This window comes from Centruroides sculpturatus, unplaced genomic scaffold (genome assembly GCF_000671375.1).
Source record: "Centruroides sculpturatus isolate CEXI.00-Female unplaced genomic scaffold, Cexi_2.0 scaffold29, whole genome shotgun sequence".
Lineage (NCBI taxonomy): Eukaryota > Metazoa > Arthropoda > Arachnida > Scorpiones > Buthidae > Centruroides > Centruroides sculpturatus.
The window spans coordinates 1,056,277-1,128,365 of record NW_019384296.1 but is presented as its reverse complement, the minus strand read 5'-3'; the positions used below and the strand labels follow the sequence as shown (position 1 = coordinate 1,128,365).

General features: G+C 29.1%; 2 protein-coding genes across 3 annotated transcripts in view; both read left to right on the top strand.

Moving 5' to 3' along the window:
- Positions 1-22,870, top strand: part of LOC111624464 (peroxiredoxin 1-like) — a 30,848-nt gene extending 7,978 nt beyond the window's left edge. Inside the window, exons 1-6 of one of the 2 annotated variants that reach the window (XM_023367413.1) lie at positions 3,330-3,493; positions 14,867-15,008; positions 16,292-16,408; positions 16,476-16,598; positions 20,425-20,555; positions 22,696-22,870. In XM_023367413.1, coding sequence (XP_023223181.1) covers positions 14,869-15,008; positions 16,292-16,408; positions 16,476-16,598; positions 20,425-20,555; positions 22,696-22,778 — 594 coding nt within the window. In that variant the 5' untranslated portion in view covers positions 3,330-3,493; positions 14,867-14,868 and the 3' untranslated portion in view covers positions 22,779-22,870. Of the gene's footprint in view, positions 1-3,329; positions 3,494-14,866; positions 15,009-16,291; positions 16,409-16,475; positions 16,599-20,424; positions 20,556-22,695 lie in introns of those variants that run through there. The other variant, XM_023367338.1, reaches the window with a different exon arrangement.
- Positions 22,871-38,066: 15,196 nt separating this feature from the next.
- LOC111624289 (farnesyl pyrophosphate synthase-like) lies at positions 38,067-68,369 on the top strand. The gene is made up of 10 exons (XM_023367138.1): positions 38,067-38,173; positions 38,241-38,422; positions 42,300-42,450; positions 44,870-45,010; positions 51,450-51,530; positions 59,232-59,354; positions 62,091-62,255; positions 64,870-64,947; positions 67,701-67,835; positions 68,053-68,369. The coding sequence occupies exons 2-10, from the start codon at positions 38,247-38,249 to the stop codon at positions 68,065-68,067; spliced, it is 1,065 nt and encodes a 354-aa protein (XP_023222906.1). The 5' UTR covers positions 38,067-38,173; positions 38,241-38,246; the 3' UTR covers positions 68,068-68,369.
- Positions 68,370-72,089: the final 3,720 nt, after the last annotated feature.

Sequence of the window (72,089 nt, the reverse complement as noted above, 5' to 3'; positions counted from 1 at the left end):
GCGAACCCACGACTGAACTCCCAGTGTTCAGGATACGAAGACCGCTTGGCTGCTGGTGGGCCGTGTAGATGTTTGAGTGTGGAGGGAGCACGATTTTGTCCACCCTGTTTGAAGCTTAATAACTCCTGTGCTTTTGGTCGAAAATTTCTGAAATTTTGCAGAGAGGCTGCATATTAGAGGGATTGCTGCTATTAAATTTTGGTGATTAAAGGTCGAGAAGATGGGAGATAATGGGGATCGTGTTTAACTCCAGTAGGGTCTATTTTACTCGTTATTAGCATTTACAATTTGTATAAAACTCATCCCGACACTGAAAATTAAGCTTTTTGTCATTTTATAAGTTAAAAATATAAAAACTTTTTAAAAATAAAATATGATAACAGATGGCGCCACCAAAATTTTAAATGGTACGGGGAGAGTTGAGCAACTCGTTGCTAGTTTATTTAAATTTATTCATTGCTTTTAGTCATCATTCCAACAGTTAATAACAGTTGGAGTGATGACTGTAAAAGCATTGTGATAGTGTTTAATTAATGTTTATATACATATCTTTTAGTTTTTATCTTTTCGAATAAAAATCATCCTGTTGGCTGATTTAGTTTGGTGCCATACGGTAACGCAACACGTGGGTAATCTACCAAGAAGCTCTTCCGGGAGGATTTTCTACGTGGAAACTAGTTTTATTTAGATATTACAAACGTCAAGAAAATCCGGAAAACTCCAAGCTTGTTGGTGAAACACGAACTCGCGACCCAACTACTAGTGTTCATGGTTTTTATCTAGTCGACCAGTAAAGGGCTCTTTCTATTGGTTAGACGTTGATTTCATTGCTCTCTGTTAAACTTACACACTGACCACTCTAAACTGTAACTACTAATCGGACGTCCTAATGTTATTGACATGTTAGAAAAAACGAAAGGTGCTAAAAAAACGACGAATATGATAAGTTATGGAGAAATATGTGGAAAACACTAAAATATAGATAAATATGTTGCATAAAATTAACATAATCCGAAATCAGCAGAATTAGCATAAATCGAAATTAGTATAATTCAGAAATCGACGGGGAAGTCAAATATTGGAGTTTGACTTTCCTACATATCATTGTATCAACAAGAAAAACACTTAACATGTTTATAAATCTGGAGATCAATCAAAGCGTTAAAGATACGAACGATGCACATAAAATAAAGGTCTTGATATGCTACATAGCATATGTAATGTTTATCATAAAATAGAAAAAAATTGTTGTTAATGTATCTTACGAATACCAATCTTATTTCAATCTATTAAAACGTTTGAGAAAACTTCAAATTGGCCCTCATTATGAATCCTACAGATATTACATATAATATTTTTAAAATGATGACAAAAACTAACGATTAATTAATAGGATATGATTTAAGTGCGTGTAACAAGTAAGCACCAAGGATAAACTTTATTCACGGTCCTTAAATTTGTAAATAGTAATTTAAAATTTATAATATTCTTTGTAATTCTTAATTGTGTTAATTACGTATTGAGAAGCATTTCATAATTAGTAATTAAAACAGGAATTATTCAGTATAATAATTAGGACTTTTAAATTTTTAATTATTCAGGATAAAGTTAATTAATTATCTAGCTTTATTCCAAAACATATTCTTATTGTTAATACAATATATTTACAAATAAATCAATAAATTTTTATGGTATTTTTCAGAATAAAAATGGAGCCAATGTGCTGGCTCTTGAATGTATATTATCCCACCGCCATGGAAATTCTTCGAAACGTGATGTTTGAATTTTCAAAAACACTTCGAAAATTAAAACATCATGTCGTATGACGTTTTTGTACTTTTATAATTCACATTTCTTGCGAAGATTTCGAAAATTTCAAATAGATTATAACAGTCTAAGTATATCTAATAATTTTCTAACACTGTATAAGTTGTACAGGCCGCACGGATAGCCGAGGCGGTTAAAGCATCAGTCTACCGCTCTGAGGGACCCTGTACCGAATCCGGACAGGAATTTTCGAGGAACCATCCGAATATATCGGCTCCGATCCTCGTCACACGGCTGACCTATTGTAGATCTTGCCGACCCATAATGGACTTGCTAAAAAGAGGCTCTCTTAATGTCAAAGGGGCAGAAATAATTTAAAAAACCCAACCAATAACTTCTGCGTAGTTTTCTATCATGTCCACTCCTATCGAATTGGATTATCCAAGTAAAGTTCTCAAAAAAGTACGGCTCTACTACCTCAGCCTCAGGGACTGAGCATTTTATTATCTCCACATAAGTGTTAACACTTTTTTTTTTTTTTGAAGCACCCTATACATTGTTGCTTTCAATATAAATTGCTATTTAAAGTATTAATTAAATTTTCAGTATTTTAAAGTAAAATTTATATTTACTGATTATTTTATTGTGAAATATTTCAAGAATCGTTGTAACAATAAAAGTTTTCAGGATTGTAACTGTTGATCTTGTTTAAATTTAGATTATTCTCTATATTCTCAATAGATTTACAAGAAATTTAGCTGTTTTTATCAATTAATTTTTTGATTTTATTGAAATACAGTAATATTTAACTATTATAAACAAAGGATGATATGTATAAGTTAGCAAAAAAAAAAAAAAAGGTGTGAAAAACGTTTATCTGTGGGGGAATATATTTCTTAACAATGTTAAATATGTTCAAGATAATTCAGAGATATGATAATACCAAGAAATAGTGTTAAAAATAGCGTTTATAATATCTACAAAATGTCAATTATAGAAAATATCTTGTTGTCATATAAAATCGAAAAGAAACCCGTGGAATTTATTAATATAATATAATATTACTGTAATATAATATTCTTTATAAAATGTCAACCATTCTCTGAATAACAATATTCAATTAGATATTCACTTTATATTTAAAAAACTACCCAATAAAGTAGAAATATTTTGCACATAAGAAAATTTTACAACAAAATTTAAATGCAAAATGCAATTAATATATAATTAATAAAGAAAGCTACAATTTAATGCTGTCATGAAATTTGATGTTTACTGTTACTGTATTTTAATAGGTAAATATAAAATTATAAATGTATAGAAAAAAAAAGAGTGAAGAATAACAGGTGTGTGACTAAAACGCAAATATCATACAGTGGGAAGAATAATAAAATTAGTCTCAGTTCGAGTATCGTATAGTTACGCATGGCTTAACTATCACGTGACCCTATTGACCTTTCGTTAACTTTATTACGTCACAATGTAAATATTTATTGTACGCATTTATGCATTTTCAAAAATTATTACAACACAGGTAGTAATTTGTAAGGTGAATTTCCCACTTTTATTTTGCGTTGGGAAGTGACGCCATATGTCATGTGATAAACAGAACCGGTATTTTAAGTCCTGGTTACAGATTGGTCGATTCTGTTGGGCACTGTCTATCTTTCAGCCGGACCAGACAATAGCCATTTTCATTTTAAATTAGAATTTCGAAGAGTTATAGGTAAGATATTAATTTATAAAAATTACTGTTGTACTGTACAGTACCTTGTATGTTTAGCAATACTGGAAAATGATTTATTTTATTTTATTATTTTATTTCTTTATATGCTTTTCTAATAATCTCACCAAGGATTGATTTTAATTGATATATTTTTTATTATTTTTTTGTTATAATTTTAATCTTGAATAAACTACACAATTATAAATCTAAATTTAATAGTAGAAGTCGCATGCTCGATGACCACTATCCAAGGTCATAAGTATGAACATTCTAGAAACGCTATTGTGTTTTTAAATTCATTGTTTCCTATTTAGTACAAGCTTTTATTCTGAAGAATTTTATTATATTTAACTACTGTATACGTTGTATTCGTTACCAACTATAAACAAGTCTCAATTCAATCAATTTCTTAATTTATATACCAAAAATAGTTGTCATTTAATGATTTTCTTAGATGTTTCACAATGTTCGAATAACACTGGCTTTCCTGATTAAAATTATAACTATATATATATGTTTCCTGTTATTGCATCATTTAAATATCTATCTTAATCTGTTCAGATTGCATTTTTATTGTCTTTTTTTTCTTCTACTAATCAGAAATTCAGAAAAATTTTTTATTTTTAATGGAAAATTATTCTCTGCTGATACATAGATAAATAAATATATTTATCTACTGTTAAAATTTTAATTGGTTTTTTACCTTTCAGTTTGTGTAAAATTTTGTCATATTGATAAATTAACTTCTATATATGTATAGAAAATTATAGTTTAATTCCTCAAAATACTCATTTATAACCACACCTATACAATACACTTCCTTCCTTTAGCATTACCGTTTAATGATGAATTTTCTTTTTAATACAGAACATAAAAACATTATCAACTTATTTTTCTAACAACTGAATTTTTTTTTTTTTTATAATCATGATTTTTCACAAATAAGCTTCTGCTTATTATGAAAATGTTTCAAATAGTTAATTGTTTCTAGACCTTATTTGGCAGTAATTGAATTCAAACTATTAAATGAAAATTATATTAAAAATTTGGTTTTTAAATTTTAAATGTTGTTTAAATAAATTTCATCTTTTTATCAAATTTAGTGTTTACTTTTTCTCTTCTTCTGACCATTTTGAACAAATACAAAGTTTGACTAAGTACGTCCAGGTTTTTGAACAATGGTATGTTTTTAAGAAATACAACTAAGAAAAACTTGAAAAACAAAATATGGATTTGAATATTCTTTACATAAAATTATATAAATGCAGTGATGTGTAAAGTAGTCACATGATGTTTATAGATAATTCCTAAAATTTCTAATGTTATTTTTTCAATGCTGTATTTCAAGGCTTTGATTTTTGAATTGTTTGTATTAAGAAAATAAGTGAGGTATAACTTATAAAATTTTGTTTTAATATGCAAATTTTAAAATATTAATATTTTATGGGTTAATTTTATTAATATATTTAATGAATTTCTTACAAAACAAATTTGTATTGTAAATCATAAAAATAAGTACTACTATTTGTACAACTTTGAACTCATTATATTATATAACTTTCTAATATTAGAGAACCTTATTTCCAGCTTGCCTCTTTAATACTTCACTTTAGAATATTATCCAACTGCAAAACTGTTTCTAAAGAGTACACTTGAAGAAATTTGCCTAGTTCTTTTCGTTGATATTGTTTGATTTATAAACTTATCTAATTGTTTATTACTTTGGCCATAAGCAGGATCTGTGGCAGATATATATGTCTCTTCCTAAACAAAAAAGATGGGAATCATGGATCCAAGATTTTTCCGTTTTATTATTAAGTCAGACATAATGAGAAAAAGGAAAATTATTGAACTTAGATTAACTTTTATAATCTGTATATAATATATTTAGTAAATAATTTGCTACATTTCGTCATGAGCCTTTTTAAGTGTTTTAGTGGATAACCTTATGTCAACAGTGTATCTCGTATCTTGTGAACATTTTTAGTGTTTTCTAAAAGGGAAAAATTTTTTAGTGTTTTCTAAGAGGGAACTAAATTTTAAACACGATCATATACATAAAATAGTATACTAAAAATTAACCAGTAGTCCAAAGCTTGCTTTCCATACTTCTGAAAAGTCATATCACAGATGTTCTTATATTTGCTTTCCTTAGGTTGTGTAGGATGATCTATAACCCTTGTATGATGCCAATGGCCTCCAGCAGAGATAACATGTCAATTTATGAAGACGATAAAATTTTGATTAATAAAAGATTCTTATAAAATGGTTTACAATGTGGATTGTTGAAAAATACTGATTTTTATGAACCAAGTTTAATCAATATCTATCTTTTATAGCTTTAAAAAAAATTTTTTTTAAAAAATCATTCACATAGAAATAGGATGATTAAATCTTTGCGACTGTTAGATTTATTTTTATGTAGAAATTTTTAAATGTCTTTGAGACTGACACAAATCTGTTCAACAAATTATAGGGTTGGCAACTAAGTGATTGCAGATTTTAAATAAGAAGGAAAATTCAAAATTTTTGCTTAAAAATATAACTTTATTCAATTAGGTATTGTCCATTTTTGTCAATGACATCTTGCCATCTTTCAGGCAGTGTCATAATTCCATGTTCATAAAACTTCTGATTTTTGCCAACAAAAAACTGAATTAAATGTGTTTTTACACCAACTTCATAAAAAATTTTACCATTTTAAGGAGTTCTGCATGGAATGAAATAAATGGTAATCTGAAGGCACAATGTCAGGGCTGTATGGTGGATGTGACAACACATCCCAACCTAGCTCCAATAATTTTTGGTGAGTGACCAAAGATGTGTGGGGCTTTGCATTATCATGCTGGAAAACATCATCCTTGCGATTTGCCAATTCTGGCCACTTTTCTTGAACTGCAACACTTAGTTTGGCGAGTTGTTGAATGTACACATTTGAATTAATAGTTTGGTTTCTTGGTAAAAGTTCAAAGTACAGAATTCCTTTATAATCCCACCAAACTGACAGCATAATTTTTTTTATTTATTTTTTTATTTTTTTGTGAATCTCAGCTTTTGGTGTCATCTGGGCCGGTTCATCTCGCATCACCCGCGATCGTTTCCACGTAACGTTGCTATAAACTATCCACTTTTCGTCGCCAGTAATCAGTCATTTCAGAAATGGATCAATCTCGTGTTTCAGAAGAGATTCACAGATGCTAATGTGTTGAGTCAAATGAATTTCCTTAAGCTGATGAGGGACCCATAAATCCAGTTTCTAGACATAGCCAAGCTGTTTTAATTTTTTTATGCATGTATGTGATACATTGAGCTTCTGTGCAATCTCACGTGTTGTGCTATGACGATCTGAATCGATAATGGTCTTGATGTGGGTCTCATCAACTTCAACTGGATGGCCAGATCATTGAGCATTTTTCAGTGAAAAATCACCAGAACAAAATTTGGCAAACCAATTTTGACACTGCCTTTCTTTTAAAGGCTTCATTCCCATATACGGCACATAACTTCTTGTATGCTTGTGATGCGTTCTTGCCTTTTCGGAAATAATACAATAAAATAACAATACATGCATTTCAGACATATTTTATGTCTGAAATGCATGTCTTGTTATTTTATTTTTAAAATGGAATAAAAACGAAACTAAGTAACTAATCGATACAATTTTTTTACTAAATTAAAGGTGGAAGTCCAAACAATAAGAAAACAATATAGGTTAAATGCTTTGAACACAATGACAAAGCAAAAAAAGTGCTAAGGCCACCTATTGACAAAATCCACAATCACTTAGTTGCCAACCCTATATAACTGAAAAAAGAATTTTGATATTAAATTTCACATGGCAAAGTTGCAGGAATGGTCTATAGTATCCCATGTTTGTGTAAAACAAAGTATGTGTAGGAGAAGTGGGAAGGTTTTTTGAATGTAGGTTAAAAGAGCATGAAGTAACAATAAAACTAAAGCCTAGGAATTCACTCCTGTTTACACATTGAAGAAAATTGTTGTAAATGTTTCAAAATGTTCAATAAATTTCTTATAATTGTCTGTTTTTAATGTTCTGTTTATATATATTGAACATTTTGAAATTATAAAATATATACCATTATTTTTAAATTTATATTTATTAGTTATATTAATATAAATTGGAGTGATGTAATACTTTGAATTGGCTAATTGTAATAGTAAAATGTCATGAAAGAGGAGCTTTATAACCATTAGTTGTCTGTTGTCAGTTTATGGTAAAGAATGATATGGTCCACTTAAAGATATTTGATCCTGTTTAAAAAATAAAAATTTGATGTTTATTTATGTTAATATCAGTTATAAAAAATTTTTAAATATAAAAAATTTTACAAAAATGTGTTTATGTAAGAGTATGTAGAGGTTTGGATGTTTTGTTTTATTCAATTTAGCTGTTGATTTGGTTTATTGTATCATTGTAGCATGAACTGAAGACGGGTGAAAGCCCAAAATGCATATACATCAAGAATTGTAATAAAACATTAATATATTGAATATCATCCTCATCTGCTTAGTCTTTGTTATTTGGAAGAAATGTAGTGGTAATATAGTGTGTGTAGCAATTAATATAACTTGATTTTAATCTGGCAGTTATTTGGCTTTAATATAACTAACTATTGAGCTTGGCGATCTTTACATTCAGAAGAATTGTGGCTGTTTACAAAGGAATTGAAAAATATCTTAGGTTTCTCCCAAATTTATGAAGTGTATTTGGATTAATCAGAATTTTGAAAATTTTTACAAACTTAACTCTTTGAATTAATTCTATTTTCCAGACATCTTTATAATGAAACTTAAAATTTTTACAATTTATTAATTTTAAAATCTATCAAAATTATGCAAGTAAAATAACTAATTAATTAATTAATTTTTACAATTTATTAATTTTAAAATCAATCAATTATGCAAGTAAAATAACTTTTTTTCAAATCATCATGAATAAACTTTTTAAAATTTTATAATAAACTACTTCCTCTCACCATAACCATTTAAACAAATATATAATTCAGATGTATTAATGATGCTTTACAAAGTTATTCAAAGCGAAAGTACTTATCACACATTTCTTGTTAATACTTTACTAAAATTATTCAAATAAATCTGTGAATCAGTTGACAAAATTGTAGAAAGCAAGTTTTAATAAAGTATCCAATTTAAATAAAACAAATACTTCATATCTGTGTGTAAATATATTTGTAAATCATAATCAACAAGATATAGAATGCTTTTTGAAAGGCAATCTGCTAAAATATACTATCAACTATATCTAATGCAAGCAAACAGCAATTAAGCTAATACAGTAGAGTGTCGTTTATCCGAAACAATTGGGGACTGGGGTTGTTCGGATAACCAATTATGTATGAAAAATATATTAACCTATCCTATGTTGAAATTTTTCTGCGTTGAATTTTCGTCTATATTAAGGTTAACAAAAACTCTTTAAAATAATAATCGTGGCTATTGTATCATTAAAAATTATTTTATTTTGTACAAACAAAATAAATATATTGAAAAATATAAAAACCAAAAAAATATACTTTAGAAGTTGATCTAGTATCAAAAACATTCAATTCGGCGCGACAGTCCTCCAGAAAAACACCACACAAAAGTGCCAGTGCTGCCAGCTAAAACATACACACCAACAAAAAAAATATTTGAGTAGCCCAAGATATAGCCAAAGATCGCAGTGCCACAGCACTAGCAAAAATTTAAGTTTGCTGACTGGAATGCTTTTGGATAAATGACTCTCTCTCTACTGTATATGTAGTTTCATTTTATGTTGCAGTTTACCAAGCAAATTCAAAATTTGCATAAGTTTTTATTTTCATTAACTCAACTTTAATGAAATTATATGATGCAATAAATAATAAAAATTGTAGTATTCTTGTATTCTTTTTTAAAAATTTATCTGCTTAAAGTTTTCAAATGAATATAAGATTGTTTCTTTTTAGAATAAAATCATATTCTAACCATCAATAACTTAACTCAGCATATAAATATGTAACTCTTGGTGTTTCCAAAAATAGAAGCCTAAAATTGGGGGAGAGAATCTGATCATAAATTATGTAGTAATTTGTGTACAGTAATACCTTGACTTACGCTATCCCGACTTACGCGAACCCGGAGTTACGCAATTTTCAAATCTCGTTGATTCGTCTTTTGTGTGAGCACCAAGCAACTCTCGATTACTCAATCCCCCACACTATTGTTCGGCTTACATGTTCAGACGTGTCATGCGGAATCAACACATAGACACAATTTATTTTGTGTTGTTTATTTCTGTGTTTGTTATATCTACGGAAACTCGAGAGACTCTATGTGGTGATTTCTTCTAACCGTGAACGAATCAAAAGACGAGATAAGATTAACGAGAACATTTATTAGCTTACATACATTGACTTGGGTTTTACACAAATTGCGAAATTATACCCCGATTTACGTGAATTCGACTTATGCAGTTATCTCTGGGTCCCACCTATCGCGTAAGTTCGGAGTATCACTGTATTCTCATTTAAGCTATAGGGTAGATGTATATAATATATTCAAAAAGTTCCAAGACTGCTATAGTACCAGATAAATAGATATGAACATTGCTGTTTATAATGTTTTTAATGTGCTGCCCATTTTGCCAACCATCATACCTTTTCCAATGCTCAAACAATTGTTCACAGCATTGCTGGAACCCTTTTCTTGCTAACTGTTTCCATAAAAGTAGCTGCATCTTTTTGCAGCTACTTTTTACATTATCACAGAAACATCACTTAAAGGCACTGTTAATTTTTGAGAAGTAAAATCCCAAATCTGAAGTTAGGTGAATAGATAAGGTATGGAAGCAATTTTGTGTCCATTTTAGCCAAATAATTTTGAAGAATGTGTCACACTATCTGGAGTGTTGTCATGAAGTTAGAGTACTGTTTATTTAGCAACAGTACAAAAAGTTTTCACCCTAAATGGTATATAGGGATGTTGATGATAAATGACGAGGTTATGATTTTATAGCTGTCAAATTTTCTAAAACAATTGTCAAGATTATTACTTGGAATATAGATTGTATTTGTTGATAGGCAATGTTTTGCATGAATTTAATCTAATTACATTGTTAAACTTGGCAAAATATGTAATTATCTCATATTAAAGTATAGAGTTATGAACAAAGTAACAAAGAATTGGCATATTTCAGACATGTATTATTATATAACAAAATAGTGATTTTGTGAAAGATGTAATAAAACTAAGCTAGCTAGTTTTTAAGATTTGCAGAGCTCATTGCTAAGACAAACTTCATACTATTGCAGTCTTTACATATGCTTGTTGAAAGATAATAGTAAAAAAATAAAATACTTTTTTTAATGATAAGGTGTTTTTTTTTTTATAACTTCATAATGGTCCAATGCCAGTATAGTTTTGACAAGGAATTGTTTGATTTGATTAATTTTAATCAATTTAAAACAACCTTTTTTTTAAAAAATTATTGCTACTAGATATAATAATAAACAAATATTGACCACTTTAAATGTTCACTTTTTTGTTTTATAATGCATTTTAAGATGTTTAACAAAATAAGATCAACCACGTTAACCATTNTTTGATTAATTTTAATCAATTTAAAACAACCTTTTTTTTAAAAAATTATTGCTACTAGATATAATAATAAACAAATATTGACCACTTTAAATGTTCACTTTTTTGTTTTATAATGCATTTTAAGATGTTTAACAAAATAAGATCAACCACGTTAACCATTTGAAACATGTTAAGTATTTGTCAAATGTTGAAGATAAATTGTTGTATTTACCTAAACAGAATTTCTGCACAGACTGATTGGAAACTCAACATTTGGCTTTCTCTAGATTTGTAAATGAAAGGCCAGGAACATTTACTTGTCAAGACTGGAGTTTATAGGATTTAACTAATCTTGGTTTATGGTAGAAGAGAATTTGATTTATTCAATAGCCATTAGTGTGTACTACCAGTATCTTCATAACTTCTAAAAGGAATGCTTAGTTGAAAATAAGTTTAGGTTTTTATTGACAATTATTTCTAGTTATATGCAGAGTCATATTAATCATAGTTTGTCTGCTGAATTTAATTCTTTATTTTTGTGTGTACCCACAATTGCACATAAGTTCATTCATATAGGAGTTATGAGCAGTCAAAAATCATCTAATACATACCAGTAAATATTTGTCAGTTTGTTAGCAATATATCTGAAGAAATTTATCAAAAAGTTTAAGATCGATGTCTTTCGGCATTAATAAAGTTTTATCTGATAAAAATTATTTGGTCTCACCAGATTTTTTCATACAGATTTAATTGTATAAAATTATTACAATAGTGACTTTTACCAAAAATCAGCAAAACAGAAATTTACATCTTAAGCATCTAATAATAAAAACAAAGCAGTTATTACATTATTTGCTTGCTAGGTTCAAACAATAGGATATTAAGGATTTATTGAAATTTTTGCTTATGCAAATTAAATGAACTTTTAGGAGCTGCCCATAAATTACATTTGCATTTTTGAGTTTTTACTCCCTCTCCCCTTTTGTCCTAGTATGAGCAAGTTTCTGTAACCACCTCCCCTCTTTGAATGTGTAATAAAACTTGACCTTACCTTAAAACCTTTATCATCTTTTTGAATGACAGCTATCATAAGTAGAAACGAAACATAAAAAGAAATTTTGAAATAAACACAGTTCATACATTTTATTATATTTCATTAAATTTACAATGTCAACCCTCTCCTCCTTGTCCGACTTGTCCTAATCCCTTCACTGTGGATGCCATTCATAGATAGCCCCTTAGTTTTGTGAAAATTGCTCCTTAAACAATGAATGAAAACTATTATATTAGACCCTTTTTAGTTCAGGGTCTAGTTTTTTACTGATATGTATGGATGGGTCTTTGCCAATGAAATTTTGTTTATTGAGAACAATATCACCTTTTTATAAAAACAAAATTCAATTGATGGATTAGGATCTGTATTATGTTATGATTTTGATTGTAAGCATCAGAACATTTACTGTTGAAATATGTATACTGTATGCTACTTACAATGTTACCACATATCCTGTAATAATCCATATTGGATCTTATAGAATAGACCAATTTATTGGTCTATGCCCTACATTGTTCCAGAAAGTTTTACAATGTTCTTCAAGCCTCAAAAGTTCAGAACTACTGCAGTGGTTCTTTATCTTTTTGAGGTTTGCAAATACCCAATTTTATATACTTTTTTCTAATATCAATAAGAAATTCCATACTTACTATTCTCGTAAAACAATGAAACAATAAATTTTTAACACCAGGGGAAGTAATTTTTGGAATAAATTTTAAAATGATTACAACCCATTATAGTAATATTTTAAAATTTTTTTATATAGCATAAAGCATCATAAAAAATCATGTCAATAAAAAAAATTTGCATAATTTGTGACCATTGTGTTTTCTGATGGCATTTTCATTGAGAAATGATGCAAGAATGTTTTTCTTCTCATCTATTTGATATACACTGTGGAACACAACAAAAATTTTTGGTTTCTTTTTTAGCCATTCTAAAGTACTTAAGATATAGGTTACTCATATACGAGGGCTGTTCGGAAAGTTCGCGGCCTCAAATAGAACAACAAACAAAATAATGTTAAAACTTTTTTATTTTTCAATATAGTTTCCTTTGTTAGCAATGCACTTATTCCAGCGATATTCTAGCTTTTTTATGCCATCACAATAGGTCGATTTGTCAAGGTGTGCAAAATACTCGTTCACTTCAGAGATGACTTCGTCATTTGAGTGGAATCTCTTTCCAGCCAAGAATTTTTTTAGGTTTGGAAAAAGGTGGAAGTCACTGGGGGCCAAATCAGGTGAGTACGGTGGATGTGGAACTAATTGGAAGCGAAGTTCGTTTATCTTTTGTTCAGTGATTCTGGCGGAATGTGCAGGTGCATTATCGTGGTGGAACAGAACTTTTTTCTTCTTCAAGTGTGGCCTCTTTTCTTCGATTTCTTTCTTCAGTTTTTCCAAAAGTTCACAGTAATAGACAGCATTAATGGTCTTTCCTCTTTCTAGGTAGTCAATAAAGATGATGCCTTTAGCATCCCAAAAAACCGAGGCCATCACTTTACCCGCTGATGGAACTGTCTTTGCCTTCTTTGGTGGTGGCGAACTGTGGTGTTTCCATTGCTTCGACTGTTCTTTTGTTTCAGGAGTGTAGTAATGGATCCACGTTTCGTCAGTAGTCACAAACCGACGCAAGAAATCCTGTGGGTTTTTCTGGTAGAAGTCCAAACACTCCTTTGACATCAAAGTGCGAACACGTTTTTGCTCGGCGGTCAGCAGATGCGGCACCCACCTTGCTGAGACCTTCGTCATACCCAAATTTTCGGTTAGGATGTGGTGCACTCGGTCGACAGAGATGCCTGTTGTCTCAGCTATCTCACGCGTTTTCAAACGGCGATCTGCTAATACCAAATCGTGAACTTTGTCGATGTTTTCTTCAGTGACAGCAGTTGACGGCCGTCCGCTGCGAGGGTCATCTTCCACACTCTCTCTGCCAGATTTAAAAAGGGCTGTCCATTTTTTCACAGTGGTGTACGAAGGAGCAGACTCTCCCAAAACTTCATCCATGTCAGCTTTGATTTGAGATGGGGTCAACCCTTTTTTCGTCAGGTATTTTATGACCGCACGAGTCTCCGTCTTCTCCATTTTTGACAAAGCATGTGCACACTTACTATTTGCTAAGCTGTCGTGGCAAAACTTTATGGCAAATCAAGCGGAAATTGGTATCGTATCTCTAGCACAGATGGCTGAATTATTCCCGCCAAAAATAAAATTGATCGCAGCGCTGCATATAGGCAAGGCCGCGAACTTTCCGAACAGCCCTCGTATGACTTGTTTGTGTTTAGAATTTTTAAATGCCTTTTTATTAACTTACTCCGGTTTTGTCTAAATTATCATCCCCTTTCCATCTCCAATCTAGTTGAAACTGCTTACATATGTAACTCTCTTGACAAAACATTTTTTTTTAGTTTGCAATTTTAGCAACTATCAAATTTTTACAAATTTTAATTTTTTGCTAACATGTGATTATATGTAGGGCAAACTATTGCTTTGTTTTAGTTGTACTGTCTATATAAAATCTTGTAACTCAGTTTTTCACACACTTCCCAATTAAATGCTAAAACAAATAGTATACTTTCTATATGTAACACTGAATTATCAAAATTCTATCTTTTTATAAACTAAAAGATTGGATAGTATATTTCTTTATATATATATTTTAATCTTAATTCTTTTAACCTTTTTAAAGAATTATCAAAACTATAAAACTATTTTTTAATTTAATCTTTCTTTATTTAGCAATGTCAGCAAAACTCCCTCTCCTAACTCAACCTGCTCCTGATTTTTGTGGTACTGCTGTAATTGATGGAGAATTTAAAGAAATTAAATTATCTGATTATAAAGGAAAATATCTTGTATTATTTTTCTATCCTATGGATTTGTAAGTTGATAATTTTTTTTAATTTTAATATATTACAGTTGTTACTTTCATTATTTAAACATATGGGATTTAAACTATTAAATAACAACTCTTCATGTTTTTTTGTTCAGTTTTCTGAATTCAAAATTAACTCTTTTCTTTAAAATAAATTGACTGCTTTGTAGTTCTGGTGATTGCTGGCTCTGACTTCAATTAAATTGAAGTCAGCCAGCAGGAAAGATATAACAACAATGACTTCAAAAAAATTGATTTTTTTAAAGAATTTTTATGCCTGTCTTCAAATATAGTGTGTCTTAACAGAGATGCCAGTTTTTTTCCTCATTGAACTTTAAATATTAATACTAATTTAAAGGATTTTATATTGAAGTAGTCCTACTTTTAAATTTAAAAAACTTTTATATACAGTAGGACCACAATTATCTGATGTAAAAACTGTACTTGTAAAAAGATACACCCCAATTGCAACTTGATGGATTATAGCAGAGATAATAGTAAGGATAAAGGCATGGAGAGATTTACTAAAAACATTAAATTTGTAAGATGTAATGACAGTTTGATATGGAAGGATAGCATTTGTTTTGCATTTGACCTGTAGTTGGATATGGCCAATATCTGAAAATGTTTATCAAAATGCTTAAACTGACCTCTAAAAAGGTAGTAAAAAAATATTTTTTTAATTTCTGAATTATGAAAATGGGTTTCATTCAAAAGAGCAATGTTTTTTAATAAGTATAAGGATAGCATTTTCTGCATAGATTTCATAGATATATTTTGAGTGAAATCTTTAATTAATTAATTACTGAATTATTTAGAAGGTTCTAGAAAAAATTTGGCCCAGAGTGGTACTTGAACCAGCAACTGCTGCTTACTGTGCGAATGAATTGCCAGTTACACTACCTGGACCTTTGTCTGATCTTTGCCTTCAGAACTATTAATTTAGATATAACCATACTATTCTTTGCCAATTGAGGACAACTTAGTGCCCACACCCATGACCTATAAACTTCTTGCTATGGCACTCAGCAGGCTATCATTTTACCCCAGTGTGGTGTATATACCCCCTTTTTTTTATTTAGTCATTTGGCTTTAATATAACTATCAGGCTTTGAGATTTTTATATTTGTAGTAAAAATTATATTTTCATTTTATTGCATTTCTGATAAAATTATTGTAATATCCTCTAACATTCATATTTTATTAATTTACCAGTTTTAAATATGTTAAAATTAAATTTTTTTATAAAGTGTAAAATATTTTGAAATTATTTATTTTTATTTTTACAGCACATTTGTTTGCCCAACAGAAATTATAGCTTTCAGTGATCGTGTAGATGAGTTTAAGAAAATCAATTGTGAAATAATAGGATGTTCTACTGATAGTCACTTCACTCATTTGGCTTGGTAAGTTTTTTGAGATAAAATTTTAAATAATGTCACTATAAATACTTAAATGTTGCTTTTCTTCCAGGATTAATACTCCTCGTAAAGAAGGTGGTCTTGGAAAAATGAAAATTCCTCTTCTTGCTGATAAAAGTACACAAATTTCTAAAGATTATGGAGTATTGAAGGAAGATGCTGGTGTTTCTTTTAGGTAATTTTCTCCAAATTGACATTTTTTATAAGAATGTGTTTACACTAATTCAGTTTTGGCCACAGAAGATAGTATTTTATTAGTATTCTTTTCTTAAATTTATTAATTTCATAGTCAAAAGCTTTTTCTAAGTAAGAAAAAATTTCTATTAAAAACACAAGTAAATGCACCTTATAGCTTATTAGCTACCAGTTAACTTATATTGTTACATTGGTCTCATTGATTGATGCTAAATGTTACCAGAAACATCAAATCCCAAATTTAATGCACTATGAAATGTCAAAGTTCAATCCTTCATCTCATATAGTGAGTAGTTAGTGCCATTTGCTATTTTAAAGATGTTTACTATTTTGTTTTCTTTACTATTAATTTCAGTTTTTTTTATTGTAAAAAAACTTGTGTAGATAAAAATTTTTTATGAAGAACTGTTGTGCAATATAAACTGTGATATAAATGTAGGGTATTGCAAAATGATGTGAAATTTTGCAGTTGGGAATTAGGTACTTGGGTGGAATTGCTAGTAATTTAATGATTTCAGCATAACATGTATTTTTTTCTATGGGGAAAATATTGTGTTATACCCTCTAAGCTGAATTCAACGTGCTTGTGAAGTTTCTCCAGTTATTCAAAAATCCAGTTAAGACTGATAAAAATATTTTTATTTTTTCCTTTATAGAATAATGTAACACACATGCATTTTGGATTACCAAATTCATATTTGTCACTTAATACCGCCTACATTTGTGTGATTGGAGAGTAAGAACATAACACTGAAGAGTGATTGTATATTTGAACTTAGATCCAAAATGTATGTCATGTTGTGTTCTTTTTCTGTAAAGGGAAAATTAAAATAATTGATCGGTCATAAATGGATTTTTTGAATAACTAGAGAAACCTCACAAGCACATTGAATCTGGCTTACAGATGATATAACACATCTATTCATTATTTTTTTAAACAGATGCAACAAATAACTTTAGTCGCTTAAAATAACGTCAAATATTTTGACTGACTTTTTTTTCTTAACCTCTTGACTGTAGTACTTTTGTTTTTTAAAATTGTTTTGATGTAACAGCCTGTTTGTTGCATTAACAAAATTTCATAATATTAAACAGGTACAGGTACATAATAATATTAAATATGTACAGGTGTTTTATTTAGATGTTTAATAAAAAAAATTATTATACACTCTGAACCGATGACAACTTCTAACATGTCATTAGAAAAAAAAATTCAAATTTTTCTTTAGTAAACGTCTTCAATGTGATCTCCAGTGATGTGACAAATGTCCAGCTGGTATAAATAGATTGAGACTTGGTGTTGAAGCATTTTGTGATATCATGTTGATTGCAGCAGATCTTTTCATGCAAGTCTTCCAGATTAGTATCACCAGTGTATGTATCAGGTCCCACAGGAAAGTCAGTTAAGTCTGGTTATTTGGAGAGCCAAGCAATAAATGGTGATTCTCTCCCAATCCATCCTTCAGTGAAATGATAATTCAAACAATGTGTAGACAATGTTACCAAAGGGAGTACCATTTTATTGGAAAAGCTTAAGCTAAGGCATAACTTCTTGTAACATGTTGGTTACTGTGGTCTGTGAAAAAGTAACTGATTTTTTTTTTTAATTTTTTCCTTTTGATTCCATGCCAAACATTGCATTTTAGAATCCTGTTTTCTTCATATACTGTATATATAGCTTTTTGAACTCCCAGATGAAGTTTTCTACTTTTTCAAACATTGTCTAGTCTGAAAAGTATACTCAGTATAGGAATTGTCATCAGCATTAATTTTGGTCAACATTGGTTCTGGAAAATTATTCTAAGCCATCCTATTTTCCAGTTTAACTTTGTCTGCAGTTTGAAAATTCCAGTCTTACACACAAATAACAATGGGAATGTATATCTGTCCCTTGTTAATCATAAGAATGTCTATTTTCATCTAACTCACGGGTTCCCAACCTATGGGTCGCGACCCAAAAGGGGGTCGCAACGGGTTTTCTGTGGGGTCGCCAACTTATGCAGTAAACTAAAACAAAATTTTCACTATAATGCAATATTTATTTTTAATGGTGTTTTAAAGTTTGAATAATTTCATATATTTTTAAAAAATTAAAATAAGTGTAATCTGGGTACGTTATTCTGTCACAGTTGGTTGAAACATGTGTTGAGAGTTTTGAGAGGAATAAATTAAATGTTGAGAATGACATGAGGTTGGCATTAACAAAATTTCACCCGCGAATTTTGAGGCTGGTTAATAATACATGCAATTTCAACCATCTCATTAAATTAATTATTAAACATAATTTAAAATAAAATTATGCTAAAAAACTAATTTCATTGTTTTTTTAATTACCTTATTAAAAATATCTTTTTCAATTGTATCGGGGTTGCGGGTCACTTGGCTTTTATAAAAAGGGGGTCACCACCCGAAAAAGGTTGGGAACCGTTGATCTAACTCCAATGTTGAAAGCTTAGGTCTGCAGGCCCTGATTAACTAACTACATATGGACTTTTGATCTAGACTGGAAGTCATGTAATTTTTTTTTAAACTAAAAGATTATTATTATTAAAAATTACAGCTTGGCATTGTGATGTCACAATACGTAATTGCTCATTGCAATTGGGTTTTGTATACATACAAACGTAACCATTTTATGGAATATTTTATACACTATTGTTGATTTATGGCTACACACTAGTCTGGATTTCTTTTTGGGCTTCTCAAAAATAATTGTAGAATCTGTTTTCCTTATGCTTGGTATGTTTTACTAGTCATCAGTATCAAACATTTTGTTTGAGTTTCTCATCCCATTACATGATAGTCTTCAAGGTTGTACTTGTAGTAAAAACATGAATGTGGAACTCAATTCTGTAAGCAGTGATTCACAAGATACCTTCTATGGTGTCCACATGGCAGTTCCTACTTCTGCAATGTGGGAAGCAGATACCTTTCTGTGCATGTGCAGTATGTAAACATTCACTGACTTTTACACTCAGACTTTCTGTAACAAAGTACTAGTTTTAAAGATCATCATCCTGTACCTAATTATGCACGTGCGTGTGTGTACACATACATCCACCTGCCCACCCTTATTTTTATCACTTTTTTGCATTTGATAACAAAAAATTCATGCTATATTTTATTTTTAGCTTTTATAAAAAAGTTATGTCCAACACAAAACACTTGCCTAGTCAAACTAGTTGTATTTTGCAAGTGATGTGTGTCCTTCTTTTACTAACAGGTTAGATTTGATACTAGAGATTGGACAAAATACTTGAAACATTCCCCATGTTACAGTTGAACATATACCATCACAGGTAACACACATTTTTCTTATTTTTGTAACTTATATCACTGCCAATAAACTTCATTACTTTCCTATTGAAAAATCTATTTGTATTTTTGGGCATGATTATGGCAGACTTAACACTTTCAAAAGGGAATAATTGTTGGTGCATGCCTTGTAGGTGCTTCTGTGATCAGAGTTGCTGAGTTGAAGGGGAGTAGCAAGAGCTACTGTTTCCTTGATCATATCTCAGCCTGCTAAGACAGGCAAAACATCTGCCAACAAAAGCAATTATGGTCAAAATATAAAGCTGGATGTAAGGAATAGAAGAGCACTTTGTCCAGTTGTAACAAGAAAACAAAATTACAGCTTCTTGATTATGAAACTAATAAATTGATATTATTTTCAATAGATTAACAAACTGAAGATAAAAACAAATAATTTTCTTTTTGCTAAAAGTATTTATAGTTAAATTTGAATATAAACTTTGTTTGTTTCAAATTGAAATATTCATTAAAATTTGAAATGGTTCTTTTAGAGGTCTTTTCATCATTGATGATAAAGGTAGATTGCGTCAAATAACTGTTAATGATATGCCTGTTGGAAGATCAGTGGATGAAACACTAAGATTAGTTCAAGCTTTCCAACACACAGATAAATTTGGAGAAGGTAAGTATTATCTAGTGTTTAACAAAACTAGCATTCAAATTTATTTTATCTTTTTATTTATTATTGTTAATTTAAATTCAGTTTCTATTTCTAAATACAGTAGAGCGTCAATTATCCGAAAGTCAATCATCCGAAAGAATTCCAGTCGGCAAATTTAAATTTTCGCCAGTGCTGTGGCGCTGCAATCTTTGGCTATGTCTTAGGCCACTCAAATATTTTACGTTTTTGATAATAAATTAACTTCTAAAGTATAATTTTTTATTGTTTTTATATTTTTCAATATATTTATTTCGTTCCTACAAAATAAAAAAAAAATTTTTTTAACGATACAATAGTCTTCGTTAGGCTTAACATCGACAAAAATTCAACGCAAAGCGACATGCAACAGAGAAAAATGTCAAGATGGGATAAATTAATATATTTTTTTGTACATAATCGGTTATCCGACACATCGATCTTCTGAATGACCCCAGTCCCCAATTGATTCGGATAATTGACGCTCTACTATAGTTGAATTTTTTAGGTTTCAAAATTTTGCAATACGAGTACAATCAAATCTTGGTTTTCAAACTTAATTTGTTCCTAAAAATTGTTCTAAAACAAACAAATTAATCAATTTTATATTGTTTATGGGAAAATTTGTTCCTGACCTCCAACAGCCTTTTAATTTTTTTTTTACTTTTTTGGCTGTAATATATTATTATATTCAACATAATATCATTACAGAATAGTTAGATTTGGTGATGTATATATATTAAAAGCAAAATATTCCATCACTGCCAACTGAAACTAAACACTTTATAGCACTTCTTTCTTGTATAGCACTTGTATTTATATATAGACTCAACTCTGACTATCTGCATGAAATATAACCAAATCAATTAAAGCAGACAAGTACTTTACACTTTCTAAAATATTATTTCAATTGATTTTGATTTAAAGTAATTTTGATTTTATTTTTAATTTGTTTGAGGGCAGCAATAGCAGCATAAATATATTGCAAAGTCTGGAAAGTGACAGCAGAGATGATATGAAACACCATATTAAACTTAAGGAAAACATAGAATGACAGCCCTTCAGGGAATCTACATATGTTCAGTTCTAAGAATGTTGTTGTTTCATCTACCTCTTTTTCCGTGTGAAGTTAATAGAACAACAAATGTCCAGTGTATTCCCCTATAATGTGAGAAACATCTGATCTGTGTCATCCTGTGCTATCAGAATGTCATCAATGTAACTCAAATAAAACAGCAGATGCCAAAAGAGAAATTGAGCACAGAACATTCAATTCCCATATGATCAATTCCGCTAGAACAGCAGATAAAGGGGAACTATGGGGACCCCCTGTTTTTATAAATAAATTTTCCCATAACAAAAGTAGTTCTGCTGATTTTTTTTTTTTTTTTTTTTTTTTTATCATGGAGCACATCATGTATATCCAGTATCTGTTGAACACTAAAGCACTTCTTGAGGAGTAGAGAATTAGCCAGCATTAAGGCTTTAAAAATGGGTCCACTGGGTAGAAGAATTATGCATCCAGTTTGTAGAAGCTGTATATGATGATTTATAATGCACCAAAAACCAAAGTGATGGTGAATTTAGCAACCAAGGACGAGGGAGTAACATAGGGCAAGTCTGGTATCTGTGTACAGAGAAATTTAGCTAGTGCCTTTTCTAAAAAATAGGTAGGATTGGATCTCTTGTTTACAAGTGGTTGCAATGGCCAGCCTGCATTGTGTTCCTGTTGCACTATATAAATGGCTAAATAGTAATGTGTCTGCCATCACACCTTTGATATGGATGTACACTCCCACACACTCTGCGTGACATTTCAAATTCTTGCGTAATTGAACTTTGATCATGCACATAACGTCTTTTTTTGATTTAAATGAAATTTATTCTATGTTAGAATATTGTGTTCTATATTTTAAACCTTGTTTGCCCAAAGATGATGATTGTAAGTTTGTTGAAAGTACTAGCAATTTGAAAATAACTTAATTTGCACAGAAATAATACTTTCATTGCAAAATTGTTAATGCTTGCATTTAAAACTTGTTATATTATTTATTTTTCATGAGGAAATTTTATTGATGCAATGAAGATTTAAGTGTAACTTTTTAATATTTTTGAACTATTCTAGTGTGTCCAGCTGGATGGAAACCTGGCAGTGATACTATGGTTCCTGATCCTGTGGGAAGCAAAGCATACTTCCAAAAACATTAAACAATTCTTTTGACTGTCACAAACAGTTGAAGCTGTAATAACTTCTTGTTTTTTTGAAAATGGGACCCAATAAAGTTCTTTCAAAATGAATAGTTGATTTTCAAATTCATTGAATAAACTTCAAAAACACGTGGTAGGAGAATTATGAAGTAAAATACAAAATTAAAAGTTATTCTGATTTTTTTTTTACAGAAATTGAGTTTTAATATGTAGGGTTATACAAGTCTACTAATTTACACAGAATTATTAGAAAATGATTTGGTGAAATATAACTTTCGGTTATAACATATTAGTTTGTGTGTGACAGTTGTGCACTTTATTGCTATATTGTTAAGCTGCAATTTTAAAAAAATTGTAGACCTATAAATTCTCACTGTCATCTCTGTCAGTCTGTCTTTCCTTAATCTAGAGAACGGAGTTAGATGAAAGTCGAGACCTGATATGGTAACCGTAATCGGGGCCTCCTACTCCTAACTATATACGAACGTCCTTAGGCAAACCGGAAGTCATGTTNATCAGGTTGTAATTTTCAAAAATTGTAGACCCGTAAACTCCCACCGATGTTGTCTGTCTGTCTGTCTAACCCTCCTTAATCTAGAGAACGGAGTTAGATGAAAGTCGAGACCTGATATGGTAACCGTAATCGGGGCCTCCTACTCCTAACTATATACGAACGTCCTTAGGCAAACCGGAAGTCATGTTATTTCAATTCAAAACTTCCCCTGAAAGCAGTTAATAGAAGACGGCACGACTGTATTGTTAAAGGAAAAGTATGATATATAGAGGGAAGACACTACAGTACTAATTTGAGGTGGAAACATTTTAAATGAAATAAAAGTATGATTACAAATGCAGCCCGGCATTGTGGCGATGTCACAATAAATAATTGCTCATTTTTATTTGACAAAATTTGCATAAATAAAGCTAATTCGACTTGTATTGTCCTTACGACGCGACGATTGAACTGTATAACGATTAAAAGCTAGATGAAACCTTTTGGGAGCTTAGCACAGCTGTCCCCGTTTTTTCCCCAAAATGAGTTGGAAAAGACCTCAAAATGGCCTTTCAATTCTAATTTTATTTTAGAAGTGCGCAAATTTCCACTTCTTTCAGTATCCGATCATTTTCTTCACATGTTTATGCCAATCGAAAAACATCTTAGCATCGTACGCTTCAGATGTCTTGATTTTGTACACAAATGTAACATGACAAAAGTTGCCGACTGTTGGAGACTCGAAATAAATTTTGTAAGTAGAGAAGATAGTGGTATGGAATCCCAATTACATTATAGTGAATTGTAAACAAGGTATCAAAACTACACCCACATTTTTTATGCGAAAAGTACCGGTAACTATTAAACTAAATGTTCCTAATTAGATTTTTCGCTAGTGTAATTATAAGTATGGTTTTTGAAGGCTTCTGTAAGAAAGTAGGCTTAGAGAAAATCGGGTGATAATATGGAACCTTACTGTAGTTTTCAAAAAATGCGTTAACGTATCCAAAAACAAATAGGAAAGTACAAAGTGTTAAATAATTACAAAATTATTTACTCCAATGTATTTTATCGAAAAAATGCTTTTATAATAGAAAAATATGACCTCCATCAACAATATATATTCCAGCAGCTCTTTTTCGATATTCTCAGGAAGAATTGGCTTTCTACCTAGTGTCTTTCACAAATTGCCCCGGATGAATGTCTGCTTGCAAAGACAGAGTTCGAAGGAGTTAGGTTCCATATTAAAAGCGCCAATGAGGTCGCCATCTTGAATTAACTTGTCTGTCAAGACCAAATTTTAAAAAACGTGAACATCACAGATTAATATGTACCCCTAAGTCTCTGGAACAGAATACATGCACTAGTGAACCTACAACTACACGATTTATATTTTAGAAATAATTAAATTCACTTAGCATTCAAGACTTTCGAATTTCGAAAAACAAATATGCTAATTCACTACGGACAACCGTTTAACTGAAAAACTGGTTTTCCCCTTGCTATGGATGTCTGCCTAGTGCAGTTTAGCCACAATCCGCTACAGTTCGCCTTTATTATTAGTTTGAAATGGAAGGGTTCCATAATACCACCTTTGCTCTTTAGTATTACTGTAGAGAAAAATGTCTGCAGTACTAGATGATGATAAAGAGTAACTTTCTACTTTGTTAAACGAATGTCCACAGGGACTAGATCTACAACAGTGGCAGGATGTCGAGGGATGGGTTTCGACAATGTCAATAACTGAGACCGACTGTGAAAAACTGGTATTTTTCGACCCGTTCGAAGGAATGATTTATTCTGGATCCTAGAGTTGTAACCTTAACAGCTTCGGCTATATGCCCGTCACACCATCATAAAATGGTGGAAGAAGTGTTCAGAAGATTAGGCTTGCTTTTACTCATCACTTTTTACAAGTTTTTTCACATTGTGTTAGGAATTTGTTACTCTAAAAGTTGGCACATTTATTTATTCTTATTGACGAATTTGATCTCCAGAACGGTAGGCTGATATCTTTGTGGTTTTTTTTTCTTGCTGCATCCCTACTTAATATACTTTCATACGTATTATAAAATTAAATTGTATACAGTATTTTCAATAATGCTTATAAAGGTGTTAAATCTTATGTAATACGTACAGTACACTTGCTTAAAAATTAGAATGAACAAATTGTTCTGGCCATACATTTTAGCTTCGATGAAATATTGATATATCCAGAGATTGACGGACATGTGCATTTTTCAGGAATGATACGTACCGATATAATGCCTTTTGCTACAGCAAAGTACTTAATGTACAATTCAGGATTAGTATGCCCGTTCCGCGAATCAACAATATAAAGAAAATCTTTTTTTCACTCGAAACAATTACGTCTAGATGAACTGATTTTTAGGAAAGTGGAGAATTTTCCGGAAGTACTGCATGGAAGCAAAGAATCAACACTAGCTTGGATTTCAGGACCGAATTTACCGTTGGTTCTGCAAATACAAAAACATTTTCAACTATGTAATCTGCCGTATTGATGAGATACTAAACAGTATGATACTAAGGTGTGTTTCAAATTTATACGGACACGAAAAAATTAAAGTGAAACACAAATTTGCTGTATTAAGTGACAAATGTTTTATTAAAAATAACATGGATTTACATGTTTCCACACTGCAAAATAAGAATTTTAATCAAACATTAACATTTTGTCACTGAAAATAATATTTTTGAAAATTTTGTACAAAAAAACTGTTACATATTTATCCGGACAGGTTTCAAATTGCAAAGTTTTTTTTACAATTTAATGATCAATGTAACCATCATTTAACTTAATTATATTAAATACTCGATTAGGCATTGTTTCAGTTAGATTCTGAAGGAATTCAATCTTAAGTTTATCCCAAGCATCTGAAATTGCTGCCTTCGAATCATGAATTGTGGAAAACTGCTTTCCATCGGCATAACCTGTACGAACCATCATCCCCAAAGATTTTCCATCGGATTCAGGGCAGGGTTTCTAGCAGGCCATGTCATCAGATTAATATTTTTACGTTTAAACCACATTTTTGTTGATTTAGAGGCATGCACAGGGGCATTGTCTTGTTGAAAGATCCAATTTGGTCCACAAATATTTGGTCCAGCTTCCAATAAATGATCTTCAAGCATGCCTTGATACTTCTTTGAATTCATTCTTTGAGTTATAAATGCTAAATCTGTGGTTCCATTGAATCCAAACGCACCCCACACTATGATTGATTCCCCACCCATTTGGCGTTGTGAAAATATTTGTTTTTCGGTTCTTAAATCGTGCCAATAATACTTTCAACCGTCTGGACTATCTAAGATGAATTGTTTTTCATCACTGAACAAAACCTCAATTCATTCTTTGGACTGTTGTGTGTTTTTGTGCCCAATCAAGTCTGTCACTTTTGTGCTTTAATGAAAGTGGTGGCATTACAGCTTTTTTTCTCAATTTTAACGTTGGAGATTTTTTAAAACTCTCCGCACTGCTGTGCTGCTACAAGGCAAGACTAGTTCTTGTTTTATTTTTCTTACTTATGTTGGTTTTGTGGAGCAAACCTTGATGATTTGTCTACAGTCTCGAGGTATAAGCTTGGGTTTTGGACCTGTCTTGATTTTTGGTACATCCTAGCCACGTCTTTTTGATAAATAATCACCAACAGTTGATTTTGAATGATTTATAAATGCTGCAATTTTTCTTATTGACTTGCCTTGTGATTTATAGGCATTAATCTGCCCTTTTTCATGATCAGATAAATTCTTTGTTCTACCCATTTTAGAACGTTTGAACAACATAAAGAATTTGTATTACAATTAGATATGTAAGCTAATTTGCATATTTCAATGCTTGAAACTAAACAATATTCTATTTAAGTCATGAGATGAGTGCCTGTCCGGATAAATATGTAACAGTTTTTTTGTACAAAATTTTCAAAAATATTATTTTCAGTGACAAAATGTTAAAGTTGATTAAAATTCTTATGCAGTGTGGAAACACGAAAATCCATGTTATTTTTAATAAAACATTTGTCACTTAATGCAGCAAATTTGGGTTTCACTTTAATTTTTTCGTGTCCGTATAAATTTGAAAAACACCTTATGTATAGCTAAATTTTTTGGAAATTGCAAATAGTCGAAAATGTACTGTACTTTCCTCCTTTTTTTGTGAATGTTTTCTGATATGTCATTTCATGAGCAGCTGCAGCAAATTAAATGGATTAAATCCATTTAATTTGCTGTAGTTACGAGAGCTTTTAATAATAATAATGTGTTTTTTTGTGTTTAGAAAAAAACTTTGTTTTACGCATAGATTATGATCTATTTACTTTTTTGAGGGCAGACAATTACTTTTTTTTACTACCTTTAATCATAGGTTGGTGTTGAAAACTGAAATCAAGTATTAATTCGCGACTTTTAATTAAAGAAAAATGTTAATTTGCATAAGTGAGTAAACAATACAGAATTCAAAAAGTCACACTTTTGTACACAATTTTTAATTGAAATAGATTCAGCTTCGAAATTTAAAGTTGGTAGAGTTTTATTTTACATTTATTCGTTACTAAAAATATATTAATTGAAATAAGGGAAAGTGATTTGATGATACAAAGAAAAAAACGTAGTGCTCTCACGGTTCAAGAATACCTGAACGTTTCGTTGTAACGCGATGAGGACACTGCTAATCAGTTTTACACTTTTACTCAGCTTTTTAAATAGTTCGTGTTTTACTTTCTTATGAAAAAGATTAGAAATATTGTCCATAGAGATATATCCTCTTAGGTAGGTAAATTGTACTAACGTTTATTTGGTAGTTAAGTCTGCCTGCGGAGCACAGGTTGAGAAACGCTAGACTAGGTAATTCCGAGGAACCATCTAGTCCAAAAGTTCCTATGGAATATAATGGTTTCGAGGAACCATACCGTGGAATAGTTCTAACAGTTCCAGTTCAGGAACTAGATTACCCACCTCCCCGATGGGATACTGTACAATATTGAAATTGTAACAACTAATCACTATGCATGGTGAAAAAAATGCAACAAGACCTGTATTGCCAATTTGGAGTTTTTACGCTAGATTTAGGTTCATTTAGGTTTTATTTACATTTCTGAAGATAAAACAATTACAGTAAATAATTTTTGTGTTTTATAAATATACCAAAGAAAGCTTTTTAACCGAAGTAATTTAATTAAAAAGATGGTACAGTACATAGGAATAAAGTACTATTTAGCATAACACTTATTGAATAGTAAATCTGCTTATTTTTAAATTTAGAAATTAATATGTGTGAGTAAGGACTCTTGTTGCTTTTTTACGAAATGATGCTAAATTTATGACTAATTTTAAAAATATGCTTTATTTGCATTGTTAAAATTTATTATTTTTTATGCTTAAAAAGACTTGCTAGTATCTCATTCGTACCACTAATTAGCGATTAACCTAGCTGCCTCAGACTGTTGAATGAGTGATTACTACCTATATGAAACCAACGAGCTAAAATATACTACAGTGTATGTGTGTAGCGACACCATGTTGAAAGAAAATTGAATACACGTCCGCCATTTTCTTTTTAGTCAAGGGCGCATGCCCTTTGTGTTGCGTAAAGGTAACGACGATCTAGAACAGCGATTCCCAACCTGTGGTACGCGTACCCCTTCGAATCATGAATTGTGGAAAACTGCTTTCCATCGGCATAACCTGTACGAACCATCATCCCCAAAGATTTTCCATCGGATTCAGGGCAGGGTTTCTAGCAGGCCATGTCATCAGATTAATATTTTTACGTTTAAACCACATTTTTGTTGATTTAAAGGCATGCACAGGGGCATTGTCTTGTTGAAAGATCCATTTTGGTCCACAAATATTTGGTCCAGCTTCCAATAAATGATCTTCAAGCATGCCTTGATACTTCTTTGAATTCATTCTTTGAGTTATAAATGCTAAATCTGTGGTTCCATTGAATCCAAACGCACCCCACACTATGATTGATTCCCCACCCATTTGGCGTTGTGAAAATATTTGTTTTTCGGTTCTTAAATCGTGCCAATAATACTTTCAACCGTCTGGACTATCTAAGATGAATTGTTTTTCATCACTGAACAAAACCTCAATTCATTCTTTGGACTGTTGTGTGTTTTTGTGCCCAATCAAGTCTGTCACTTTTGTGCTTTAATGAAAGTGGTGGCATTACAGCTTTTTTTCTCAATTTTAACGTTGGAGATTTTTTAAAACTCTCCGCACTGCTGTGCTGCTACAAGGCAAGACTAGTTCTTGTTTTATTTTTCTTACTTATGTTGGTTTTGTGGAGCAAACCTTGATGATTTGTCTACAGTCTCGAGGTATAAGCTTGGGTTTTGGACCTGTCTTGATTTTTGGTACATCCTAGCCACGTCTTTTTGATAAATAATCACCAACAGTTGATTTTGAATGATTTATAAATGCTGCAATTTTTCTTATTGACTTGCCTTGTGATTTATAGGCATTAATCTGCCCTTTTTCATGATCAGATAAATTCTTTGTTCTACCCATTTTAGAACGTTTGAACAACATAAAGAATTTGTATTACAATTAGATATGTAAGCTAATTTGCATATTTCAATGCTTGAAACTAAACAATATTCTATTTAAGTCATGAGATGAGTGCCTGTCCGGATAAATATGTAACAGTTTTTTTGTACAAAATTTTCAAAAATATTATTTTCAGTGACAAAATGTTAAAGTTGATTAAAATTCTTATGCAGTGTGGAAACACGAAAATCCATGTTATTTTTAATAAAACATTTGTCACTTAATGCAGCAAATTTGGGTTTCACTTTAATTTTTTCGTGTCCGTATAAATTTGAAAAACACCTTATGTATAGCTAAATTTTTTGGAAATTGCAAATAGTCGAAAATGTACTGTACTTTCCTCCTTTTTTTGTGAATGTTTTCTGATATGTCATTTCATGAGCAGCTGCAGCAAATTAAATGGATTAAATCCATTTAATTTGCTGTAGTTACGAGAGCTTTTAATAATAATAATGTGTTTTTTTGTGTTTAGAAAAAAACTTTGTTTTACGCATAGATTATGATCTATTTACTTTTTTGAGGGCAGACAATTACTTTTTTTTACTACCTTTAATCATAGGTTGGTGTTGAAAACTGAAATCAAGTATTAATTCGCGACTTTTAATTAAAGAAAAATGTTAATTTGCATAAGTGAGTAAACAATACAGAATTCAAAAAGTCACACTTTTGTACACAATTTTTAATTGAAATAGATTCAGCTTCGAAATTTAAAGTTGGTAGAGTTTTATTTTACATTTATTCGTTACTAAAAATATATTAATTGAAATAAGGGAAAGTGATTTGATGATACAAAGAAAAAAACGTAGTGCTCTCACGGTTCAAGAATACCTGAACGTTTCGTTGTAACGCGATGAGGACACTGCTAATCAGTTTTACACTTTTACTCAGCTTTTTAAATAGTTCGTGTTTTACTTTCTTATGAAAAAGATTAGAAATATTGTCCATAGAGATATATCCTCTTAGGTAGGTAAATTGTACTAACGTTTATTTGGTAGTTAAGTCTGCCTGCGGAGCACAGGTTGAGAAACGCTAGACTAGGTAATTCCGAGGAACCATCTAGTCCAAAAGTTCCTATGGAATATAATGGTTTCGAGGAACCATACCGTGGAATAGTTCTAACAGTTCCAGTTCAGGAACTAATTTCCCACCTCCCCGATGGGGTACTGTACAATATTGAAATTGTAACAGCTAATTACTACACATGGTGAAAAAAATGCAACAAGACCTGTATTGCCAATTTGGAGTTTTTACGCTAGATTTAGGTTCATTTAGGTTTTATTTACATTTCTGAAGATAAAACAATTACAGTAAATAATTTTTGTGTTTTATAAATATACCAAAGAAAGCTTTTTAACCGAAGTAATTTAATTAAAAAGATGGTACAGTACATAGGAATAAAGTACTATTTAGCATAACACTTATTGAATAGTAAATCTGCTTATTTTTAAATTTAGAAATTAATATGTGTGAGTAAGGACTCTTGTTGCTTTTTTACGAAATGATGCTAAATTTATGACTAATTTTAAAAATATGCTTTATTTGCATTGTTAAAATTTATTATTTTTTATGCTTAAAAAGACTTGCTAGTATCTCATTCGTACCACTAATTAGCGATTAACCTAGCTGCCTCAGACTGTTGAATGAGTGATTACTACCTATATGAAACCAACGAGCTAAAATATACTACAGTGTATGTGTGTAGCGACACCATGTTGAAAGAAAATTGAATACACGTCCGCCATTTTCTTTTTAGTCAAGGGCGCATGCCCTTTGTGTTGCGTAAAGGTAACGACGATCTAGAACAGCGATTCCCAACCTGTGGTACGCGTACCCCTAGGGGTACGCGATAGGTTGTTTGGGGGTACAGAAAAAAGTTAGTTATTATGGCAGAAAAAATAATATATTATGTATCACAAACTAATAGTATTAAAAAATTATTAGTCAAAAAATGTTCCTTGCAACAATCACAACTTTATTATGTATTTTTTTATTTAGTTTTTTTTCTTTAATTTAAAGTAACAATATATAAAATTAACAATACGGGTACTCACTAAATTTCTTAAATGAGGGGTACAATCTAGAGATATGACATGTCACGGGGTACGCTAATGAAAAAAGGTTGGGAACCACTGATCTAGAATATTCTAACTCGTTGTGTAAAAGTATGCAGAGGAAAGTAAGTGTTTTAACCCTTAGGATAATTTTGACTCATAATAATTATTTATTTGTTTTTTATTTTGAAAAGTAAAATAACAAGACTTCCTTTCTTTAACCCTTTGCTTAAACGTTTCTAAGCAAGGCAAAATATTTTGTAGTAATAAATGTATTTCTAAATATTCTTAATTTTACTTTCCTGGCTGTTATGTGTACATAACAAGGGAAAGCATTGGAATCGTGTCAAGTTTGGCCCACAGTTTTTTTGTAAATTTCCACATTTTGAGACCACATGAACCTAAACAGCTTTCTCCCAAAATGGAAAAAAATGTTCCGTGTGTGTGTTGGCATCTATGAGAAACGAAATTTGGCATGATAGCTTGTGTATATTTATTCCTTTTTAAAGTTTTTTTGTTTAACTCTTTCTGCCTTGTAAGCACTAAGAGGGCCTCTTTTAGTAAGCCCATTACAGGTATATCAAAATTGCAACTACTAAAAATTTTTTTAGTAATACTTTCTGCCCAATAGCCACTACAAGGGTCTTTTTTGCCTGGATGTCTGCATTGCGGGTCTGTCCAAATCCACAGCTATGTAATTAGGGATGGAGTCAGACTGTCCATTAAAAATTACTGGGGTTTTTTTGACAGCTCAGATTCAATCCAGGTCCAGAATGGTAGGATGATGCCCTAACTATGTTAGTTAAACTTTCAAGTTTCAAAGTTCTTCAACTTTGAAACTTGAAAGTTAACTTAAATGATGAATATAATTATAGATAATCTATTTTGAATGTTACATTCCCTGAAATATTTTAATCTTTCAATGTAAATGTAAGATAACCTGTTCTTTCTAAATTGAACACATGAAATGGATAAGGCATCATATTAATTATTAAAAAACTGATTATTGTGGACAGATAAAGGTGTAATGTTTTCGTCTTTCACATACCCCCATCAAAGATCTCAAATTAAATGACACGCTATTTCATGGAAACATTTACACACAAATTATTATATAATAAAAGCATAATCAATTCACTTGAAACTTTGATTTTTGTAACAAAACACCTTCTTGCACAACTTCAATTATTTTTCAACTTTTCACTTATAATTGTTATTTATAAATGAACAATTTTGAAAACATTCAAATTTAATGCAATGTATTCATTTTTTAATCAAATGCAAGTGTTAATAATTGTAAAAGTAATCATAAAATCACTTATAAAAGTCAAATTTATTAAACATTAAATCTGATTATTGATTTTATTTAAAATATTTCCACTATAGATAATGCTACTTGGACTAGGATGAATAGTAAAACATAACTGCTATATCTATTATTAATTATAAATGAAAAGAAAATATGTATCTAAATTTCATATTTCTAATTCTATATACAATATCAAAAATTAAGTGTGTTAAATAATGAATATATTAAACAATAATATATAAGATTATATACTATAATAATAATTAGCCCATAACATTTTCACAATTTGATCTAATACCAAGTCTTCTGCACATGAATTTCAATTAGTTACATTTCTTTTTACAAGAATAAAAAATATGGAAATTAAATTATTAAAACTTTTCTCTTTGGTTGGGATAATTCTTTATTCTTTTGTCCCAATTTATTATCAATACATAGTGATATAAAACAAAGTTTTACATATTTGCAATTCATGCATATTCTTTAACCTCATTATAATAAAAATATAATAGGCATCTATCTTATTTAATATTATATTAATTTTAATTTCAATTAAAAATGTGCATTTTTTTTTAATAAAAGCAAGTGCACTTGTGGATAATAGATGCATTGTAAGTGCAATTAGCGTGTACAGTAAGGTATGAGATACAAGTACCCGTACTGTAGAAAATGAGATATCTTAACATTTTAACAGTTATTTGGCAATAACAGGACTAGTAGAAATCTTAAATAATTTAAAAGCAAAACTTTCTATTGATATGTTTTCCTTGGTTGTATAAATGCTCAAACAACATATCTAGCATCTAATAATATACAATTTCTCAATAATAATAATATTACAATATGACTATTTACTGAGTTTTTTTCATATTTATAAAGTGTACAACACAAACTTTCTATTAAAAGCATTATACAAATCTTGTGTAAAACTCTCAATAAAATATATTTTTTTGTTTTTCATTTTTTTTTTTACAAGTCATGCCACATTTATGAAAGTTGTAAAAATTTATAAGTGCATTTTATTACTTCTGACTTTCAATATTGAATTTTAATAATATATTGTTACATGTTCAGTTTTAATTAAATGATATTCTTTTTTTATATCTAATGTCCATATCTAACAGAATGTTTCTAAGTATCTTAAATTAGTATTTCTGCATAGAGGGAATGGAAATGAATGTATATTTGTATGTATGCATTATTTCCTATTAATATCAGAACAAAATACAAGAACTCTTCTCTCTGAAAGGATTGGCTTTTTGAGTGTGGAAGCCCACTAATAAACAATCACTGTTTTGATGTTCTTGGGTATATTTCTGTAAAAAGTGAAATAAAATTAGCAAAATATTAAATAGATATTTCACAACTATTTTAAATTATAAATACAGTAATATAAGATCACCTTAAGATCTTCAATTGCAATTGACACATTAATTCTTTTTACGGAAGCTTCTCTTTGAAGTTGGTCGACAAGTTTTCTCTGATGAAGTATTGCAGACATCTGTTAAATTTTAAAAAATAAAGTAATATTCATTTTCTTTTATAAACTACTTGAGAAAGTCAATACTTCTACTTAAAATAGTAAAATTTAGTACTGCGAATAAAAGAAATTTTTGAAAGAAACCAAAAATTAACTATTTTCAGCTAATCCAAGTTAAGCTATAGGAAAGCATACAATTTCATAAGACATACATTATGTATAACATACAGTTTTCTTTTTAAATTTTATCAAAAAACAAATAAATGAAAAATTAACAATATTGCCTTAAATGTTTATAAAATTTAATTTATGAAAATATATTCATTTTTACAGAAATTCTTATTAAATTTGTAATCTAACAGAAGTTTAAAACTTTTAAATTTATATAAATAAGTTAAGTTTGTCATTTTAAATTATCAGTAAAAAAAAAAAATACAAACAAGTTTTAATTGAAAATAAACAAATAAATAAAATGATACAAGTTTTTTAAAAATAATGTATTTTTGATTCTAAATATAGACTAAAGTATAAACTATTAATTTCTAAAAATTCCCAGAAATTACCTGTTTGTTGTTCATTCTTGTTATTTGTTATTATCTGCAATAAATAAAATATAGCTTAATAATTGAAATTCTTTAATTTTTTCATATGCAAGATTATATCAAATTGTGTTTTGAATACAACAAATTAACAATTTTTAAATTAATTTCATCAGATTATAACAAACAATGGGAAAAGTCACATCCTTTCATTGCACAAGGACTGTAATAGGAAATTAGATAAATTAATGACAACAAAACTGTGTTTAGTAGATTTGTAATGAACAGAATAACCTGTGCTATTCACATAGCCAAAATAATTACAAATGATTTTAAGGGCAAAACATCATTTATCCTATTTAAAATCTTATGTAATACCCATATTTATAAAACTATGATAATTATATAATATTGAATATAAGCAGGTTAATGACAAAATGATAATATTGACAGAGATACCTTTTTTTCGTTGCAAGATGGTGTTTTCTTTAATAAACTAATAAAATGTATGGTAAACAAAATATAATGTAAAAGAATTGACAGTAAATTTGATCTTGAAATACTATTAATTATTTCATTCTTTATACATGATGTAAAACAAAAAATGCATTTTCATGTTTCATTTCTGAACCACACCCAACATAAATTTCATTACATTCATTTCCCTTGATATGTGATCTACTATTGTCAGAATGACTTAAACAAGTATAAAAAAAAATGACAATGACAACATTGTACTTGTTGAGTGAAATTTAAGACTTCAAAAGTTTCCATTATTATTATTTTTCAATAATTATAGCATTAATTTAATAATTATATTTAACTGTCTTATTTTTCTCCTTTAAAAATACTTCATAAATTCATATAAAATTTTTATTAAATTATTGTATATTGATATCAAGCAGTGATATTTTACTAAATGTGTTTCTAATAAAAATATCAATTAATAAANAAAATATGAATTTACTAGCGTTCATCTTAAGAAAATTAAGCAGATGAAAAATAAAAGCTATCTGTCAAAAGTCATGTAATTTTATATTTAACATAATCAAATTACTTTTAAGAAAGCTACTTAGAAAACTAGTTGAAATAATTATCATTTCAGGTCATATATATTTAGAAACAGAGAAAATTTTTTAATCATTATTTCAAAATTATAATATAAATATCAGGAATGAAGATAGAAACAAAATTATTCAAAAAATATATATATATTTCTGAAATTAAGCAGGTTAAGAGATTATATAAATCAACAAGAGAGATTAAATGTGGAAATAATTTTTTTTTTCTTATTTCATAAGAATTTTGCTTGATTAAAGTAGCATCATTTATAAAAATATAAATTTTATAACTTATTATATTAATTAATTTTGAATTTACTTACAAATAAATATTTCTATGTAAAATTAACAGGATGTAGATTGGACTCTAGCCTTTTTTAATGATTCACTTTTCTCAAATTCAACGGAAATTTCTTCATTTTACTTCATCTTTCTCAATCCGTTTTATCAGTAATTTTTTTTATATTCATTACATCCTTAATGATAACTATTTTTTGTCATTTTTTTTTAATTTTTAAAATTAGAATGTAAACAAGATAATTATTTTAATTTTAAGAAAACAATTCTACACTATCTACGTGTAATTATATATAATTCAGCATAGATAATTATTAAAATTTCTTCTTCTCCTAGATATTGTTGATAAGCAAAATTTTTATCAATGATTACTACTGTAAAAAAATATGAAAGTTATAATATCATTAGATATAATGTAACAAGTATCAATACAAAAACCCATTCTCCGATGATACGTACTGTATGTATTGAATTCAGTCAGAAGTTTAAATATCCGAATAAGAAAATGGAAAAACAATTAAACTACCTTTTTTGGTAGTTTAATAGAAATATATACAAATATATTTCCACTTTGTATATATGTAAATAAACAAACAAATTACCTAAAAGGCTTTTTAGATTATAAAACAAAAGTATATCTTTATAACCTAATTAGACATTTTTCTACAATAAATTAGCATATAATTCTTTTCATATTTATATAAAATGACCTAAAAGATATATATTATTAGAAAATAAACTGTTTTCCTTTGTATTATTTGAATAAATAATGTCAATTTCAACCCTTTTCTTCTTGATGATTTTCGTCTCAATGGACACAAATGTACAATTATATTAGCATTACGAAATTCAAGCCCGCTTAACACGAATGAAAAAGACGTATTTATACAGCATGATTATAATTATTAACGATGATTCTTACCTGAAATGTAATTTTAAAAGTTTAAAAATCGACAAAAATTACCGTATTTACGTAAAAATAAACTTTTACAATAATTTAAACAATATTAAATTTGTAAATAAACATTAATTAACTAAATTAATTAAAAGAATAAACATATCCACATTTCACTTCGTACGTTCAGTCAGCCATTTGTCTGAATGAATGAACGACATCTAGCGTGAATATGAAGCAAAACACATTAATGAAGTGTGTTCATTGTTTAGTTTCAAAAATAAAAAAATAAATAAATAAATTACATTTTATAACATGTCGAATTTTTAATTTTATAAGATTATTTTATTAATTATATTTAACGCTATTATATTTATATTTATTTAATTTGATATAAAGATGTAAGATTTAATTTCAAACTTTTTATTGGATTATATAATACGTAAGGAATGTATACACATTTATAATATTTATTTACTACGTAATTTTTATAATATTAATAAAATATATTTATAAAGTTTTGAACCTAAATTTTATTTATTTATTTATTTATTTTAAATGTTTTATTGTGATATTGACACGTGCACGTGGTATCGTGTCATGTGGGCTATTAGTATAATTATTATAGCGGTTTTAAATTAATGCATCTTCAGTTTAATTTGTGAATTATTCATAACAAGCAGAAGTTTCACCGATTTTGGTAACAATTTTTATATCTTGTTATGTAGATGTATTGTATTTAAAACATAAACATACGACGATAACAGGAAACGATGTTGGCATCAGGAATTTCTATGATGAATTTTGGCCGTCTTGTTAACCGTACTGCCAAATTGTGTTCAAAATCAAGAAGCTGGATAAAATGTAACAAGAAAGTCTGGACTTTTAACGTTACAGATTCTTACAGAACAAAATCCACAGCTCAAACATTCACCATTGGACTTGACAGGTTGGGGATATTTTTTAAATTAATTAATTAATAGACCTGTATATAAAATAAATGCTAATATTCAACGTCATTCATTTAATACGAAATTTTAAGATTAATTGAATAGAAAATTATATAATTGTTATCAAGATAATCAATGTTATTGATGGTTATTGTAAATAAAATTACTGTAACTTTATGATCAAAAAAGTATTCAGTCTTTATGTGAAGAAGAAAGTTAAGCTTGATAATTCTAGATTTATAAAACTTAAGTAATTTAAATAGTTTAAATAAATTTTAAAAAGTCCATAACATAAAAATGTAGAATAAAGTTATACACATTAACCCATTAATGTGGTGTGAAGAGTAGGGCTGTGGAGTCGGAGTTGTGGAGTTTTGGTATTTTATCTGGAGTTGTCAAAAAATCCGCCGACTCCGACTCCTTTTTACTTCCTAACTTCTTATGTATATAAAACGGAAAAGTATTGGAATTGTGTCAAATCTGACCCTCCAGGTTTTTTTTTTGCAAATCTACACGTTTGGAGACCTCTTGAACCCCTCAAAAAGTCAATAAAAATTCAGAGGAAAAATTCGTGTGCATGTATATGTTGGCATCTAATTTGTTTAACTTCTTTATTTTCTGTTATGAGATATTAATTAAACAATATCTTAGAATGGGTAAAGTTTAAGAAACGAAATGTGGCACTGTGGCTTGTGTATAAAGGGGCATTAATACTATTAAATTTTGGTTCTTAATTAAAGGTCGACAGGATGAAGACATAAAAGTGGTCACGTTTCATATCTCTTAATGAATATTTTACTCATTATTAGCATTCAAAATTAAAAAAGAAAAATAAAATAAAATTTGTCTCTACCCTCAAAGTAAGCTTTTTAGCCATTTTATAATAGTACAGTAAAACCCATTAAGATGTTCTCACCTAAGATGTTAGAACGTATATGGGGACATGATTTAGTTTAACCACTTTGATGCTTAATAATTAACTCCTGTGTTAAACCATCTGATTCCGATTCCAACCACTCTGACCACAGAATTTATTAGGTTTCAGAGTGAACAAAATCATGCCCTCCACACACATCTAACATCTACATATGTAGAAAAAAACCTCAAATCTTTTGCATATCTCGAAATTTCAAGGTGTCCGAGTCCAAAAATGTAAAAATTTGGAAAGGGTCATTTTTTGACCGAGTGCTACACTTTTCCTCTGTTATATATAACAGCTGGAAAAGTAAAAGTTATCAAATACATATTTAAATATTACTTAGAGGAGTCTTTTAGCTTTGGAATAAAAAGTTTCTACATTCTATCTTTATTAGAACTCTATTTATTGAATCTTTTATTCTGAGGTCACGTGATGACATCAGAATTTCCAGGTCTCTTTCGGTAACAAGTCTGCCCCTGGTTGGAGTCGGATGGTAAGGAAAAGTTGGAGTTGGAGTCGGTAGATTTTTACGAGACTCCACAGCCCTGGTGAAGAGTATAATTTTCAAATTTAAATTATTTGGCTATATTCCAAGGCTGTACTTTTTGCTGCAAATGTTACAAAGACAGGTATCCTTCGTATAACACGATAGTTATGCTCCGAAGTGTCGTGTTATGCGAATCCATGTTATACAAAGCAAAAGACTAATATAAAACATAGGGTTACGTTCCAGAAGTTAGCAAAAGTATACTTTTTTTTTTTTTTTTTTGTTACTAAGAGAAATATGTTTATTAATGCAATCGATAATTAATTAACAATCACAATTAAAAGTACTGTATGATGTGTTAATATTCATTTTAATTAAACGAGGGCATTTTCTTTTTATAAAGTATCATCATTTTCTGAGCTTTTTTGTTGATCTTGATCAGAAGTATCAGCAACATTTTCATGTGTTTTTATTTTTATCATAAAAAATTTTATGGATGACAAAATAAAAATATGTTTTTAATCAAAAATTTGTTCTGGTGGGTCGTGTTTGTTCGGACACATACCGAGCAACTTTTTTCTAGAATTTATGTTCAAATATCAAATTGTTTGTTTGAGTACCGAGATATTGTGTTGTAGAAGTACCATGTTGTATGAGGGATACTGTACAATTTTAATTTCAAATCATCCACTAGCATGTAATACTATCAGACCAAACTAGTACACTTTTCCATAGTGAGAAAGAAGAAATCAATGTCATAGGAATTGCTTTTTTCTTAACATGACAACTTTTTTTGATCAGATCAGTGATACGTTATCCAATGGGCAAAAAGGCTATTGCCTATTAAAGGGACAACACCAATCTTTTATAAACTCATTACTATACTAAGAATATTGAAACTTAAATTTGGGCCATATCCAGAGACCCTAGATTGCCAGTGTGGTATAGGTGTAGGATGCATTGGCACAGTGCAGAGGTTGCATTAAAAAATGAATGGGGATTCCCCCCAAAATTCCCTGAAAGTAAAGTTCAGAATTTCAACAGTTTCACAATTGGCAACTATTTGGTGCATCAATAACACAATAAGAAGTTCCAATAGTTTGTGTTTCCTGTACTTGTCCTTCAAGAAGACACCTTACCAACGAATAGTTGTCTAGCTGTGGCATTTTCTTTGGCTAGCGAGACAGATCCAGATTTTGATCCAAACTTCGATGTCAATTTCAAACTTGAATTTGTCGCTTTCACATCAACCTTATATAGTTGTCGACAGTTGTCGGCGACCAATCAGTGGCTATGCTAGTCATAGCTCTATCCAAGGTCCACCACATGGCGTGATCCTTTGCCAACCATCTCTCCTTTGAGACGCATGTGTTACAAATTCAAAATCTAACAGATGTGTTCCTCAATGAACTCTCCTCAGCAGAGTTTGTTAATGATTCAAATCAATCAATCATGTTTCTTACATGATATCACCATGATTCCGAACAAAAATGTTTGAAGTCAATACGGTACATGAGGTTTCCTAATTCAAATTTACTTGGGGCCCTATGAGTCTATAATGCATCACTGGGTTGGACAATCCATTCTTACAGCCTCATATTCTTACAGCCTACACATGATCCAGATGAAATTTCTATATATAGTATAGCAAATATTTTTATATATATATTTATTATGACAAAATATATTGTTTTCAATGATAAAGTAGCTGTATTTACTAATTGTGAGTTCACTGTTTGGAATTAATCATACAAGGACTAAGATGGTTACCGTTTCAGATGCATTTTGTTACTAATTTTTCTTCTTAAAGTAATATAGTTAAGATGCGCTTTGTGATGTATTTCCAACTTTCGTAAGTAGTGTTGTAGAAGTACCATGTTGTATGAGGGATACTGTACAATTTTAATTTCAAATCATCCACGTTATCCAATGGGCAAAAAGGCTATTGCCTATTAAAGGGACAACACCAATCTTTTATAAACTCATTACTATACTAAGAATATTGAAACTTAAATTTGGGCCATATCCAGAGACCCTAGATTGCCTGTGTGGTATAGGTGTAGGATGTTTATTATTATGTATTTAATATGCATAATCAACTTTTACCAAAAAACTTTCTATTTTTATATTATAACATACTTTTAAACTCTCAATACTGCTGGATATAGATATACACAAAATGTTGAATTATACACAGGTCAGACTGATGAAGGGCTGCACCCAAAATGCATATCTGACAGAAAAATTAGTAATAAATTACATATGAAACTGTAACTATATTAGTCCTCATATGATTAGTTTCAAACAGTGAACTCACAATTAGTAAATACACCTGCTTTATTATAGAAAACAACATTAATTTAGGAACATTAAGCTAATATAATAATAATATATATTTTTATTGTCTTATTTCAATCTTATATGTTTTATATCATATATTCATATATTTTATTATTATGTTTTCTTATAGAAAAGAATATCTTAAAGAAAAAGATTTAAAATTATATCAAAGAGAAATGGAAGAATTTGATGCAACATTTAGTTTAATTGTAGAAAATCTTATTAATGAAGATGATGTACAAGATGAAAGAATAAAAGATGTTTTTGTCAGATTCAAAGAGGTAAAATTGATAAGTACAGTTTTATATATAAGATATTTCTGTGTAAGATAAAGTAGAGAAAGTATGTTTTCTCATAAGTTGATACATAGAAAATATTAAGTTAGGAGAAAAATCATCAGAATATTCATCAGTTTTAAGCTATAATAACTCTGTGAAAAAAATAAACAACTTTTTGCTATCTTATAGAAATTGCTAATTTTGCTTGTAAAATAAATTTTAATTTTGGTTCAGTTTAATGTTGACTTTTACTTTAACTATTTTAATTTTTTTAATATATTATTTGATAAATTAAGATAATATAAAAATAAGTAAACATAATCTCATTCTTTGATTTCATCATTCTTGTAACAGATTCAGTTTTGTAAATAAGAAGTATATTGCTTAAATACATTACATATTATAATCTTTTTCTAGAATTTTTTTGTCTTAATAATATGAATTATGGAACTGGAAATTGTCTCCATTTGTAGATCGAAAACATTAGTCCAGAAGTCTATTTTGAATTAAATCTCACTGGATTTCAATTAAGGGTCTTTGATAGATATGTTTTTTAATATGAATCATTTTGTGAGCACAAAGTTGTTATTTAAATAATATGGATTATTTATTTGCATGTGTCATTGCCTGTTTAAATATAATTTCAAATTTAAACTGATGTCATAGATATGTGATATGAATGTTTTAATATTATCTGGAATTTGTTTTGTAAATACAGTTCTGATGACATGAGAAACAAGATGAGAAAATAGTCTTAAATTTTGTTTATCAGTTTCTAATTAATTTTACTAAATAAGAAACAAAGAATTTATGCAGTTATCCAAATTATTACTATTAATAAGAGTTTTCACCAAAAATCCATTTAAAACTTTTTATAAATTTATGTATTTCTATTCATAAATAGATAATAAACTGAGCTTTTCTCATGTTTCCAGCAATTTCTATATATATGTAATGCAAACATTTTCAGCCTTGTTTAGAAGCAGTGTCAAGCTTTTTATTGGGGATTTTATAATTGGACTTCTCAATTTAGAACACTTTAAAAAAAAAAAATATGTTCTGGAACAAGTTCTATTTAAATTCACTAAACCATCTGTTTTTTCAATTATATTATTAACTTCCAAACACTTAACAAATTTAACACTTCACAATAAATTATCATAGAAAATACATAATAAATTTAACATATTGTCGTATATATAACCATTTGTGTATGTATGTTCTTAAAACATATCTCCATGTATAGGATTGTCTACAATCACTTTTCATGTGTTGGAAATCACTTTAGCATCCTTACTATTTATACATCTTCCCTGTTGTGAACTTTTATAAATTTCCATGTTTTCAGTGTTCTCAGCTTATCTGCATTTAGTATATTTTAAATTAATCTGGCCTCTTCCCATAGTACCGACACCTCGGGCTCCATCCCATACTGTGCTAAAGTGATACTTGTCTTGTTCATTGCAATGTCATATTTATGTTTGGCCAATCTTTGCTTCCAGGCCCTGTTGCTGGATCCTATATATATGAGGCTACTGCAAAATCTGCCGTCATGTGATGGTATGGAGTAGACTCTCGGTGATCTGTTAACATTGTAATTATCTTTTGTATTTTTAAGGAGGCTGAAACTGTAGGGTTATGTTTGAAGCTGAGCATTTGGTATAACACACTACTTATTTGTACGTAGCAATCAGGCTAGGGTGGAAATATGTTGCAATTCACCTGTTATTTGTATCTTGTAGTGCCTGGTTCCTATTGTTTGTAATGCTTACATTGTGTGACCTGTTCTTTATAAAATGCTTGGCTAAAGCAGAAACACATCATCTAGCTATGTCTGTAATGTACAGTACTTCAGCTCTTTGTTGGCGTTTGACATGTTTGAACAATGCATAAAAGCTTTTTTCACTAGTGATCTGAATACTGCAATCTTGTATTTAGGCAGATCACAGGATGCGGCATGAATAAAATTGGGGGCATATGAAGGTTTGTGGAATATACAATTATGCACTCCGTTATCCTGGATTATTTTTACATCTAAGAAGTGAGCTTCCCTGTTGCTATGTTGATCCAATTTTGTTGTGAGCCCATATAGATTGTCGTTAGATATTTTCAGAATGTTATGGATGTTGGGTTATGAGTTCCATGTGATTAAGATATATATATATATATATATATTCATACTGTCAATTTTAATGTATAAATATTCGGCATTACATACCGTCTTACATTAATACAATATTGTATTAGGTAATTTATCATGGATTATTATAATAGAGGATGCATATAATATGTGATATTTACAGCTGATACGAGATTATTCCGAAAGTGACGTGANATTACATTAAGAATTTATATATATATTAGACTGAAAATATTTAAATTTATTACATATTTTTCTAAGATATTTTTTGAATTTTTCTAGATTTTGGAATGTAATATACCTCATGGAAAAAAGAATCGTGCATTGGCTTTGGTTTCTACATATAAATTATTAGTTAAATCCAAAAATTTGGTTGAAGAGAGTATAAAACTTGCAAACATTTTAGGATGGTGTGTGGAAATGGTAAATTAATATAAAAATAATTAAATAAATATGAAAAATATAAATATTTTATGATTCAAAAATAAATTTATTGTAATTATAGTTAAGATATTTATTATTCATTTTGTACATTTTATAGTATAAATTTTGAGAAATTACAATTACTTTTTTTAAAGATTTTTGCTTAGAATTATATGATTTAATTATTATTTTTATTCTAATAGAACATTCTACGAATATGATTATGTAAATGTCAGCAGTAAATATTATTATTAGAAATATTTAGAGCTGAATATTAATACAGTAGGATTTGTTTATTGTAATAATTTTGGGTCTAGCATTTCCTACTAATATTAAGCAGGATAAGTAATTAAGACTGTAAATAGTGAATATTATGGTTTTATTAAATACAACATTAAAATACTAATTCATTTATAGTTTTATCTAATGCTATAGTATTCAACTATTATTTTTGCAACACTTTCTTTAACAAAAGCAAGTAAGAAATTTCAGCAATTTAAACTACTATGCTGTGAGCAAATGAAGATTAAAATGATTTTACACATTACACATTAATTAAAATTGTAATGTCAACCTATAAGGATTGTGTGTTTTCAGCCACATATTGAAGCAGATAGCATGACAAATAACTTGAAAATGCTAATTTATTGAAGATAATGATATCAATAACCAAAACTTTGATTACGATAATTGAAGCTCTATAAGTAAATTTTAACTAATATATTTTGGAACATGCTAAGTCTGATAACATTAAACAAATGATAGTATTTGTGATTATAATAAGCAAATTCTATAGTATTCTTTCTAGCACATTGCTATGTAGTATTTATGTGTCATGTGAGAATACCATTAGGTTTGACTATTATTGAATTGTAATACATGGCTATATATACAGTAGACTCTTGATAAGTTGAACTCCTTAAATTAAAATTGTTGTTAACTTGAATTTTATTTTTGTCCTCACTTCCATAGACTCAATGCATTGTGTTTCTGTAAGTTGAAATAGCTTTGAGATCATATTTTTGTTAACTTAAACTTAAAAGATTAAGAAACTTTACTTTGTCTAATTTTATGTGCTTTTTTTGGTGTTTTCAAAGAGATGGATAAAATTATCACAAAGTAGATCTGTATCTGTATTGTATAGAATTACATCTCTGATTGCACAACACAAAATCCAAAATTTCAATGACATTTTGCATCTAAAATAACAATCTTATTTCTTAAATACAAATTGACCAATCATATCTTAGCACTTAAAATTATTGTTTTTTAAATGTTTAGTTTTTTAAAATTTAAAATTTAGCAATTTAAAGTTTGTGTGTATATAACTTCTTATTTGGAACTAAACATTCATAACATATAAAGTTCACTGTAAACTTTGAATTGCATTTTGATATTTAGCATCACAATTAATGATGAAATCAGTGTGTTGATCATTTTCATTTTAATTTAGATAGAAATGGAAAACATGAAAAAATCTAAAGGTTTCATTGATAACAGAAAAGTATTTGTCATAAAGATTGCGTAAGCAATCTTTATGACAAATGAAAAGAATTGAAATGAAATAAAAAATGAAAGAACTTAAAAGTAAGCAAGTAGAAAAATGAAAGATTGAAAAGAATTTAACATTCCATTGAGTACTCTCTCTACATATCTGAAAAACAAGGAAATGATTATGTGCCTCCAATGACTGTTTCTTTCTAATTCTTTTTTTGATTGACTGGGCTTTCCTTTCCCCACTTTCTGATTGATCTCCCTATTGTCTCCAGGTGGAAATTGAGACCAGTTTAGGTTGTGAGAAAGGTCTGCCTGGGATAGTTTATCCAACATCATCCCTCAACTCTGGCTGGATTACCTATAGAACTAAGACACCTGCGCTCATATTTTTACTTGTTATTTCCTTTTATGATGTTCTAGAATGTTAATACTTTTTCTATGCTTTTTTGTTTGTCAAACCTTTTCCTTTTCCAATCAAGTTCTCTTCTAGCTATTGTATATGAGTGATGGTGTCAGTCTGGTGTCGCCAACTCGATGCATGTAAACTGAACATCTTGCAGAATTGTTTTTGTCTCCATGTTGCATTAATCATTTATTACAAATTTTTATAAATCTTGTTAGGTTTGAACTCAATTTGGGGCCTGATGTTCTGTGTAGAATTGACAGGTGTATGATAAAGTCAGATGAGACCCTTGATAAGATTTGTCAAGTAGTCTAGGGCAGTGACAATGTGGTTAATATGTTAGAACTCTTTGTTCCTACAATGTGCATCAGAACAATAAACATATGCTCTTTTTTTTTAAGTGCTCTAAACACTGCTATCTTATAAGTGAATGGATTATGATGTAACTTTGGTGGAATAAATAATGGGTTGTATGTGTTATTTCTGTACACATTGGTAGTGAGAGATTTATTAGGCATTGTGATAAGGATATACAGAAAGTATACTTGGAAGATGCTCTTCTGTTCAGAGTGGAGCAGTAAACTATATGAATTGATATATTGTTGATGGTTGTCAGGAATTCTTGGGACGGGGGTTTGTGGTTCCAAATAATTAAAATGTCAACATATCTGATCTAAGCTGAGTGCCCTTGTGGCTCTTCACAAAGGCAAAAATTCTTGGGGCAGTAGGATCATTCATAAGGAGGCACTCAGCTTAGACTGGTTGTTGACAAATCTTCATCAACCCCAGTTTTAGTGGAAAGAATTCACAATAAGTTCATTGCCAACAAACTACAGGACTTTCTGCAAGTTGTCACCAGTTCAAAAGCCTTACTCCAACATTTATGAAACTTAAATATTCAAGCTACTGTTTATTTCACAATTTGTGACTTTTGATTGCTTTTTCCATCGATTAGGATTCAACCATGTTTTTTTTTTTGAGTTACATGTTTTTCTCCTCACTATCATCACCCAAGCAAGATAATTGAAAATGTTTTTTTTTATAATAAACTAGCAGACCCCGCCACGCGTTGTTGTGGCTCAAAATGTATCTATTATAAATTTATAACACTTCCCCCATGGGGGAATTTTTCGAAAAATTTCTTTTTAGTGTACATTCTCTTGACGTACCTTATTAAAACGCAATCAAAAACGCAAAAACCCATATCTAAAATAGTATAATAGAAGCCAAGTTCTTCACGGTAAGCCTTTATCCTGTCTCTCTCCCGCGCGGGGGGAATATCGAAAAATTTCTTCTTAGTGTACATTCTCTTGACGTACCCTATTAAAACACAAAAACCCGCATCTAAAATAGTATAAATAGAAGCAGAGTTCTTTATGGTAAGTCTTAATCCTAACCATCTCCCTTCAGTGGGGTTGAATTTCGACATGTATATTATATAAAAACACGTGCGTATTCGAATGCAGAGTTGTGTCAAAATTTCAAAGGAATCGGTAGGAACAAACGAACATTACATTTTTATTTATATAGATAGATAGAAGATGATCTGCTTTAGTTCATTTTCACAGAAAAGCATAATGCCTCACAGAAAAGCAAACTTAGGGCGTCGTACTCGTAGCGCCATCTGTTGGACATAAAAGCCTTAACCCTAGATGATATAATTTAATTTATATGAATGTTTAATGGAATAATATAAAACCTATGTCCACCCTGAAGTTCCATTCTAAATATTGGTGAAAGAATTTTTGAAATCGGATGAGTAATTTCGGAGATTACCTGCTGCAAACAAACTTACATACAAACATTACCTCTTTATAATATTAGTATAGATTGGTTCCTTTAATTCTTTTAACTGGATTACAGGCATTAGTATATGCTTTTATTATAATCTCATCCAGTTTTTCAATATCTTTTGAGAATATTCCTGTGGATGGAAACTTCTTAGAGAAGAAGCTAAATAATTTGAGCAACAGTTGGGACATTTTTTCTAGTTGTGGACCCCAAACATTGTAGGGTCTGCATGATTTATGCCCATGGATGGATTACATGATTTTGGAATGACTCTGCTAAATGAAATGCAGACGATTAACAAAGTTGGAAATAAAGTTTCATAATGCACTACTACATATTTCTTTACAAAATCAGGTTTCAATTAAGAATTTGTTGACACTGAATAAATTGGGATTTTATTCGTATTTCAACTATATCAAAAAGGACTAGGGTCAATCTCATTACAGCAATGAGTGATGAAGTGTCATTTGAAGATTTTGTCAACATTGAAATGACATAGCTATCTGTGAACATTTTTTTGATGTAAAGAACTAAGCACAAGAAACAAGCGATGAAGATGAAGAAGAAAAAAATCTTGTCAAGGAAATACTCTGCTCTTCCTATATGTAGGGAAGTCAGAAAAGTTTTGACCTTTTAAGGGACTTTCTGCAAATTACATCATTCATAAAATACGTAAGATGCTTTTGAGACAGGTGACTTCATCAAAAATATTGTTTAACAAGAAACAATGAATCATAACCAAGAAACTCATGTAACAAATTTTTTCAAGTTAATTTTTGTTAGTTTTTTGTTAGTGTTTACTTATAGATAACTAAGAAATAATAAAATACAGTGGATGATCGGTTAACGAACAGTTTGTTATCTGATTTTTTCGCTATCCAAACACTTTTGCAAAAGATTTTTATGATCGGACAACAAACACATGTTTGGATAACGAATACTTTACTGAACAAACATAAAATGAAGCGACGGAAAGTAACAAATACTGATTGATTTCCCTTATCTTCAGGTAACAATTCTAAACCTTTTGGAGCGCAGGAGACGTCAACCCAATACCAATCAGATGATATTCCTCCGAATTTTGAAACTCTCCCTTGTAATTCCAGCTTTTGTTTACCTTTCTGACAAATAATTTTTTATAGTCTTCGCAAGACTGTCGGATGGGCACTTGTTAAGTTTTGCATCGGGGTTTATTTACGAAAGGTGAAAGTTTAACTGTCCCATTGGATATTCGTTAACATTTTAATACCAAATTTCAAATTGTATCCAGGCCTTGTATTTAAATAACTTTTTGTGGGCTAGTTGATTTCTGTTCTCTGAATTTTTGTAAGTGCTTTTCTGAACTTTTTATTTAAAAAAGAAACTGATAATATTATGGAGCCTAAAAAGAGGAGTATCAAGAACTGTGCTCATCGTAGAAACCAAGTAAGAGATATAGCCAAGGTAGAAAGTGGGCACAAGATGTCTGATGTTGTTAGGCAGTATGGCTTGAACAAATCTACAGTAGGCACAATCTTAGCTATGAAAGATATATCAAGAAGTCTCAAGCTGCTAATGGAATAATGAAAATCACATCTGAGAAATAAAGAGCATTTTAGAGCTAATAATGGAATCTGAAACTGATCTGACGACAGAAGAACTCCAAGAACTCTCAAATGAACAACACCAAGAAACTCAGTGAGATGTTTTTTCTTTTGAAAAAGAGGAAGACGAAAGAGGACCATGTTGACATCTGCTACTAAAGATCTTTTGAAGAAGTGGGAGGATGTAAGAACAATGATCATCCAAGTGGCATCCAAACCAGAATAAGGTTAATGGAGTTGGGGATCTCTACAATTACAATACTATTAATTACTTCCGAAACATCCTGAAGAAAAGAGAAAAGCAATTGACATTGGACAGATTCTTTAATCCCCACAAATGGAAAAAATATGACTAATAAAAATGCAAGACTGCATATATATGTATTTTTACTATTATATATAAATAAATGTAGTAAAAAAGTATATATTTTTTGTTTTGGAATCTCCAGAACAAATTAATCAAATTCGTATAAAAACCTATAGTAAATCAATAATTGGTTAACGAGCAATTAGGATAACGAACAAAGTCTTGGAATGGATTATGTTCGTTAACCTATCACCCACTGTATATTGCATTTAAATCTAATTAAATTGTTTGTATTGTGATATTTATGATTTTGTTAAAATAATTGTAGTTTCTGTAACTCAGAAAATTTTTTTTCTGTCCCTTCTACTTTGAGTTATTGAGAATCTGTATTATTTCAGTTTGAAACAAATGCAAAGAAAAGTTATTTTGGTATATTTTATCAAAGTTTATTAAAATTTAAGTTTATGAAAGTTTTTAAAAACAAAGATTATTTTGAAACTTAATAAATTTCTTTTTTTTTCTTCTTGTGGAGTTTCCAGTGATTTCTAGTCATTTGTGTTAGGATAGAAAATATTTCAATATTTGAATTTGCATTAACTTTTTATATAATTTTTTTACTCATAAATTTTATAAATGCTGCTAATTTATTAAAATAGCTTCTTTTTGCTCATATCTTAATATTTTCTTATTGCTTTCTGTTATTTTGAAATTTATCAGTATTTTATAAATAAAATACTGATAAATTTCTATGATTAATAATAAATTAATATGTCAAATAAAGTTTATTTTTATTTTCATCAAATAATTTTTTACAGTTTTTATATTTCTACAATAAAAAATAGTTTTAAATACTTTCAGATGCATGCATATTTCCTAATATTTGATGATATTATGGATCAGTCTTTTACTAGACGAGGAAAGCCATGCTGGTTTAGAAATGTAAGTTTCATCTTTTGATTTTTTGTTTTGTTAAAACTTAAAATTATTTATATAAAATTATTTCATCATGTAATATTGAAAACAGTTATGTTGCTTAATGAATATCTATCTATAATAAATAATAAAACTTTTAACTATAGGGGGGACTGGGAGAATTCTGGATATGAAATATTGTAAAAAATATAGAAGGTTGGCAGATCATAATTCCTGTCAGCCACATAGTAATGACATATGTTGTTATGTTCACACATTGTCATCCATGTTTTGTGCAGCTGAAAACTTGTTGTTTTTGAAAGTTTATCATAAGTATTACATTAAGAATTTATATATCTTTATAAATACAGATAATAATGTGTTTTATTTGCTATTTATTTGCCATGTATCAAAATGTAGATTGGATAATGTCGCTTTCCAAAGCTGATTAGAATCAAATGTGGAAAATTGAGGCACTTTCTCAGGGCAATCATAGACACAATTTTATACTGTCTGGAGTAGCCTCAGAGTTCATTTACATTATATATACTGTTTTTTTCTTAATATTCTACAAGTTTAGATTGCAGATTCTGATTGTGGCAACATAAAATTGTGATTTAATATTTGAGATGCTCATTTTCATTTTTTATAAACTAATGAACTTATTGTATTTTAGTTTTTAATGAATATGTGTAAATAAATTATATTCCATTTCTTTACTTCCTTTATCTGCAAAATTTTGGCCACTTTCTAGCTGTCCATAATTGCCCCAAATGCAATCAGTTATTATCCTGCACCACAGAAGAATACTGGGACAATGCACAGTTATCTAATGTTTTATTTTTTGGGAAAAATGATTAAAATTTTTATGTCACATACGATATGATCAGATTATCAATTAAAAAGATCTAAGTTTTCTCTAATGCATGATACATACTAATAAGTTTTCTCTAATTTCATGATACATACTAAAATTTAAGTTGTATCTGGGATTCCCCCAGTCTTTCTCACTATGTAATTTGAGAGAACTCAACAAATATGAAACTAAAACTATGCTTTCAGTAACCTTTCATCCAATTCAACAGGGTAATAACAAAACAGTTCAGGCATTTTCAGCCTACTCCAAAGGCCTTTCTTAGGAACAACCAAATTCTAAAACGTTTTCAGCCCTCAGTGTAAGCTGAAAATATTTGAATTGCTTTGTTGTTACCCTGTTGGTTGAATGTAAGGTTACTGAAATATTTATAGTTATTGTCCTGTTTGAGTGTACAGAATTTGGTGTTAAGAGATTATACAATAAAAACAGTCTCATTTGAGTACTTATGAAAATTTTTTTGTAGTAGTAGTAATAATAATCAATTTTTGAATTATATTTTTATATAATATTTGAAGAATGGTCCTAGCTCTAAATTATTATTTAAATTATTTGATTGTATAACTTCCATTAAAGCATAGTTTTGCTTCTATAATATTTAGCATAATACAGCATAAGTTTAAATTAATTAATTCTCTTATGTATTTGTCATAAAATTTGCATAAGAAATAAAAAATGAAACTACAGCCACCCTTATTTAATTTTATGATTACATTCTTGAAAACTTGATATTAATTGAAATCAAAAACTACAAAAATTTATTTTTATAAGTAATGGATATGTTAAGATACTTTCTACAACTGAAACAAATTATAATTAGCCTATTTTTTTTAATCTGAACATTGTTTTGTTAAAAAATGAAATGAAATAAAGCAAATTCAAGATTTTAATTGAAAATTTTAATGATATTAATTGTTAGAGGTTGTGTTGTATAGTGCCAAAATCATCACTTGGTGATATTTTTATTAAAGTGGCAATAAATATATAATATTGGCAATAAAAAACCCTAATCCTCTTATTTAGACATTTAGCATGAAATTGAATCACAAAGCACACTTCAGGAAAACAGCAGAATGTCAAAGCTCCTGTGTGGGAGTCCAGTGCACCACACACTTAGTGATGTTGTAACATCACATGGCAAGTTCAGATAGGAAAGCAGGAAGTGATGTTGAGAACCAAAGGCAGTTTTCATGCAAGGCTGTTTATTGTTCCTAGATTGGGGATTTTGTATTGACCGAGAAAACTTGGGGAATTTTTTTTCATCTTCATTTAGATCTTTTTCAGTAGACTAAAGCATAAAAATTTTGCCAAAATTTCGGAACGTATGAAATATTGTTTAAACATTATGATCAAATATGTTGTTAGGTATCATTTTTGAATCAGTCCAATTTCTAAGTGACAGCTTAACAGTTTGATTCCAAACTGTTAAGCTGTCACTACTGAACTGCTGTACTACTGAAAAAAAGCCAAAAACCTAAAGTTTTTGGCTTTTTTTTTTCAGTAACTTATCACACAAGGAAACTTATTGATACAGGCTTTATTAATGGAGGAAATTCATTTTGTGTCTTATTAAGACTCACTTTTGTGTCTTATTAAGACTCAAAATGAATTTCCTCCATTAATAAAGCCTATATAAATAAGTGTTCCTTGTGTGATAAATTGCTGAAAAAAAGCCAATGTCTTGCTTACTTTTAATGTGTTTTTAATTTAAAATAAATTAATGCACATTATTGTGTTGTTACATTGGCTAGAGCTGAAACATGATAGGTATAAATAGCATTTAATTTATTTAATTGAAAAATGTAATAAAATCAAACAAAAATTGGATGAAATATAAATCTTATTTATAAATGTTTTTTACCTATATATTTTTCCCTCCATAGCTATTTTCTTTGTTATTTTAATGTTTTCTTTAAGAATAAAGAATAAAAGAATATTTTTTAATTTCCATTTATAAATTTCCTTATAGCAATAAAGACTAGATTGTAAATTATTGCAAATGATTTAGCCATATTTTTGGTCAGAATCATTTTCAGTTAAGGTCAGATGTCCAGAAAACTTCAGCAAAAATTTTATTAACAATAAGCCTTTAATCCCTTTTTTTAAGATATTTAATACAAATATACTTTATTACACATATATAGAATATTATTACAATGAAAGGGTTATCACACATACGAAACTATTTTTTGCCTTATATATCCTTAAAATGCATTTCTGCTTGTGGTGTTAATGGCTGTCTTCAGTTAGGTGAATAACATTTATAAAATATAAGGCATAAAATTATCTTAAAGGTATTATTACAAGACTCACACTTACAAAACATTAAAATTATAAACTATTAACAAAATGTTTAAAACTGTGCACAGCTGTCAACAGCTTTACGATTGCACTGTGAACATCTTGACAACATATTATGCAACACAGTGGGATATTTAGTTTCACAGATGTTGGTATCAAAGATCTTTATGATTTTATTACATCACATATGTTGACCTATTAATTATTATATTTTTAGTCTAAATTTAACTAAATCTACAACTAATCTTATAAAATCCTTAGTTACCATTCCCCATTTGGAGTCATGTATTGAAACTTTAATACTAGTATGTAGTGGCAGATTACCTTACTCTGGGCTTCTGGATGGTAAAATTTGAAAGGGCCCCTATTTTATTAAACTAATTTAATTTGATAACTTTCTCAATACAGTAGACCCCCCTATAACACTGTTGATAATTCCGTTTTATATGAATTCCACATTGTACGAGTCACTTAGATTTTACAAATATGTGAGCCGTTCGCAACCCGGCACATGTATTTGTAAAATCTAAGTGACTTGTACAACATGGAATTCATATAAAATGGAATTATCAACAGTGTTATAAGGTGGGGTCTACTGTATACACAGTGATTTTTATTTAAAGAATTCACTTATTAATTACTTATTAAATTAAGGCCCGTAATGAAAAAAATAATGACAATAATGATTTAATTTACATTTTTATTATCATTACATTTAGATCACAATTATTAGATTTAGTTACATTACATTATTTTATAAATACATTTATTTTAATTTTCTTTAAACATTCTTTTCATTCATAAATAAAAAATCAAGTTTAAATATGCTTTTTTGAGACTTTTGTGAATTTTTCAATAAAGTCATCACAGTTGATTGTATGATATCATTCATATTCAATATAGAGAATTGTTATGGAATGTAACTGGTTCTTGTTCATTTTGATTCTTACATAATTTTTAATTCTCTTTAGACAGGAAAAAGATTGTTCAGCTGAAGCATTTTATATAGGTAATGTTTGAAATATTCTTAAAATAATTTCCACATTGCATATTTATTATAGAATGTTTTAAAAATTTTTGTTCCATTCCAATGCAACCAATATTTGATTTGTATTTTTTCTATAAGGTTTCTATATAAAAATATGGATGCATAAATATGCAAACAATCTTTTCACTTTCCAGCATACTTATTTAAGAATTGGACAAATGTTTTCAAACTGCTTTACAAATTAATTTAAATAATCCAATCACTCTTACTTTTAACCTTGTAACCTTGTAACTGTAGTGTTGTGTTATATGTCAGCGAACATTTTCGATGCCCCTTCTGGGCTCTTCCTTGGACTTTTTCTATAAATACTAAGCCAGACGTTGAGAATCGAATACCTTCTTTTGAGCTGTTTATCACTCGAATCATCGCATGCGGCTAAATGGCTCAAAAGAAGGTATTCGATTCTCAACGTCCGGCTTAGTATTTATAGAAAAAGCCTGAGGAAGAGCCCAGAAGGAGGCGTCGAAAACGTTTGCTGACATATAACACAACCACTCTGGTTACAAGGTTAAAAGTAAAGAGTTATTTTTATTACATTCTGGTGTATGGAGACGAATAAATAAACCAATCGTTAAATAAGTGTACTGGAGAATGAAAAGGTTGTTTGCATGATAGTTTTGAATTATTTTCCAGTTTAAATTTCCTTTTTCATACAGGTGCATATTGGTGAAAAGTGTATAGAGGACAGACAGACAACCATTTTATTATATACAGTAGAACCTCTATTATCCGGATTTTCGATTATCCGGATTTTTCAAAATAAACAAAAATTGCTGATTTGCACTTGGCAAATTACGATACTGTTTATGTACGTGATGGAATGCATAACTTTTTTGTTTCAACAATGTCTCACCCAGCACAGTAAATTTTTAAATATATTTTGCGTCATAATAAAAATATAACTTGATATACGTATTTATAAATAATTTATATTCAAATTACATCATTTCTATGACCAAGGGCGGTATATGGGCAACATGGGCCACCACCTATGCCTCGCGGTCCGAAGCGCCTCGAAGGTTTATGCATTACTTAAAAGCTGCAAATGTGACAAAAAAGTTTTGTTCGTCATAAAACAATAAATAGTTTGTCAAATTTTTATTCATAAAAATGCAGTTTCAACTGCTTTTTATTTTATAAAATCCGTCTTCTTGTGCCACCGGAGGGCCTTCTAAACAATAGGTAGTCTGTTAGCACTGGTTAGTAATAGTCCAAATTCAATACGAATGTTTGTTTCTTGAAAATTTGATCACAATTTAAATACAGTATTTATTTTTAATATTACCAATATGTCATCGAAAAGAAAATGTGTTGTATTATCATTAAAAGACAAATTAAAGGATTTGTTTCGATTATCCAAATTTTTCCTTATCCGGACTACCTTCATCTCCAATTAGTCCAGATAATCGAGGTTCTACTGTATATGTATAAATAATAAATTTATAAAAAGTTCGACAGATATAATAATTTAGTCTTTTTACATCTTTAATGTCAAGTTTTGTTAGATACTGCTACATTTCACACTTGTTTTTATAAACATTAATGTATTTATATTATGAATTTAAATGAAAACGATAAATAAAATAGTTTGTGATAAAATTTAAGAGCACTGTCTCTTGAGTTTAATAAAATTTTAAAGAGTAAAACACAAAATAAGTACAAAATATTTCACAAGTACTTTTGGCATTTATAGAATGTTTTATTCATAAAAAGAAAACAAATTTTAGAACATAATATAAATTTATTATTGGACTGCAATTTGAAAAAATTGTACATCTGTTCATTTGTCTGTCCTTTAATCTCGAGAATGGAGTTAGATGGATGAAAGATGAGGCTAGATATGATGTGGAAACCTGAGGGGCAGAAGGTCCCAATTAACTATACTTTTTGATGCAAACCGGAAGTCATGTTATTTCAGTTTACAAATTTCCCTGTAGGGTATAGCTAGATGGCCAGCACTACTCTATTGTTAAAGGAAAAGTATGATGTACAGGGGCAAGCCACTACTAATTTGAGATGGAGAGCACATATTTTAAATTAACTACATTAAAAATATGATTAAAAATTGCAGCCTGGCATTGTAACCATGTCACAATAAATAATTGCTTGTTTACATTAATATAATGTAATAATATATAATGTAAATAATAAATTTATATAAATTTATTATTTACATTTATTTACATTAAATAAGAAAACATTCTATAAATACCAAAAGTACTTGTGAGATATTTTGTACTTATTTTGTGTTTTTTGTGTTTTACTCATTAAAATTTTATTAACATTGATAAACAGTGCTCTTAAATTTTATCACAAGTTTTACTTATCATTTCTATTTAAATTCATGATGTAAATACATTAATGTTTATAAAAAAAAAATGTGTGAAATGTAGTAGTTTCTAACAAAACTTGACATTAAAGATGTAAAAAGATTAAACCAATTATATATGCCAAATCTTTTTTTACTGATTAAATATATCAAAAATATGCATTAAAATACATATTTTTAAGGAAGCTTTGAGCTTTGGCTTTGAGAATGTAGTCAGTCCAAATATTCAATGCATATGTCTGGTATTTTGCTGAATACCGAATAATACGGATTGTTTGGTTCAGCACTAGCAATCATAATATAAAATAGTTCCAGTTCAGGTAGTTTCATCTTAGTTGAAAGAAAATGTTAATGTTTAAATAATAATATTTTATGCTATAAGTATATGATATGCTGATATGTATATATCAATGGTGCAGTTTTCTTTATATTCCTTTTAAAAATCAATTTTTCAAAAAAATATTTCCTCAAAAATTGATGAAACTTCATGGGTTAATTCTACAGAAATAACCACTGTTTTTTTTGCCTGGACCACATTTAATCAGAGACAAAAGCTTATTTTCGTATTCATCGTATTTACTTATTTACTATGCATTTTGGGTGCAATATTTTAAAAGGAATAATATTTTATGTTTATATGAATACAAAATTTATTGTCATTATTATTGGTAATGATAATTGGAAAGAAAAAAAATTTATGACTCATAAAACAAGAAAAAAAATGAATGAAAAATTAGTGTTAATGTTTAATTAAAATTGGTTAAAAAATTATAAATTATAAAGTAATCTTATAGTTTACATAAAAACAATGAAGAGATGAGATTTAATAACATTTAACTTAATTTTTTAAATTTAAAATTATGACTAATTAAATTTACGCAAATTAATAAAGTATTAGATTTTTGTAAACTTAGATTTTATCTTTTGAATTAATTTATTTTGAAATTTATTTACTGTTTTAGTTAATTTTTTTCCTGTGATTTTTATATAATTTTGTATAATTCTTGTTCATAAAATTATAAATATCATACTGTAAAAATCATTATTTCAGTTTTAAGAATTATAAATATTAGTTAAATTTTTAAGTTATACTCAAAATAGATATTTTGAGTATAACTTTCATTCAGCATAAATTTTATAGTATTCAATTAATGTTTTGTTATTTTTTTTAATTAGGAAAACATTGGATTGATGGCTATAAATGATGCTATAATGATCGAAAGTGGAATTTTTTATCTATTAAAAAAACATTTTAAAAATTTGCCTTGTTATGTAAATGTTGTAGAAACATTTCATTCGGTTAGTAACAAGTTTTTTCTTATTTTACATATTTCAGTCAAAAATATTTATTTCAAATGTTTGGTTTTGTTTTTTTCCTATTTTAAGAATATAATTTTAAATATTTTAATTAAATAATTTTATAACTAACTTATGTGATTTGATTGTTTTAAGTAATTATCTTAATATGTTTTTAATGAGAAAAAAGGTTTCCTTTTTATTTAAGGGTAATGTAATATTCCCAAATTGAAGAAAATACAAAAAAGAATATTTTTAGCATTTTCTTATTCAGTTATCTGTAATAATATGTCCATGTTAAGTAATGAATAACATATATAAATGACAAGAAAAAGCCTGAGACAAGACAGCATGCCTGAGAAAGATCTTTATCATTCTAAACATTAATAAAAAAAAATATTAAAGGTGAAATGAAATGCAGTTTGCTGCAAAAGAATGAAGAAATCTAAGAGTTTTTTTACAGTACCTTCAATGTAGATGTACGTGAGCTCCATTAGTAGTACGAACAATGTCGAGTCTGTACTCAATTTCCCTCCAAGTGTTTTTTAACATTTGCAGTGTAACAGTGAGGATTGCCAATTGTATCCTTTCCTTTAAAACGGATATCAGAAACAGGTGTTTGATAAGCCTTGTCTTTAACATAACCCCAAAAAAAGAAATCCAGTGGAGTTATGTTGGGCAATCATGGAGGCCAAGGTATGTGTCCTTTTCACAACTGGCAATCTACCTCAGGCAATTGATACCAGAAAAAACTCTTAGATTTCTTCATTCTTTTGCAGCAAACTGCATTTCATTTCACCTGTTAGTATTTTTGTTATTAATGTTTAGAATGATAAAGATCTTTCTTGGACACACTGTATTTTTAGGAATTAGTCAATAATTTTTAAGACATTTAATGAAGGGTATATACTTTAAATATGTGTTAATCAAACCAATCTGGAATTTAAAGTATTTTGAAGTTGAAAAAATTCCCAAAAATCCCAAAACAGTGAATTTGTAAAATATTTAATGATTTTAATAATACTATAAAAATAAATTTAATATGATCACAACAGCCATATATTAAAATTGTTTTGATTTGTAGTTAAATGCAATTAAATGCATTATATCAAAGTAAAAAAATTGAATTGGTTGAAATTTCATGTAATAAGCAGAGTTATGAAATTATGAAATGCACTACACTAGCAAAATTAAAAATCCTTTATTTAAACAAATGTTTTCATTTATATACAATAGACATCATCAGGTTTGATTTTAAAAGAATATAGTATTAGAACATTAGATAAAAGCTGGAACAGAACATTTTAAATTTAAAAAATAAATATGAAGCATGGAATGTTTTAATTTAATATATAAATATGAATAACATATATGCAAAACTATGGGGTATTAGTGTGTTACATCCTTTGCTGGTTGGGAATCTTGAATAACATTCTCCATGCAGACAAGATAGTCTTTTCTTTATTATTAATTGTTCTAACCAGTATCTGTGTGTTCAATTTCATATGATATGAGGGTCACTCTGAAAGTTTCCAGATTCAATGACCCTGTTTGTTGTTCTGTCCTCATATCTTATCAAAGTACTCATGCTGATGCTCAACACACCATCAATGCAACAGAAGCAGCTTTGGAAGCCTTGACACCAGTCTTCTGCGATGTCTGTTAAGGTGTCTCTGTATACAGCAACTGTGTTTTCTGGACTCCTAAAATGACATCCCTTGAGGACTTCCTTGGATTTGGGAAACAGAAGTCATAGGGTGCTAAATCTGGACTATAAGGTAAATGGATGACCAACTACACCCCAGAACTGCTCAAGTAGTCTACCATTCTCATTACTGTATGTGCCATTGCATTGTCATGGTGCAGCAAGAGTACACAAAGACATGTTTTAGGGTATTTGTGTAGGGACATTTCTTGAAAGACTTTAGGAAGACAAATGGTGACATACCACTCAGCATTAACTGTCTTCCTAAAGTCCAACAGATGGTGCTTTGTTGGAGAAGACACAAACTGTGGACTGTCTCTTGCTTTCATGGTCATACATGTAAAGATGATAGTGCAAGATACCATTCACTGCTGCTGATTTAATACCCAAGGTGTGCTTGATATCCTTATGGGTTATTTGGAGATATTCTCTAAACAGTTTCTCAACATGAACCACATTTTCTGGAGTCACTGCAGTTGCAGATCCACATCTAAATTATTCAAACTACCAGAATACTTACATTCTGTATGGACAAGAATCAAACTGCTTGCAAACTATGGAGGCACTGGGACTCTGACAAACCAGATTTAAAGTTGTAAATCATCATTGATTGGAAATGCTCCTGCTTCAGCTCCATTTTCAACATCCAGATTTGGTGGCACTTCCAAGGTCAGGCATTTCCCCCAACAGGAAATTTCAAGGATGCAGGTACACTGTTGAACTTATGCTCAGTGGCAGTAAAATATCACAGACAGTTTTTCTGTGTCTAATGGTTTTCACATATCCAGAAACTTTCAGAGTGGGCTTTGTATTAAAATAAAAGAAAATATTATTCAAATAGTAATTTATATGCATAAATATGTATTGAATGAATTGAGTTAAACATACACACTAAATTTGGATGATAAATTTGCTTAGTCTAATTGAATGAACAATAAAGTAAAAATACATATAAATTTATATGAATGTTTAATAAATTTTTATGTTTATAATGAAATTATTTTAAATTGGTGAGAAGTACATTTTTCTATCAGATGATTAGATTGACTTCTTTTGGACAATGCTTGGATATGATGTCTGAATATTCTCATCAGTCATCCAAATTTGAATTTTTTACTGAAGACAAATATTCAGCTATAACTATGTACAAAACAGCTTATTATACATGTGTTCTGCCTATAAAATTAGCATTATATTTGGTAAGTCAAATCTGATTTTATATAGTATTTAATCATTAATGCATAAAAGTTTTATTAACAGTTATAATTAAACAGATATAAATATAAATAAAATATCACATAAAAATATTTAAGAGAATAGAAATGTTGAATTTCTAATTCATTAATGAATTATTGAAAGTAGCTTTCCTTAATTAAATGATTTACTAAAACATGGTATTTAATAATACAAATGAACTGGACTTTTTTAAAAATCTCATAAATTTTGTTCCAGTCCATTCAAAGTAAAATTGTAAGCTGATTATGGCCTAAATAATGACTAAAAACATTGTTAAATAACTTTAAACAGATTATTTGAGGAAGCCAATTTATTTTAAACATGTTACAAGTTTAATTTGTTGAATATTTATTTTAAAAGTTTTCTGAGATAATTTAACATAATTTCATTTAATTTTAATACAATAAATGTGGTAAAAATTATATTTATTAACTAACTTTAATTCACAAATTAAAAGATCAGATAAATTTTTCATTAGTTATTTGTAATTTCTATTTCCATCATAAGTTACTTTATTACATTATTTATAATAGAAATTAGAAATACAGTAGCAATAAATTCTTTTTCACTTCATTTTTTTAAATTTTGAATTATATGAAATTAAATAAAATTGATATGATACTGCATGTATTATTAATTTCCTTATAATGGTTAATATTTACTACAATTTAATTTATGTATACAATTTTTATGATATTTATTTGTGATGTACAGTAATTACAATTTAAAAAAAGTCAGTTACAAAAAAAAATGTTTTAAGTTAAAACATCATTTGAAGCTATAGAATGTTATCATTTGGAATGCTCAGGTTTGTCATTTCATTTTTTCATTCAACTTGAGGCAGATTACCAAAGAAGGCCAAAAACATATGTGTTGTGGTAAAAATTTGCTGGAAAAGGTGAGGAAGGTGGTCTTTTCTGGTTTAAGAGTTTTTTTTTACCTCAATCATTGTTCTTTTAAGTTTTCTCTGAGGTTTCATAGCCTCAACTCTTTTCTTAGACACCATGGTGAATGCACAGGAGTGTAAATAAAACAAAAGCCATCAAAAGCACAGCAAGTAAAAAATCAAGTTATGTGAGGATGCTTTTGGAACAGAAGCAGGAGATGAACTGAATATGGCTAGGCTTATTCAATGAGTGTCTAAAACTTGCATGAATGGATTTAGAAAAGTAATGAATTTTCATTGTTTGTAATCCAAAAAGTAGCAAGCTGTAAGTAGTCCAAAATAAAAATAAACCAAATCTGGCAACACTATTGCATTAAGTGTACCCATACAGAAATGATACAATATATGTCATATTTGTTTGTGTTCAAGTTCTAAGAAAAGTTTGACTTTTAGAGCAAAATTTCCTCAAAAAAAATGTTCAGATTCGAAGTTTTTCAACCTTTCAGACGTTCAAGTTCTGAGATACCACTGTAAAGGATTTTGATAAAGGATTTTAAAGAGTATAAATAATTTGTTTGAAAACATTCTAAATTAAAATTTATTTCTGATAAAAACAATAATACAGTTTTTTTACTGCTTCTTTATTAAATATTTGATTTCATATATATTACTTAGTCATATATTACTTAGTTATATATATTATACTTACTTAGTTATACTTAATTATACATACTTACTTAGTTATATATTACTTATTATATATATTACTTAGTTATATATTACTTATTATATATATTACTTAGTTATATATTACTTATTATATATATTACTTAGTTATATATTACTTATTATATATATTACTTAGTTATATATTACTTATTATATATATTACTTAGTTATATATTACTTATTATATATATTACTTAGTTATATATTACTTATTATATATATTACTTAGTTATATATTACTTATTATATATATTACTTAGTTATATATTACTTATTATATATATTACTTAGTTATATATTACTTATTATATATATTACTTAGTTATATATTACTTATTATATATATTACTTAGTTATATATTACATATATTACAGTCATATATTACTTAGGTTAATGTTTTGAAACTATGTATGCTTATTCAGACCTGCAGACATTTTGGAGATTTGAAAAGGAAGTATAAATATTTTGAAAAATGTTCATCTAAAGATTACTTGACTTTGAAGAAATTAGTCTTAGAAAATGTTCCATATTGGAAGGTTTTACTTTACAACTCAAATCAATAATATTTGGGATGAAATTGTTTTAAACTAATAATTACATTGAATTGTGAAAAGAACAGCACCAAAACTTAACTTTTTAAACATGAGGATTATAATCACTTTTAATAAGATGATTAACTAATAATATTACTACATACAAGTGATTAACTATTGCAGTTTTTGTAAATTTTACAGTATATTACATATATTTAAAAGATATTCCAAGCTAGACTAAAAACATTAAGTCTACATTACATTACAAAGGAGTTTTTCATTTTTGTCCCTTAGTATTCTTTAAAATGACTTATGTTGACTATTCTTCCTAATTATATAAAAACTATCAAATAGACTTTTTTTTCTTTTTTAAAAAACTAGCAAGTTTAAAAAAATGTTAATAATATTCTAAAACTGTTTTAATAAAGGCAGGTAAAACAAATGAAACTGACCATAGGAATGCAGAGCAGATTTTATTGAAGATGGGCCAGTTCTTTCAAGTTCAAGTAAGTTTATAAAAAGTTAATCTAATCTAAAATGAAAAAGCAATAAATTCAATAATTTCATATTTTTTCACATCAATAGATATTTTTCATTTTTTTGAACTTTATTGAAATTCTTTAGTTGAAAAAATAAAAGGATGAATTGATTTATATAAAAACAGAAAATAACTGTTATACAGATATGTATTGCAGATTACAGAGAGATTTAAATTAACAAAATTGATTAAAATAAACCTATTTCTTTGTTTCTGTTCATTTAATATAAGTAAATTAATTTAAGTTTACTTAACCTAAATGTTTATAAGTTGTAGGTTGATTTTTGCTCAAGGTTGATCTTTCTTTTCTTCTAGAGTCTTCTAATTAATATTAATACACAAGAGAAAGCTTATCCACTTTAAGTCAAATTTGTTAGCTTAATCATGCTTATAGCTCAAAAATTGTTAAGTCTAATTACTGGATTAATATAATTATTATTAGAATTATGAAAATCTTGATTGTTAATAATAATTTTGTTTCTGTTCTATATTTGTTTGTTTCTATGAAGCATGTCACAAAAGTAAGATATAATCTTTTATAACAACCTATTAATAAATTACGATAAAAAGTTAAATTAGCCATTTGAAATACATAGTCTAAGCTATTTTTGTACATAGTTTCCATTCTTTTTTAAATATTTTCTCCAGTGGAAAATAAGGACAAACATTTTTTCTAAAGAAACTAGGTTATATTTGGGTTAAGCAAAAAGTTTTTCCATATTTCTAACAGCTGATGTTACTTAACTTTGATGTGTGATTTAATTATAACAGTAATGAAATTTAACACATTATTAAGAATATAATGTGTTAAATTTCACTTTCCAAACAAACACTTGTAACAGGGTTCAAGTGATAAAATTAATTATATATTTTGTCTTACTAAGCAGGTTTCCCAACTTGTTTAAAAAATAAAAGAATATAATCTCACATTATTGCTAATGTGAGATTATGTTCTTTGTTTGGAAGCTTATTTTAAATGTTTTACTTCACATTTTACTTTCCTGGCTGTTATGTATACTTAGCAAGGGAAAGTATTAGAAACATGTCAGATTTGACCCTCTGAGCTTTTTTTTGCAAATCTCCACGTTTTAAGACTGTCTGAATCCAAAAAAGGTCAAAGTGTGTGTGTATGTGTGGGCATCTATTTTGTTTAATATCTCAGGATGGGGTGAAATTTATGAAATAAAATTTGGCACAGCAGCTTGTGTATAAGGGGTATTGATTCTATTAAATTTTGGAGGTGAAAGGTTGAGGGGATGTGGAGATAGAGGGGTGGTCATGCGTCATATATCAAGTGGGATTGAATTTAATGATGTTATATGTTAATAGTATTTACAATGCTTTATGAAACTGATCATTACCCTCAAAATTAGGTTTTTTACTATTTGATAATTAAAAATATACAAAGTTTTCATAACAAAATCTCATAACAAATGGTGCCACATACAATTTTATTTATTATATTGTAATTAAAAATATAAAAATTATTTTTTTAAATAAAATCTCATAACAGCCAGGAAAGTTACACTATTTGTTGCTGGATTTTTCCTGAATAAAATCAAGTTGAAATGTTTTCAGATGAAAAGCATATTGGCACATCATGCTTCGAGTTTCAGAAAGATAACAGCATACAAACAGTAGAAAAAAATTCATAATATGCATGAGGAAAATGCTCATGAACTTTGAACATGTCAAATATTGTTTAAAAAGTTCCATTCAGGAAATTTTGAACTAAAGGATACAAAATGTATTGTGTGCCCAAAAGCTGTAGATGAAGAAAATTTCCAAAAGAAATTGTTAAAAATCAATGAATAACATACGATATACAGGGGGGTGCAAAAGTAGGTATACATTTATTATGGAAAAAAGCATACAGGGAGAAAATAGGAAGAAAAAACATTTATTATTTATGTACAAATTAAATCACAAATAAGGAATAGGAACTAATAAAAGGTGATAAAAATAATAATAATGAACACCAAACATTTGTATTTATCAGATTCTCAACTGTGTATCTATGTTTGCACCTCTCTGTATATAACCAAACACACCAAAAATAAAGTGAAAAAAGCACTGAAAACATATGAGTGTAATGCAAGAGTGAGAGATGACTTGGGTGCACAACAGATTGCATTTATGCTTTGAATGCATTTTTATACTGTGTGCTCAGACATTGGAGTACAATTCAAACTTCAAAACAACTTTTTGTCAAATTTAGCATTTGAAGTTAGTCATTCAAAGTATTAGATGCCACCCATAAATAAAATTGAAGGCAGATTAAAACAAACTTTGCTAATTTCCTTTAACTAAATAATATAATCTTTCTATTTGTTGGGTGAATTTTAAATCAAATACTTTGATTTTTAATGTTTATATTCATATATCGTAAATTTGTATTTAAGAATGAGATCTGTATTTACATTAAATTAAAGAACAAATTTAACTTATTGTTTCATTTATTATTTCTTTGATTAAAAATCAGTTTTAGAAATTTTATAAAATGCATAGAAAACTGTAAATTGAATTTTAAAATATTTTATTTGTAATATATAATTAATTTAAGATGAATTTAATTAATGGATATTTAAATAATGAAAAACCATTAATGTTAAATATTTCATTTAATTTTAAGGATCATTTGATTTTAAAATATGTTTTAATGATTATTTCTATAATTTTGAGTATGTTTAAATAAAATTCTTAATTTTTGTTTTTGTATAGGATGATTATCTTGATTGTTATGGTGATCAAGTGATTACGGGTAAGCAAGGTACAGATATTGCAGATGGAAAATGTTCTTGGATGATTGTTACTGCTTTGAAAAAAGCATCTGAAGAACAAATAGCTACTCTTAAAGTAATTATTATTCAATTTTTCGTATGATATTTTTATATTAAATATATTGAAGAGTTATTAGTATTATACATATATGAATATAAAACAAAATTCTTATTAGAATTAAATTTAGTAGAATGTAATTTGTACACAGATATATCGTTATATTTTATTTGCATTATAATCGATATTTTAATATTTATATAATGTAGTTATATTAATAATATTGTATGTACAGATGTCCATAAAATAAGGTTGCTCATTTAGAGCAGTCTACAATTAAAACGAATGAAATTTACAAGAAATTTTTGATTTGTGTTACTGAAGCCATGGGAATCAAGTTTATGGAAAATTTAAGTTCAAAAAATTAACACTATGAGTAAAAACACAGTGATCATATCTGAAAATTATAGTATTATATCATATTGACATTACAGAACCTCTGTAAAAATGCAAGCAAAGAATTGGGCTTGTAGAGTTTTATAATTGTGTAGCAGGGCCAGTATGGATGATGAAGTGGACATAAAAAAAATCAATGAATTTATCTGCTGGCAAGATTTTTCAGCTTGGTGTCAGTGACTGGATTGCACTGAAGCAATTTGGTCAGATTGATGTGTTTTATTGTTTTTACTTTTTTATGATTTATATATGCTAGACTTGTAAACTTCTTGTTAAATTTGTGTTAAATCAGATAAAGATATCAATTTTTCCATTATAGAGCCCAATTTTCCTTTCTGTTTCTTGCTGGACAGGTTCCACTATATACAGGTTAATTTACATTACTTTTTGCAAAAAGTTCAAGGGACCAAAGAAATTTTTCATTAATGACAGGTTTTCACTATATACAGATTCCATTATAGACATGATTTGACTGTATTATAAAAATATACGAGATTTAAATATTTTTTTTTCCAGTGCAAATAAAAATTGAACACAAGCCTTACCTCTGATGAATCAGGACTCAAAGAAAAAAATCCTCAATTTATGAATATTTCACAATAAGTGAGGACAAATTATTTTTTGTATGTCATGAGAGTGGTGATAGTGAAATCTGTGGCCAAAATCTTTCTGCTTACTCTGGAAAAGGAACTAATGTGCCAAGTAGTGGATCAAACATGAAATGTCATATACAATGCCATCATCCTAATTTGCTAAAGATCATCATCAACAATGATAACAGCAGAAGAAAGAAAAGTGACAATCATAAGTAATTATTTTGCTAGAAATAAAGTTACTGTCTCTATGATTGCTGAAAAATTTAAGAGCTGCATTAGTGAAATTGTTTTTAAAAATTCTGTGCCCTCCCACTTTTTTCTCCAGTTCAGCTTTTATTAGACTGAATGGAGAAATGGCCAGTAAACTTGGAGTATCATTGGAAAGAAGCAGTATTCAGAATCTAGTACTGGAGGATGCTAACAAAGAGAAAACTATACTGAAGAATCTCTTACACGGAAAATTTGTTTTTCAGAAAATAGATGCCTATACACTCCACCAAATAAATTACTTAGCCATTAATGTACAATTTATAAATAATCAAAAGGATGTTGTCATGCACTTTGGCAATAAAAGACATTAAATCCCAACACATGAGCAACAGCATTAAAAAATAGTGCTGGATGTTTTAGAGGAATTCAATATTAAAATAGAACAAATTGTAGCAATTGTGACAGACATTGCAAATAATGTGCTGAATACTGTTGAAAAAATAAATTCTATGGAGGCAGTAGATGATACTGATAAATGGGATGATAGAAGTATTACTAATTCTTTAGACAAGTTTGAAGATGCTGCTTTTGAGCTTTTTAATTAAGATCCATCATATGAGTTGTGCAGCTCATACATTGTAACTGGCAATTCATGATGACTTGAAAAATGAACATGCAAGACGTAATATTGAAAATGTACAAAATGTTGTAGTAGCCACTAGAATGCCAAAAATAAATGAAATAATTAAGTGAAGAGCTAGAAAAGAGATAATTTTAGATGAAGCAACTAGATAGAGTTATACATGTTAGTTTCTTGAACTGAAATCTGTCCTCAAGGACATGGCCAATCCAAACATGATGATAACTGGAGCTCAATGGAAGTAGAGGAACTTAAAATTTGCTTCTTCATTCATATGTCACGACAAAAGCATTTCAAGCAGTAGACTTGACTCCTTGTTTGTTTTATAAGGAATGGAAGAGTCTTATTTTCCACTATTTTAAAAGTGATAGTAACATAGCCAATGGAATCAAAAATACAATGGTGTTAAAAGAAAATCATCTACTAAACAATGACATTCTGTTAGATGGCATCTATATTGAACCTGACCCCATGGTTCAATGCTTAATAACAGAGGAATGGGAAAATAGAACTAAGAATGCTCTGTTTGAATTAGCCATATGAATAGAAGGTCTGAGAATCGAAGAACAGGTGATAGCTGACGACACTACTCAAATGTTGACACATGAATTATCATCTTCATCAAAGACCTCCTGTGATTCTGAAGAAGAATTTAAAAAATATCTCAATGAGCAAGACAAAGTAAAACGTCCTTGGTTGAATGATGTAGAAATGTCACCTCATGCCAGAAACTATACAACACATCAGTTCTGGTTGCAAGCTCTTGGAACAGACAGATTATTTACATAGACATAATTGAGTAACAAATATAATACATCAAGAGCTAACAAAGAAACACAAATTATTAGACATCCAAGAACCATACTACAAATACATTCCACAGACAGTATTGGAAAACAACATGCACAAAATGTACTATGACAGAGCCATAATCACAGATAAAACAATTTACCACAACAGACCGGACATCACACTCACTAACAAACACAATAAAATCACATACATTATATATACATGGTACGATCCAAAAGTTTGAGGACTGCAGTAATGTTTGACAAGAAAAGCATGTATTTGAAGTTACAGCATATGAAATTGATTCTATCAAACCATTCCTATGTGTTTAGATTGGTTTCGTCCATGTCACATGATTAAACCACGAGCGCTGTTGTTTTCTTTCGGAGATAGTTACCTTTGTTTTGCAATGTAGTTAAAATGGAGTTTCAAGAACAGCACTACAACATTAAATTTTGTCAGCGTTTAGGTAAAACACCTATGGAGACTTTAAAATTGCTAAGAAAGGTGTACAGTGATTTTACCATGGCGAAATCAAAGATGTACAAATGGCATTGGCGTTTTAAAGAAGACCGAGAATCCATCACAGACGAGATGAATGCTCTGGCTGTCCTTCGACTTCACGGAACGAGAAAAATGTTGAGTTGGTCTCTCAATGTATTCGCAAAGATCGTTGCCAAACCCTTGAAAAAATTGCTGCGGCTACTCACTTATCAAAGACTAGTTGCCAGCGTATTTTAATGGAAGATCTTAACATGCACCAAGCAAAGGGAAAGTCATGATGGAGGTGTTTTTTGATTCTCAAGGAATTGTTTATTCAGAATTTATTCCCGAAGGCAGAACAATAAACAAGGAGCATTATCTAGACATTTTATGTCGTTTGAGCGAATCCATTCGTCGTAAACAGCCACAGATCTGGCAAAGTGGAGACTGATACCTTCTGCATGACAACACACCTGCACATTGGTCCCAAATGGTCACACAGTTTCTCGCCAAAACTCAAATTAATGTGCTTCCACGCCCCCCTCCTATTCACTGGACTTAGCCCCATGTGATTTTTATTTGTTTCCATCAATGAAAAAGCATTTGCAGGGATGCCGTTTTGTGCCATCAGATGAGGCGAGAGCAGCATCGCAGGAGGCCTTACGGGAGGTTTCAAAAAATGGCTTCCAGCAGTGCTTCCAGAAGTTATACAAGCGCTGGAAAAAGTGTATCGTTGCCCAAGGTGATTACTTTGAAGGTGGTTGTGCATCGGCAATATAAACTTTTTAAGATAAAGAATTTTAAGCCAAGTCACCAAACTTTTGGATCATACTACATATATTCATTCTAAACACTCACAATGTACAAAACACAATCACTGAAAAAATCAGCAAGTACACATATAGTACACAGCAAGTATTGCCCAGGAAATAAGGCATCTGTGGAGGATGAATAGGGTGCTTATTGTACCTGTTATTCTCTCCTCTACAGGTGTCATACCACACACACTACACAAAAACCTGGGAACATTACAATTGAATAGAAACACATACATTACACTACAGAAGGTAGTGTAATGTATACATATACATGATATATTGAATATGATATGTATTCAATATATCACTATATTGAATACATATCATATTGTTAGGA

What these genes read in the sequence shown, in the direction of transcription:
- LOC111624289 (XM_023367138.1), top strand. Translation starts at nt 38,247, where the DNA reads ATGTTGGCATCAGGAATTTCTATGATGAATTTTGGCCGTCTTGTTAAC. An exon ending in TTGTAGAAACATTTCATTCG is followed by an intron (nt 59,355 to 62,090) that starts GTTAGTAACAAG and finishes TTTTTCTATCAG; the next exon opens with ATGATTAGATTGACTTCTTT. An exon ending in TAAAATTAGCATTATATTTG is followed by an intron (nt 62,256 to 64,869) that starts GTAAGTCAAATC and finishes GTTTTAATAAAG; the next exon opens with GCAGGTAAAACAAATGAAAC.